Source organism: Arvicola amphibius, chromosome 14, assembly GCF_903992535.2.
Source record: "Arvicola amphibius chromosome 14, mArvAmp1.2, whole genome shotgun sequence".
Lineage (NCBI taxonomy): Eukaryota > Metazoa > Chordata > Mammalia > Rodentia > Cricetidae > Arvicola > Arvicola amphibius.
The window spans coordinates 1,762,482-1,823,429 of record NC_052060.1 but is presented as its reverse complement, the minus strand read 5'-3'; the positions used below and the strand labels follow the sequence as shown (position 1 = coordinate 1,823,429).

At 47.1% G+C, this 60,948-nt stretch overlaps 4 protein-coding genes and 1 non-coding gene across 13 annotated transcripts in view; 2 read left to right on the top strand and 3 right to left on the bottom strand.

The window, feature by feature from the left end:
- Positions 1–740: 740 nt before the first annotated feature.
- Msto1 (misato mitochondrial distribution and morphology regulator 1) lies at positions 741–4,720 on the top strand. 4 transcript variants are annotated; one of them, XM_038311260.2, is made up of 14 exons: positions 741–891; positions 981–1,116; positions 1,555–1,624; positions 1,728–1,803; positions 2,176–2,230; positions 2,355–2,442; positions 2,536–2,653; positions 2,734–2,868; positions 2,967–3,119; positions 3,386–3,517; positions 3,589–3,773; positions 3,955–4,059; positions 4,142–4,251; positions 4,447–4,720. In XM_038311260.2, exons 1-14 carry the CDS (start codon positions 808–810, stop codon positions 4,656–4,658), a joined length of 1,659 nt encoding a protein of 552 aa, XP_038167188.1. In that variant the 5' UTR covers positions 741–807; the 3' UTR covers positions 4,659–4,720. The 4 variants fall into 4 exon arrangements, with proteins under 4 accessions (XP_038167188.1, XP_038167187.1, XP_038167190.1 ...); XM_038311259.2 differs by having other exon boundaries at positions 4,444–4,720; XM_038311262.2 differs by having other exon boundaries at positions 2,176–2,237; positions 2,305–2,442.
- On the bottom strand, positions 4,269–36,091 carry LOC119800900 (GON-4-like protein). 6 transcript variants are annotated; one of them, XM_042054157.1, is made up of 23 exons: positions 35,145–35,484; positions 34,097–34,198; positions 33,603–33,643; positions 31,027–31,130; positions 28,372–28,594; positions 26,922–27,120; positions 26,373–26,459; positions 24,619–24,787; positions 23,885–24,029; positions 21,819–21,969; positions 19,310–19,426; positions 17,385–19,064; positions 15,566–15,818; positions 14,764–14,948; positions 13,641–13,838; positions 11,769–11,912; positions 10,241–10,384; positions 10,038–10,157; positions 8,112–8,222; positions 6,748–6,958; positions 5,714–6,335; positions 5,528–5,630; positions 4,269–5,140 (listed from the first exon to the last, which is right to left on the bottom strand). In XM_042054157.1, coding segments are annotated over exons 5-23 (4,791 nt in total). In that variant the 5' UTR covers positions 28,374–28,594; positions 31,027–31,130; positions 33,603–33,643; positions 34,097–34,198; positions 35,145–35,484; the 3' UTR covers positions 4,269–4,990. The 6 variants fall into 6 exon arrangements, with proteins under 6 accessions (XP_041910091.1, XP_041910092.1, XP_038167182.1 ...); XM_042054158.1 differs by having other exon boundaries at positions 28,432–28,594; XM_038311254.1 differs by lacking the exon at positions 28,372–28,594 and having other exon boundaries at positions 4,269–4,738; positions 4,979–5,140.
- LOC119801539 lies at positions 34,394–34,555 on the bottom strand. Its single transcript, XR_005283226.1, has one exon. It is a non-coding gene; the product is annotated as a U1 spliceosomal RNA (small nuclear RNA).
- A 22-nt stretch (positions 36,092–36,113) lies between the features above and the next one.
- On the bottom strand, positions 36,114–51,122 carry LOC119800903 (GON-4-like protein). Its single transcript, XM_038311265.1, has 4 exons — positions 51,073–51,122; positions 48,824–49,339; positions 39,012–39,094; positions 36,114–36,249 (listed from the first exon to the last, which is right to left on the bottom strand). The coding sequence occupies exons 2-3, from the start codon at positions 49,311–49,313 to the stop codon at positions 39,039–39,041; spliced, it is 546 nt and encodes a 181-aa protein (XP_038167193.1). The 5' UTR covers positions 49,314–49,339; positions 51,073–51,122; the 3' UTR covers positions 36,114–36,249; positions 39,012–39,038.
- Positions 51,123–56,727: 5,605 nt separating this feature from the next.
- Positions 56,728–60,948, top strand: part of Syt11 (synaptotagmin 11) — a 22,490-nt gene continuing 18,269 nt past the window's right edge. The window contains exon 1 of the mRNA XM_038311264.1: positions 56,728–58,000. Coding sequence (XP_038167192.1) covers positions 57,967–58,000 — 34 coding nt within the window. The 5' untranslated portion in view covers positions 56,728–57,966. The remainder of the gene's footprint in view (positions 58,001–60,948) is intronic.

Sequence of the window (60,948 nt, the reverse complement as noted above, 5' to 3'; positions counted from 1 at the left end):
AACAGGATAAGAGGGTTGTGCCATCACATGTGGTTTGGAAATCCTTTGTCCACTGGATATACAAAAAAAGCACAAGCCTTTTCCAGGAAGCCAGGCTGGGCTAACAGTGAGCCGGTCTCTAAAAGCTGTACAAATAATGACTCAAATTAAAAAGAAAGTAAAGACTCAGGGTGGGGGGTGGCGCACGCCTTTAATCGCAGCACTTGCGAGGCAGAACTCTTGTGAGTTTGAGGCCAGCCTGGTCTACAAGCGAGATCCAGAACAGCTCCAAAGCTATAGAGAAACCCTGCCTCGAAAAAACCTAAATAATAAGGAAGGAAATAAATAAATAAATAAATAGCACAGAAGTGCAAATGAACTATATGTACACGTAGAAGGGGACTAAAACCTTTTCCGTAACGTAACAGAAGCAGACAGATGACCCATTGCCCAGTTCACTGTTTTAGCCAGGCTGGGACCTTGGCCTGGGAGGAGTCAGTGGAGCATCGAGTTCCTCGTCAAGTTTTTCTTTTTTCTCTCTCGAGAATTACTACTTAGGAGAGGAAGGCATCTGCGAGAAGACTGACAGAAACAAGTGGGAGAACCTTCCATGACCTTGGCCAGAATATGAGCCCTGACGGCTGAGATGGAATGGCGTGGGGCCAGCGAGGACGCGCCAGCTTCCGGTCACCCAGGAGAGGAAGAGGCGGGGCGCGAGCCGTACGCCGGAGCCAACGTGTAGCCAACGGGAAAGCACGCGTTCAAGAGCCAATAGGGCGCGGGGCCCGCCCCCCGGGCGGCAGTGGAGCGGCGAGCAGCAGCGGCGGTATGGCGGGCGGGGCCCGCGAGGTAATCACGCTGCAGTTGGGACACTTCGCGGGTTTCGTCGGGGCACACTGGTGGAACCAGCAGGTCAGGCTATGCGTGGCGGCCCGGCGCTCCCTACGGAAGGTACATGGCCATGCCCCTCCTCACGCCACTCAGCCCTCTGCACTCTGCAGGATGCTGCGCTGGGACCTAGGACCGAAGGCGACTCGTCACCGGGCGAGCTGTGCCCCGACGTCCTGTACCGAGCCGGCCGGACGCTGCATGGCCAGGAAACCTATACGCCGCGACTCATCCTCATGGATCTGAAAGGTGAGGCAGTGGCGGAGCTCAGCCAAGTTTTCCCGTTTTTCTTGTGAGGCCCTAGCAGGGGTTCACTTTAGAACCCGCACAGGACAGACACCTGAAGACCAGACTATTCAGCTCTGGAATGGGCAGAGCCACGGCTACCAGCAGAAGGATGGAGTCCAGATTCCCCATCCATCTAGCGTATATCCAAGTATGCTTTAAAAAGCCAAGTGCAGTGCTTGGCGCGGTTGGGCACGCCTTTAATCCCGGCGGAGGCAGGTAGATCTCTGCGCACAAGGCCAACCTGGTTTACATAGTTGATAGGGATACATAAGGAGACCGCATCTCAAAAGCCAAACAAAAAGTTTTGCCAAGTGCTACCACACATCACCTGGCAGGTGATCAGGTTGTCTGGGGGAGATGATGCTCTAGGCTTTGACCTTGTCTTTCATCTCTGTGCAGGCAGTCTGAATTCACTAAAGGAAGAAGGTGGCCTCTACAAGGACCGGCAGCTGGAGGCTGCGGTAGCATGGTGTGTGTCTGATGTAGGAGGGGGGAAGGGCCAGCGCACGTGCATAAAAGGCTGGAGAGATCATCAAATGGACTTTTTTCCACTTATCTCCACTCTTTTTCAGGCAAGGGAAGCTCACCACACACAGAGAAGAAGAGTACCCAAAGAACCCTAACCTCCAGGACCTTCTGAGTGCAGAGGTGATGCGGTCTCTGCCCTAAACTTTGAAACCTACCACAGGCAAAGAAGGCAGAAAAGGAGGCATCTAGCCACTATAAATACCTTAGAAACATTCGATTTTGGAAAAAGCACCTTTGGCTCTAAATGGGCAGGAACCTATAATCTGGTTTAGAGGCTAAGAATCCCCGCCTCTCTTTCAAAGCTGAGTTCCCAGTGCCCCCTTCAGGCATCTCAAAACAACCTGGAACCAGTTCCTGGGGACCTCACGCCATTTTCTGGCTTTCGGCAAGTGGTGCACATCAAATCCACAGGGGCACACACATATACACATAAGAAAACACGGTGGAGGAGAACTTCCTAGAACTAAATATCATTTTTCTCACCCCTCCCAGGGAGTACTGAATACTGATGGTGTCTGGAGGACCAGACCTATGCAAAATGGCAAAGGTGACATGTCCCTGATGGAGATGGAACAGAGCAGGGACTCTGGGGAAGGTGCCGCTCATCTGCTCTTTCTTCAGGCTGCCTACCAGTCATCCCTGGTACAAATCCAAACCCATTTATCCCACAGAGAACAGCATCAGAGTCTGGTCAGACTTCCTCAGAGTGCATCTCCATCCGCGGAGCATCTGTGTGATTCAGAAGTACAACCATGATGGGTATGGGGGCTCCATCTCACCTGCTCTCCTCCAAAACAGCAGACTGGGGAGTTGAGGATAGGACTGGGGTTTTATCACGGTGATTTCTGGTAGTGAAACAGGTCGCCTGGAGGCTTTTGGACAAGGCGAGGGTGTCCTGAAGGAACCCAGGTACCTGGAGGAGCTGGAGGACAGACTACATTTCTATGTGGAAGAGTGTGACTACCTGCAGGTAGCTATGTGACAGTGCAGATGTGGGGGAGACGCTCGCCTCACGCTCCAGTCTGCATTCTGTGGACCTTCTCTCTGCAGGGCTTCCAGATCCTGTGCGACCTGCATGACGGCTTCTCTGGAGTAGGCGCTAAGACTGCAGAGCTACTACAAGACGAGTATTCGGGACGAGGAGTAATAACGTGGGGTCTGCTCCCTGCTCCCCACAGTCTTGGGGTGAGTGGAAGCTGGAAGAAAAGCAGCAGAGTTGGTGGGAAGGAGAGGACCCCACTGAGGAAGTTATGTGGAGAACCCACTCTCATTTCTTTTACCAGGAGCCCCAGAAAAATATCTATCGCCTCCTAAACACGGCATTTGGTCTGGTGCACCTGACTGGGTACAGCTCTTTTGTCTGTCCGTTATCCCTGGGAGGGCACCTGGGCCTGCGACCCAAGCCACCTGTCAACTTCCCTTACCTACACTATGACGTAAGGCTCAAAGCTCAGTTTATCTCAGCCTCTGTTTACTGCGGCTCTGCTTCTTCTCTCTCCCCACCCCCTGCCATGTGTGTGTGGTGCTAGGGATTGAACCCAGCACCCAACACATACTCAGGAATCATTTTTACACCAAGTTGGGTTCCCACCTTAAACCTGACCTCTTAGCATGTCTATCCGGCCTTCATTCCCTAGATCTCTGCCCTTGGTGGTTTCCTACACCCGAGAGACCCAGTGTCCCCTCCTGTCCCACTTGACAGGCCACGCTGCCCTTCCACTGTAGCGCCATTCTTGCTACAGCCCTGGACACAGTCACAGCTCCCTTCCGCCTGCGTTCCTCCATGGTTCCCATGGCTCATTTGGCTGATCTGCTAAGTTTCTCTGGGAAAAAGGTAAGAAGCTTTCTGAGGGCCTGGCCAGAGCCCAGGACCGGCTCTGTGACCTGACACCTCCTGGTCTGTAGGTGGTGACAGCGGAAGCAATCATCCCCTTCCCGCTGGATCTGGGCCAGGCCCTTCCTGACATCCTGGGACAGCTTGGAGGAACCACCCCGTGGACCCCACTCTCTGCTTGTGGGGATTCTACTGGAAGTCGATGCTTTGCCCAGTCAGTGGTGCTCAGGGGTATAGACAGAACGAGTCACACCAGGTAAAGACCGGGTTATTAGAGGCCCTGTGAGACCTGCTCAGGTCTTTGTTCCGACCGCCATCACCGCCTCACATTAGTACAAGCTCTGGACCGCCCCAGCTGCTGGTCCAAGGATGTAAGGGTTCTTAGCTCCCATTCAGACAGCCGGAGTACACGTGTGGCTTTGCCTTTGTTCTGGCAGTAAGCTCAAGCCAGGGACACCCTTGCCTTCGGCTCTCCATGCGTGTGCCTCTGGAGAAGAAGTCTTGGCCCTCTACTTACAACAGCAGCACCCTAGAGTCTTAAGGTCAGTTGGGCACTTGCCCTCTCCCCGGGCGGCCGGCGGCCTCTGCCACTCTGCTCTCTGAGCCACCACTCTCTGCCTGCAGCTCCTCTCATCTGCTGCTGACGCCCTGCAGAGTGGCCCCTCCTTACCCACACCTCTTCTCCAGCTTCATTCACAAGGGGCTGGCCCTGGATGGCCCCCCCAAGGGCGCAGGTAAGATAGGGAGACGCTAACACTTGAGCAGTTTTACTCTTTGTCTCTGAATGAAAAGTGCTAAACAGAAAAAAGTTCACAGCTGAGCGTTCTTCCACCCGACCACAGCCTTCACTGCTGCCTTTACAATCTCCCAAGCCCAGAGTAGACTCCAGGTCACCTCCAGGTCAACCCTTTTCTCTCCCTCTCCAGCAGTGCAGAGCATCCCTGTGTTTGGAGCCTTGCGCTCATCTTCATCCTTGTATCACACCCTGGGAGACTTGGCTGAGGAGCTTGCCAGACTCGACCTGCGGCGCTGGGCTAGCTTCATGGACGCTGGGGTGGAGCGGGACGACATGGAGGAGCTGCTGCAGGACTTACACAGCCTGGCCCAGTGTTACCAGGAGGGCAACAGCCTTGCAGACTGACGTTCCAGGGAAGGGGATTGGGGAGATGATTTGTAATAAAAGCTGCCGGGTGCAGGAGCCCAGTCAGTGTGTTGGGATTGCTGCAAGACATATGCATTTGTACATTTAAAAAGAGCAAGTTCACAAAAGAGCCAAGCCCCGTTCTCCACCAATGCTGTTTACAGAATGTGTTTGTAAGGTCTTCACTGCAGTCCCTGAGAGACACAGGCCGCAGAGCCGTCTCCCCAGCTGGCTCTGTCAAGGTTCAAGGTCTCTGAGTCAAGTACAACCACCCTTGTACAGAGGGCTGTTGGGTTGGTCTTGGCAGATGAAACCCATACCTTCCCAGGGTTTCATTCATCCAGCTCTTCTTCAGACAGCAGGTCCCCACGGTCAGAGAGCTGGTCTGCATTGCTGGTGCTGGTGGCATCATCCTCATCCTCAGAGCTGGCCTCACAGGCTGTGTGGAAGAGTTGCACAAGTTCTCGGAAACGATGGGAAACCTGGCAAAGGAAAAGGGTTGGGCTCACGGTTCCAGTCTGCTTACAATGAACTTGGCACCCACTTACTATACAGAGCAAGACCAAAGGTTGTGTCTTCTGTAGAAACAGGTGAATGCCACAAACAGAACAACAAGACTCGGTGATACACACCTTTAATTCCAGCAATCAGGAGGATTCCCGAGTTCAAGGCCAACCTAATCTACATTTTTCAAGGGCAGCCAGGGACTTCTTGAAAACAGAAACCCACTACCCTGACAGGTCAAGCCTTTCTTCAGGCCAAGCTTTAAAAGAACCAGTTATTGCCTTAAAATTTCCTTATGACTGTAAGCCCCATTGTTCCCCCCCCCCACCTTTCTCCCCCATCACCCTTCGCCCCGCCCGCCTCACCTCGACGGGGGTCTTGTTCCCCAGTTGCCGAGAGATGCTGCTGAAGGTATGCGGCTGCGCGCCCTGCTCCTGGCACATGGTGAGAATCACCCGGTCAGCCTCCCTGTAGGCCAGGCAGCACAGTTAGGCCTGAGGGTCGCTTTGGACCTGTGTTACACTCTGCAAACACAGCTTGTCTTTACCTACCTTGTCCACAATACCACCTTCTCCCCAGTGGAGCTGACCTTGCTGTTGTTGGCACAGACAGTAGCTTCTGAGGCTTTTGGCAGACCCCCCTCTGGACCTTTGCCTTGTGTTCCGCTGTCTTCAGCTATGACCCCTCTGGCAGCTTTGGGAATGATCTCTGAGGCACCAACTCCTGATGAAGTTCCACAGATAGGAGCCACCATATGGGCTGTCTTTGCCTCCACTGGGCTCTCAAGTAGCCAGCTCTGAGTACAGACTTTCCCATATACGTGTCTTCTCCCTGTGTCTCTGGTCCTTGAGGAAACAGGACTCGGGAGGGAAGCAGGGATCTCCACAGTGCTTGGCAGTTTCTCAGTTTCTGATGCATCTGGGAGCGGCACAATAGTCTCTGAATTAGCAGAAGCCTTCATGTCCTCACCCTCTTGGGGAAGTATGGTAGATGTACCAAGGCAGGAGACAACTTCAGGCCCAGCCTGGTCTCTCCTAACAGAGGAGAGTTCAACTCCAGTCTGAGGAGGAAGCCTGGGAGTCTCTGATGAGCAGAGGGTTGAGCCCTCCAAGGGTCGCTCCACGAGAGTCACTTCTGCAGAGCACAGCACGGCACTCCCGACTGTCGACCCTGCTTAGGAGGAACATGGGGATCAGCGGATACACCAAAAACCACAGCCACTGGGGAGCTACTGGAAAGACTGGGGGAAGTAATGAAGTCCCGCAGCAGAGGAGGGCACGGTTCTTAGGAGGAGAAGACAATTTAGCCCTGGCTGTCTTGGAACTCATTCTGTAGACCAAGCTGGCCTGAAATAAAGACGTGCCTGCCCCTGCATCTCAAGTGCAGGGATTAAAAGTGTGTGCCACCACTGCCTGGCATTTTAACAAACTCTTTTAACTACGTGAGAAGGAAGGGAAACGGGATCTCCGTGGTCTTCATGACAAAGTGTCCATGCATCCCTGGAAAGGTGTTTGAGCTAGGCTCATCCAGTTTCCTGCAGTGTGGAAAAGGAGGGAGAGGCATAGCTTGGAGTCAGGTTACTTACCTGGAGTGGGTGTCTCTCCCTTTCTGGTGGTCCTGCCAGTCCTAATCTGGGTCACATCAGCATTCTCCTGCTCCTCCAGGGCTTCCTCTTCCAACATGTCCTTGCCTTGTCCTCCTTCCTTAGTTGCAGGCATAGAACTTGCCTCTTGGAGGGAGCTACTACCCACCAACTCCAGGGGCTCCTTGCTCTTGTAAGATTTGCTGTCACAAACCTGCAAGGGTGACTCTCTGAGTTAACAATGTTCTGACCTTTACTCACGAGGACTGCATCTGCTCTGACAGCAACTCACTCTGTTTTGCTCACAGGTTCTCAAATGCTGAGCAGTCTCTCCAGCCACTCTTTTTTTTGTCTATGTCTATAAAGTGCTATGATTACAAGGTTGGACCACCATATTCAAATCAAAGACTCTCTTTAAAAACTTGCAAAATGTAACTGTAGTGCTGTGGGACAATGGTCTCACACTTTGTAAAGACTTGTCACTTGTCTTTTAACAAATGCTGATTGGCCAGTAGCCAGGCAGGAGAGTTCTCGAAAGAGGAGTCAGTCTGCAGCTGTCACCCAGACACAGAGGAGGAAGCAGGATGAGAATGCCTTGCTGATAAAGGTACAAGCCACGTGGATAACGCAAACAAAAATTAGGGGTTAAGATGTAAGATATAAGAGTTAATAAGACTGGTTGTCCATTTCCCGGCAGCCCAGACCCGAATAATCACACAGAAACTATATTCCAACACTGCTTGACCGATGGTTTATGCATAAATTCCTAGCTAGCACATACATCTTAAATTAACCCATCTCTATTATTTTTTTTTAATTTTTTATAATTTATTTAACTTTATTTTATGTGCATTGGTGTGAAAGTGTCAGATCCCCTGGAACTAGATTTTCAGACAGTTGTGAGCTGCCATGTGGGTGCTGGAAATTGAACCCGGGTCCTTGAGAAGAGCAGTCAGTGCTCTTAACTGCTGAGCCATCTCTCCAGCCCCCATCTCATTATTTTATGTATTGCCACGAGGCTGTGGCTTACCAGGTAAAGTTCCGGTGTCTGTCTCCTTCAGCAGTTACATGGCACCTCTTTGACTCTGCCTACTCATTCTCTCAATCTCTGTTCTGATTTCCCACCTGGCTTTACTCTGCTAAGCCATTAGCCCAAATAACTTGATGATGTGGGATGTCCTGTATATGTGTTACTCTTATTGGTTAATGAATAAAGTTGCTTTGGCCTATAACAAGGCAGAATATAGCCAGGCTATATGTCTTTGAGTTTGAGGCCAGCCTCATCTACATGGTGAGTACGAAGACAAGAAACGAGCATCTGCAAGGTCTGGCCTAGGCAGTGCCAGCACACCAAGCACCTGCCTTACCTTGCTGCTGCAATGACAATTTCTCCTCTTGCTCTTCTTCAGCTTAGAGTCAGGACCTCCCTCATGGCAGGAACAGGAGCCGTCCTTGGCCACTTCAGGCCAGTCAGTCTCCTACAAGAACCCCAGCTTGATTAGCTGCCAAGTATTTTCAGAACCAAGAAACAGAGCTGCGTTGAGCAGCCTTAGTGATGAAGGTCCCTCCCACTCTTTTTCTAATGTACCACCTAATCACCCTTGAGGTCACTGACCCAATCTTGATTTCAGCCTGTTGTGAATCCTCAAAGAACCCACAGTGATCCAAAGAAAGCAGCATCTTAGCAGCCCACAAGCCTCGGTCAGACATAACTCAGACTTTGAGAAAAATGCACTGGAGATCTCCAAAGTAAGATCCAGATTACTGACTTTCTGTCTCCCTTTGTATAGTGACTCTTCACTTAATAAAGCCAAGACACACTTCTGATCCCAGCACTTGGGAGGCAGAGGCAGGTGCATCCCTGAGTTTGAGGCCAGCCTGGTGGATAGAGTGAGTTTTAGAACAGCGAGAGCTACAAAGAGAAACCCTGTCTGAGAAAAACAAAAACAAAGAACGACAAAAAGACCGCCTCTTTAGGCAAGTGAGATGACTCAGTGGCTAAAGGCATGAGGACCTGAATTTAATCCCTGGTATCCAAATGTCCTGACCTTCACAAATGTTCAGTGGCACATGTGTAGTCCCCCACTCTCTCCCACAAAGTATGTAAATGTAAATTTTTAAACTTAAAAAAAAAAAATGGCCCATGCCTTAATCCTAGCAGGACACTGAGGTCAACCTTGGTCTCTATTTCATATAATCATCATCTTTTTTTAAAATATTTATTTATTATGTATACAATATTCTGTCTGCATGTATTCCTGCAGGCCAGAAGAGGGCACCAGACCTAATTACAGATGGTTGTGAGCCACCATGTGGTTGCCGGGACCAGCCCAATCATCATCATCTTTAAAATTAGACTAATTTGTAGGCTGAAGAGGTGGTTCAATAGTAAGGGCAATTATGTATTGCTCTTGCATAGGAATTGAATTCAGGAGGCGCATAAACCACCCTTTACACCAGTTCCAGGAGATCATACACCTCCTTCAGATCTCTGGGCACCTGAACTCCACAGATAGATTCCTAAACACACATTTTTCTCTAAAACTAATACATCTATTTTTTTTAACTATATTATATGTCGATAAAGGCTTGTCATACCACATGTATGGAGGTCAGAGAACAGCCTGACCATATGGGTCTGGTGACCAAACCCTCTCTAGTCATCAGGCTCTTTCTGGTACTGAGCATGAGCAGACTCCAGAGCTGAAACTAAGCCACCTATGTCAGTGTCCCAGCACAGACACCTGACAAAGTCACTCTGGCATCAGCTTCTCTTGGCTTTTTAGTTGTATAAATAAAACTTTCCTCAGGATTACTATGAAAGTTACACGAGCTAATTAATAATCTACATGCTGCCACATAGTAACACAACTGCTACGTTTATCATTAAAGAGTTCTATTTCCTTCCATGGACAAAACTGAAAAATTAAAACCCAAAGGTAAGAAAAAGGGTAGCACTAGGGAGAAAAGCATGAACTACAATCTGTTTTGTTTTGTTCCCTTTTCTGAGATAGGGTTTTACCATATAGCTAGCCCAGGCTAGCTTTGAACTTGCAGCAATACCCCTGCCTCGGACTCTTAAGTGTTGAAATTATAAGTATCATCATGCAGGGCTATGATTCCTTCTAATGAAGTCTCATAGGTTCTCCACAGCAGCCTCACCTTTGGGTTGTTCCCCGTGAGCATCTCCAACCTTAATACTGTGAGCTATCCTATATATAACATGGATATATGCAGAGTTTAATCCAAAGCTTAATTAATGAAAAGCAGATATTTCCCAAAACCATGTATACCTTATCATGATTCTGGACCCCAATCTCCTTTCTCCTCTTGCTCTTTGAGGCTGTGGACACCTTAGCAGGTTCCTCTTCCTCTTCTACATCAGGGAGGATCACTTCTTCAAAGCCATCAAACTAAACAAGAATTGATGGTACTAGGCAGACTGGCCAAACCCTCCCGCAGACAGCCTTCCCCTCGACAACCTCAGGGCCTGTACCTCATACTCTTTCTCTTCAGTCCAGTTGATCTCTTCAAAGTCACCCATCCGACTAGCTGCTGGGCGCAGATGATCAAAAAAGATGGAGAACTCATCCTGTAGGTGGTCATGGCCTTTGAGGAGCTGCCACATCTGTGTCTTAAGCTGAGGAAAATTGGGAAAGCTAAGACATCTGGAGAGTCTTCCGAGACTGCAGTCAAACCAATCCCAAATGTACCCACAGTCTGCCTTCTATAGGCAGCAAAGCTTTTTTAAAAGTCTCTTATTTTTAGATTACAAGGATTTATTTGTTATTTGTTTGGTGTGTGTGTCTGTGTGTGGATGTACACATGTACAGCACACCTGTGGGAATCAAACTCAGATCCTATGGCTGAGCAGTACATGCACAGAGGCCAGCACATACCTAGGAAAGATAGTCAGTCACAGGAGCCCCAGGGATTGAATGTATTGTCAGGGGTTTTGTGATATCGTGACAGCATTCTGATATTCCCGAGACTGACAATAAAGTTTGTTTTGAATCAGAGGGCAGAACTAGCTAGTAACTGACCAAAATTAATCTTTGATGTTTTGCAGGACTGAGGACAGATGGTGGGAAGTAAAGGGCAAGGCTTAGAGAGGGTCTAGGCCTTTCTGAATGGAGGAACGAGGGAGATACAGGAGGTAACTGGTTGCTTCTCTGGACATTCAGGTTATTACCCCAATATCGGACTCCCAATTTTTATTCATAAAGAATAAAGGCATCAGACAGGTTAGGCAGCAAAAAACTTTATCACCTAAGCCATCTCCTTGGCCCATTCTAATTTTTTCGAGACTCCTGGAATTTTCTTTGTAGACCAGGCTGGGCTGGGACTCACAGAGATCCACCTGCTTCTGCCTCCTGCACGCTGAGATTAAAGGTGTGTGCCACTACTTTGATAGCTAAAAATTCTAAAGCATTACCCTGCTTGCTTGCTACAGGGGTGGGAGTTGGGTGGGGAGGAAGTATACTGATCATAAATGCAATTCCCAATGACAGTACTTTCCATTCCTGCCTTATTGTTCTCTTGAAGAAACAAATGAGGAGGCCAAAGCTGTCCTCACCCACCCACTTTCTTCCAAACCCCTCCCAGTGCACTGACGGCTCCAGAGCTGGTGAGGGCCAATCAGGCCCTGGAGTCCAGGAGCCATTCTTCCATGTCCCTGGGCTTCAGACTGGAGCGGAGTGGGAAACATGCTTTCTGCCTGAGTTTATGATGTGCCAGAGGGAAAAGACACAGAATACATTAGGCAGAGAGAGAATCGACGATGAAAAGGAAGCAGGACAAGGGGGCTAGAGAGGGCTCAGCAGTTAAGAGGACCTACTGCTCTTGCAAAGGACCCAGGCTAGGTTCCCAGGACAAGATGGTAGTTCACAACCATCTGTAACTCAACTTCCAAACAATCCAATGTCCTCTTCTAACCTCTGTAAGGCACCAGGCCGGCATGTGGTACACACGTATACATGTACATAAAACACTCATACATATGAATAAATAAGCAGATGGAGTACCTCAGTGGTGTCCTGAGGAAGGCAATCTGCACAGCCTTGCAGGACCTTGATAATCTTCTGGTGCTGGGAGGGGTTCTCTGCAAAGCAGATCTCCAGCTGCCGAAGGAATCTACGACTCTTCTCAAAAGCCTGCTGCTCCTCAAACTATCAAGCGGAAGGAAAACGAGAAAGGAATCAGTACGCAGCTGGGTCGGAACCTGAAGGCCCTGAGAAGAACTAAACAACGGGCCAGAGGCTCAGGTTATGACTGAACTCTATTTAAAATCTTGGCCAGGCGGTGGTGGCGCACTACTTTAATCCCAGCACTCGGGAGGCAGAGGCAGGCGGATCTCTGTGAGTTCGAGGCCAGGCTGGTCTACAAGAGCTAGTTCAAGGACAGCCCTCCTCCCCCCCCCCAAAAAAAAGTATTTAAAATCTTAACAGCCAATTGTGGGATCCTAAGAATTACCAACCTGTGAAATTAAGATGCGAATGAGTGACTCAACAGATAAGCATCTCTTGCATAATAGTAGGAGACAGAGACAAGAGGATTCTAAGATCAAGGTCAGCGTGGGGTACACAATGAGAATTGTCTCAACAAATAAGTAAAGGAGATAACTATATCTCAAGTTGTTTTGTATTTATTTTACAAATAATAAAATCAAATACTCAAACTCAGTGGAACTTCAGAGTTTACAAATTTTTTTAAAATAAATCTCTATTTATAAAGTATACAGTATTCATCCTGCATGTATGCTCGGACGCCAGAAGAGGGCACCAAATCTCATTATAGATGGTTGTGAGCCACCATGTTGTTACTGGGAATTGAACTCAGGACCTCTAGAAGAGCAGCCAGTGCTCTCAACCTCAGAGACATCTGTCTAGCCCTGAAAATTATTTTGCATGTGCATTCATTCAATCATCACAATGATGCCAGAATGAAGGTGGACAGTTTATTCACAATTAACCATCAAATGCTCACAAATCTATCCGAATGCCGTGATACTTCCCCCCTTCACTCCTATTGCTACCCATTGGAACAGGAAGTCTAGAACGAGTGACTCCTTCTCCTTCTCCCTCCCTCCGGTCTCTGTCTGTCCCCTCCTGTCTCTGCCTTTCAAGTACAAGAACAAGTAGGAGTGACCATGCCCAATTTGCCGTTCCTCCCATTTCAACTCTTAGGCTTCAAATTTTTGCTTTAATTAATTGTTATTTTTTTTTTTTAGGGCAGGAATTCATTATGTCCCCCAGGATATTGAAAAAATATGAATCCTAGGCTGGCCATGAAGCAGCAGCAATCCTTCTGCCTCAGTTTCCTGTGTGCTGTCTTTTCTACTCTAGTGTTCTATGAAGTATCACCATAAAGGACTATGTATTACATATGTGACTATTTTTATAATCTACATATATCATAGACTTTATTCATGAAAATTAAACCTCTTAGAATGCAGAAATCTTAATTTTTTTAACTACTACATTCATAGTATCTATGTGTTTGCCTGACACTCAACAAATATTTAGTAAAGAAAGAGCTGGGACATAGTGGTGCACACCTTTTAATGCCAGCACTGGAGAGGTCAAGGCTAACCTGGTCTACACTGTGCGTTCCAGGACAGCCAAGGCTACACAGAGACTCTGTCTTAAAAAAAGGGGGCAAAATCCAAAAAGATACTTTTCTCAGTGAGGAGAGAGGGAAGAATATGACTTCCAGAAAACACTTTGTAAACAGACGGGAGGACAGAGCTGGAAAGAGAAAGACCCGAGAAGATTGGTGAAATGGGGAAAGGGTGACCTGAAGGAATCACAAGGCTGGAACTATCTGACGCGGCTGTGCTCAAGCCCCGGCTGCCTCTGACCTAGAGTCTGCTGTGCGGGCTTTGCGTCTCTACTTACTAGTCCACAGGACAGGGCTTGTTCCGGAAGCAGGAAAGCAGCAAAGTCCTTCAAGAGCTGAGGCCAGTCTTGGAGCAGGGTTTGCAAGCTTTTGTACAGATCCACAGCAGTCTGCCTCTGGGTACTTGACTCAAATTCATAGATGACCTGAAGGAAATCTTCATACTTGCCAGGGACATGCTGGAGAGCTTCTCGCACCTACATACAAGACTTCTAATAGTCAACATCCTTTCCTGGGGCCTCCAGAACATGCAAGGGCACAGGAGAAAGAGTCATGGTCACAGTTCTAAGAGTTAGCTTTCAGAGGCCCTCCCTGACCTGAGGCTGACAAAGGACACAGAAGAAGCAGCAAGGCAGACTTGCTTTTCTCTGAGGGGCAACTGGACAACCTGAATTTTCTTGAGATTAGAGTCACAAAACTAAGGGCTGCTAAGATTGCCTTCATGACATGAGCCCCAAATATAACCTAATAAGAGGAATTTTTGGATTCTAATACAGGTCATACCAGGTACACTAATACCCGAACTTAGAAACTTACTAATAGCAGATAGCAGCAGCAACAACAGCAGCTGCGTCAGCTAATCGCTCTGCCGGATGATTAACTGAGAAAAGAGCACCTACACAGGGTACCAAGAGACAACAAAAGACCAGGGTGTACAATCCCGAGATTACCACACCAGGCTACATACTACCTGCCATTCTTTTCACTAAATGCTCACTAATGGTAACATATCAACCCAATCTGTGAACTCACAACGTGGCACTGCGGATAGCAGTATCTCCATTCCCCTAATCCCTGGTTGAAAGAGAGATGGGTTGAGGATAGGGGCACTGACAACCATCCCAAATATGGCTGAACTCTGGATCCCTGTGGGGGTCTCTAACAGAACTCACTCTGTGGCCAATGCAAGCAAACAAGGCAGACACAAACCTATTGTGCATGTAGTAAAAAAAAAACTTAGCTCTGACTGTGCTGGATCAGGCCAGGCCATGGTAGACAAACACTTCCTGCTGAGCGACCTCCTTAGTCACATTTCCAGTTCAAAATATCTTCCTCCAAAGCAGCAACAGCCACATGCACACAGACAGGCATTAAAAACTAAAAATTTAGCTGTTTGCCTACCCTGGTGAGGTAGGCCTGTGCAAAGGCCAGGTCCTTCTGCTCCCTGAGGGGGTCCCGATCAAGAAGGTCCTCATCATACAGCAGCAACAGCTTGGAGGTATCCTTGCTGGCCCGAGCCCGACTTCCCCGTTTGCTCCGAGCTCGATGACTGCTTCGGCTTTTTCCACCAGTTTTGATGTTGTCTCCTTGGAGTACATATGAAAATTGTTTCTCAATCCTTATACCTAAGCAATCCACCATAAGTGCACTCATCCCATACAGTTATGCACAACTTGGAAAAAGAATAGCCAGACAATGGAAGACAAAACAATCCTGCCTCCTTGCATAGGCACAGCCAGCTACCAACAACTGCAGAGTGATCGGGAGGCCCGGATACACTGAGGACTGCAGCTGGAAAACCCACTCCCAGGCTGGTTTACAATTACATTACAATGGAGACAGGCAGTGTCACAAAGAACATTGCTTGAGCTATGCAGTAAGACCCGGCCTCAAAACAGAGAAAACAAGTTTAAGGAGTAAACATGAAAGACAAACAGTTCATAACTTCAAGAACAGAGGAGGGCAAGAACCACAAATAAAACAGAGTGTAAATGGAGTGTTGAAGAAATTCTAACTTTCTGTCTTTTGTGTTTCAAAGGCACCAACCTGTTCGGTTTGGGGAAGGAAAGCTGCTGGAGAGAGAAAGACTCCTCCCTGGAGCCTCCCGGCTCCGCGGTGACTCTGTAAGCTGCACTCTATGCACACCATCCTCTGGGCACTGCAGCCAAGGGAAACTTTTCCTGAGAGGGTCAGCTACACTCACCTGGTGGGGCTATGCTCGTCTCTACTTCTGGAGCAGTCTTGGGTGAGGCCAAGGTAGAAGGGGGCTTCTCAGCAGCATCTCCAACTGCTCCATCATTCACTTCATCTTTCTGCAAGGCTTCCAACCCTTCTGCCTCCTCTTCCTCTTCTTCTTCTGGCTCAGAGTTCTCCTCCTGGGAGTTCTCTTCCTCAGACTCACCCTCCTGACTCATGCTCCCTTCAGAAGCCAGCCAAGTCAGCTTCTCCATTGTTTCCTAAATGCACCCCAAAGACTGTTTACAAGGGCTCCCAGCACCTCACAGAGCTGAAGTACAGGAGCAGGGTCAGGAGGATCTAAGGTAAAACAGGGCCCCCACTCTGGACTAGAGAAGTCTGAGGGCACTGGGGACAGGGCCGGGCAGCACAACATGACCCATACCTAGGAGGTTTTTATCTCTCTCTCTCTCTCTCTCTCTCTCTCTCTCTCTCTCTCTCTCTCTCTCTCTCTCTCTCTCTCTCTCTCCCTCTCTTCTTGGTGGGTGTTGTTCTTTGCTTCCTTTCCGCAGGGTTGGGGATGGAATCAGGGCCTTGCGCATGACAACTACATGCTCAATTACATACCTATTCCTGGCAAGTACATGTTCGATTACATACCTATTCCTCTAGTTCTTAAGAGCTATTTAAATTTTGCTTTGTATTGTGAGATGGGTTTCTCTGTGTAGCCTTGGCTGCCCGAGAACTAGGTCTATAGAGCAGGCTGGCCTGAAATTCAGAGAGACCCACCTTCCTCTGCCTTCCAAAAGTGCTGGTACTAACAGAAGGGCCCAGCTAAACTTTTTTTTAATCATTACATTATTATGAGTGTCAGAGCTTTGCCTGCATGTATCTCTGAGTTCTACATGCCTACAAAGGCCTGAAGAGGGTACAGGATCCTCTGAAACTGAAGTTACTGTAGATTGTGAGAAGCCAGGTGGGTGATAGGACTCAAATCAGGGTCTTATGGAAAAGGAACAAGTGTTCTTTTGTTCTGGTTGGTTGTTTGTTTTAGACAGGATTTCTCTGTGTAGAGCAGGCAGTACTGGGATTCGCTCTGTCCCTCAGGTTGACCGTGAACTCGTCCACCTGCCTCTAATCTTGAGTGCTGTGATTAAAGACCTGCAATACTACTGCCAGGCACAGAAACTGTTCTTAACTGTGGAGCCATCTTTTCCCCACCACGGGTTTTTTTTTTAAATCTCATTTATTTATGTCTGCATACATACGCTGGGGGTCCATGCATGCTGTGGAACCCATGGCAGGGGCCCAGAGAATCAGTCATAGAAATGAGTTCTCTCCTTACACCATGTGACCCCAGGGAATGCATTCAAGCCAGTAAGGTCGGCAACAGGTGTCGTTTGACCTGTAGCCCCCTTGCTATGAGCTTTGTTGTTGGTTTGTCTGGCATTTAAAGTATGCTCAAGGGGTCAATGAGATGGGTCAAGAGGCACAGACAACAGCTGTCAAGCCTGACATTCTGAGCTCGATTCCTGGGTCCCACATGATGGAAGGAGAGAACCGCCTCCTCCTGGTCCTCTGACCTCTACACACATGCCATGTTATGCACATGCCCAAATAAATAAAAGAATAAACGCAAAAATAGAAAAATAAAGTATGCTCAAGCGATTCAAACTGACAATGAAATGAACACAACCCAAAGAGAATGTCCCCTTTCCATAGCACGTCACAAGTCTCTAAATTATGTCCCATAATGCATTCACAAGTCAAAGGACACTTTATGACTATAACATACAAAGGAACAGTCTACCGAGTCCGCATATACTTGCAACTACTCTGGTTCTTACCTGGAGCTCTGGGACAGACAGCACAGACTCCTCAGAAGCTGATGACAGTTCATCTTCTTCATCTTGGGTGAGGTCATCAAAGTCATCCTCCTCTTCTTCGTCAGGCCCATCTTTCTCTCCTCCAGTGTCTCGTCCTGCAGGGATCCCCACAGACTGACCCTCAGCACTGGCTGAATCCTCAGGCTTCCCTGGAGGACTGCTAAGCATCATGTCCTGCTCCATGGAGGACGGAGTGCTTTTTGGCAATCCTTTGCTTCCAACTCCACTTGTGCGCCCCTCATCGGGCGGGTCTTGAGACAGAGAAAGGGATTTAGCGGATTGAGCCTCCTCCTTCTGCAGGACTGTGTCTTTTATCATCTCTAGAGCACTACTCAGCGTCTCCTGAGGGCAGCCACTGTCTGCATCCATCGAGCACTCTTCCTTCACTGTCTCCACAGGGAAGTGAACGGAGATTTCCTCCACACACTCCTCGGCTTCTGTCTTCACCATTGCTTCTACGTCCTCAGGTGCACAGTCCAGAGATTCCTGAAGACTCGGAGACAATGGCTCTAAAGCCTGCCCAACCTGTTCTATTTTCACACCCGTCCAGCCAGGGGCACTCGCTTCAGAAGACGCGCCCTGGCTTTCTGCACCGGATGAAAGACACCATGGCCGAGGCTCCTCTTTGGAGAAGACAGCAGCACAGAGGGGGGTTAGGTCCTGGGGCTTCAATGTGGAGTCAGAGTTTGGAGGAGCAGTTTTTCCATCAGCAATACCCAAGTTCACGTTAGCCTTGTCTTCAGGAAGAGACGGCACAGGGAGAGTCAGAGGACCGCCAGACACAAGCAAGGGTGAGAGGGAGGAGGCCACGAGCGGCTGGTTTAACGGGCAGGGGAAGGGGGGGTTGACCAGGAGAGTGGTGATAGGGACGCTCTGCGGATTTGGGGCCACGGCTGCACTGACGGGCCGGATAACGCTACAGCCACCGGCTAGGCCGACAACCTTCACTGTGGCGGCAGGAACCGTGAAGATGACAGGTGTGGAGTGGATGATGGGGGCAGGTTTCACACAAGGAGAAACCTTGGCCGCTTTTCGTCTTGTGGGCTTCCGCCTCACATACGGCTTTCGAAATTTCGAAGGGGCAAGCGAGGGTAGCATTATCTTGGGTGCAGAACAAGAAGGCAGTGGTGGCTGAGACTCAGACAGGGGGAAGCTGGTCCTGGCTTCAGGACCGGAAGGTACAGCAGGCTGTGCTGCAGGAGACTCAAAAGTATCTTCTCCGCTGACCCCCACTGGAGAGAAACCTGGAAGTGTCTGTAAGACAGTGGTTGGCTGCATCAGATGAGGAATCTGGACCATCCTATTGCTTGGAGGGATTTTTGATTGACTTGGCCAGGTTGATATTTTCCCAGGGTTGAACACAGGCTGAACACAGGGGCTGGGTTGGATGAGGAGGGGCTTCTGGACCAATGGCCGCTTCTGTCGCCAAGCCTTTCTGGAAAAACGCTTGGAACCTGGCTTCAATTTGAGTACCACACCCTTGGGCATCAGCAGTGGGTACTGAGTTGCACTCCCCAATTCAGGGCCGGCTTTCTCCAAGTGCTGATCTGTGCTGCTCTCTGTGGCTGTGGTCACATTTGCTCCTTCTACAGCGCCTTGAGCTAAGTTCCGAAGTTCATCCTGAATGGACTGCAGACTGGCCTAAGGAAAGGGAAACACTGTGCTCTAGCACATGTCAGGATCTAGGGGAAAGACAATGACCTGTCTGGGCTCTAAGGATTGGTAGAGGACAGTCCCAAGAAGGGTTTCTCCGTGCATCAGTGTTCTAGGAAAACCACACCCCAGGCGTATGACCGTGCTGAACTCTGTGTCAGAAATCATCATCTAACGTCTACAGGAACTTTTAGGGACCTCTGCCTCACAAAGACGTTGAAGGATGGCCAGACCTTTAACCAGAATGGGAGCCGGTGTTCCTCCTTCTCAATGGGCGGTTTCCACTGATGTGGCTGGATCTCTTCACAGCACCTCACGAGAACTGGCAGCTGTTTGGTCTTCTTATAAAACTAAGCAAGAAACAACAAATTTTAAGTCATATTTGTTCAGACTGGGAAATGGGAAGGGGGGGCTGGTTGTTTGACACACACAAGGATGACTCAGTAATAAATGTTGAATATTTGTGTATTTCAAACAATATACCTCTAATTAATGAAAGTCTCACAAATATTAAATATATAAATGTAAATGTCCATCCTGATTATCAGCAGGACTCAAAACTGTCTCAGCACTTAGAGGAGAGATAGGGGGATCACTGGGACTTCCAGTCTAGCCTGGTCTACAACGTGAGTTCAGGACAACTAGAGCTGTTACTCAAAAAACCCTGTCTGGAAACAAAAAGACTCGAATTATCTTCCCCAGGGCACGCCTTGGAGGGAACACAGAAGAGGAAGTCAGTGATCTGACTAAACACTTGCTCAGCACACAGCCCTCACCCTCCTCCAACAGAAGCGACTTTCACCAAGAAAGAGTGCTGAGTGGAAAAGACACTGCGAACCGGGCAGACGAGAAAGGCTGTGACCCCAGAGGGAGAGGAAGAGGAAGAGACACACTGACGGTCTCAATTCCAGAGTCAATGGGTTGGGTGTGCTGGAGCACACCTTTAATCCCAGCACTTGGGAGGCAAAGGCAGGCAGGTCTCAGTAAGTTCTAGACCAGCCTGGTCTGCATGGCAAGCTCCAGGACAGCCAGAACTACACAGATAGATTCCTGTCTCAAACAAACAAACAAACAAACAAGTAATAAAAAGAGTAACTGGGCCTGGCAGTTGGCCTGAGCATCAGGAAATGAGTTCATAAGTTCATAAGCTACAAGGAAGAACAGACTTTCTCAAGTTGTCCTCTGACCTCGTGTGTGCGTGTGTGCACTGTGGCGTGTACATGCCCTTACCAAGATAAATAAGTGTGATTTAAAAAAAAAAATCAATCAATCAAGGGGCTGACAGATAGTTCAGCAGGTAAACGTGCTTACTGCTCCTGCCACGGACCTGGATTCGGTTCCAAAAACCCACACTGGCCAGCTCACACCCATCTGCAACTATAGTGCATAGATCCAATGTCCTCTTCTGACCCCCACGGGCACCTGAACACACACAGTGCACATGCACGCAGGCACACACACATATACACACATAAAATGACAAGTCTTAAACACACACACATACACAAATTGTAAGTACATCAGTAAGTAAGGTGAGTTGGGGCTGTGTTTAGTGATTCCTCCAGTCCTAACACTGAAGGAGAAAAGAGAAGGGAAGGAAAGAGGAGGTCAGAAAGAGAAAGGAAGGCAGGAGGGCAGGGATCCATGGCTGAGATTAGTAACTCAGGGATAAACCTGCTGTATAATGAGGGGTAATCACATCACTTTCCAACAATGTGGGCAACAAGGAAAAGGGATGAAGCACTTCCACAACTAAAGCCTCGAAAAGCTTCCTGGCTTTTTAAACTACTTAAATCTTTTTTCTGTTGTTTGTTTTCTTATTTGTAACAGGATAATGTTATAGAGCCGTGGATAGACCCAGACTCACAGCAATTCCAGACTCTCTGTCCCATGGGTGCAGTGGTTAGGTCTACAACACCACACCTGGCTTACCTGACTCCTGACGAAAATTCTGCATAACCTGGACATTCGTGTCTAACTGGAAAGGAGCACCGCAAGCTGGAGAGTTGGCTCATGGTTGAGAGCAGGTTCTCCTCTCATTGAGGACCCAAACTGAGTTCCCAGCACACCGCTCAGCCCAGGCGGAAAGGAATCTCTCTCTGTATAGCCCTGGCTGTGCTGGAGCATGCAATATAGGACAGGCTGGTCTAGATAGAACTTGCTGAGATCTGCCTGCCTTTGCCTCCCAAGTGCTGGAATTAAAGGTGTGCACCAGCACTCCAGCCAGCCACTGACTTTGGAAATGAAACTATCACAGTCTGGCTCTTCCTCTTCCCCTGGGATTACAGCTGTGTCAGGTGGCTCACAACTGCACACGACTGCAGCTTGAGGGGTCTGAACCATTGCACACGATTGCATGCACCCACACACAGACACAGGCTTAATTAAAAAGCAAAAGCAGCACTGCGGAGGTTTACAAATGCAATACTGTCTACCTGTAGAAGGTCAGAGTAAGGGAGGTACAAGAGGGCTAGAAGGATCCAGGACTTGTGGAAGCCTTTGGCCTGAATAATTTCTTACTCAAGGAAATATCCAAAAGAGAGGCTAAGGTGAAGGTACTCCAGAGCAAATCAATGGGTGAATGTCTTACAGAGGAAAGTTAGAACTAATCCAAGACTGGGAGAACTGTCCTTTAAACTCCTCTGTGGGAGGGGCTTCACTGCATGCACCGAGAGCTGAAGGAGGAGAAAGGGCTGGGTGCTCCTTGCAGGGAGGCACAGGGGAACTTGCAGGAACACTCACTTTAATCATGTTGTTAGGAGCTCTGTTCTGGTTGAGGTTCTTGATTCTCACCGTCAGCTGGTGAGCGGTCTTACAAGTTACAAGGTACTTGCTGATTAGAGGTTTAGGAAACTCAGTGCCTTCGAAGTGCTTCAGTCCTAAAGCTAGCAGACTGAGAGAGAAGCAAAGATACAACCTAACTTCACAGACCTTTCTTCAAAAGAGCTCTCCAAACTGCCCATGCTTCACGAGCACCTTCTACACCTTCAGATATTTACAGAGTACTCAGTACTTTAAAAGCAAACGGGATCAGTGGCATAGGGAAGACCCTAGACTACTCCCACAGCACTGGTAAAATAAAATTGCTTTAAAGTTCATTGCACAAACATCCTTGGTGAGCTCTTGGGATAACAACGCAGAAGAACGGAAAGCCAGTGGCATGCTCTCAACGCCCCGGAGGCTTAGGCAGGAGGTGCCATGCTCTGACCAGCCTGGGTCCATGGCACAACCCTGTATCCAGAGAACAAGGGCTCTCATGTAACTCACTGGACTGAACTCCAGTATCCCAGCTTGGTTTCAAAGATAACATAATCAGGGCCAGTGATACAGCACTAGCCAAGCACTAAGGAGGCTGGTCACATTTCAAAACAATAACAAAAACCATAACATCTCACAGAGTAAGCTGCTACAGGCATGGTGACACACTCCTGCAACCTCAACCCTGTTGAGAGGCTGAGGCAGGACCACTGCTTTAAGCTGGAGGCTAGTCCAGGCTACACAATAACACTGTAGTTTTCCTCCCCAAACAAAGAAGAACAAAACAAACCTAAATAAAAAGCAAAGGAGGAAAACTTCATTAAAAAAAAAAAAACCCACAAAAAGAAAAGCCCAAAACCATAAACCTGCTCTTAGGATTTTAGAGCCAAGAGGGTTCATAGTTCAAGGCCATCCTCACTGACAGGGCTTTTTCAATAAGAGACTGGATGCCTGAGCGCCTGCCTCAGACACTAATAATGAATGACTCAAAGGAGGAAATGACAATTTGAAATCTTTGTGCCTTATCTTTGTTGTTGCTGGTGGTGGTTGTTTTTTTTTTTTTTTCTTTTCTTTGAAGACTCGGTTTCCTTGTGTAGCCCTGGATGTCCTGGGACTTGCTCTCTGCAGACCATGCCGGCCTCGAACTCACAGAGATTGGGCTGCCTCTGCCTCCCAAGTGCTAGTATTAAGGGCATGGGCTACCACTCCCTGACAAGTCCTTGTGTTTTTGAAAAAGCAAATTACAAAATTACTTAAATTACTGAACCTCTGTCAGAATTCCACGAGAGAGCTAAGGCAGTAACTCAGAGTGCCCAGCACACACCAAGACCTGAGGGGAATTTAACGCCCAGCACCACATACACTAGGCTAAAAGGCTCACAGCTGTATTCTGACCTATTAGGAGGATGAGGAGGATCAGAACTCAAACTCCAATGGGGTAAAACGAACAAGGAACACTGTCTTTGGGAGGCAGGAAAACAGTTTAAAAACTTTTACTTTGAGCATTTCCTTTCGGTACTACTATAAGATTGGCTTTCCAATAAACAAAAGGTTAAACAACGCTTTTAAATGCTTCAAAAATGTGTGGCAGGGCTGAAGAGAGGGGTCAGCGCTTAGGAGCACAGCCTGCTCTTCCAGAGGATCCGGGATTCAGATTACAGCACCCACATGGTGACTCACAACAGTGCAGAGAACTCCAGTTCCAGGGAATCCAGCAACAGCCTTTGTTGGTCCATGAGGCTGTTATGCACATGGTGCACAGATATGATATACAAGCAGGCAGAACACCCGTTACATAAAAGGGAATGATGATGATGATGATGATGAGGAGGAGGAGGAGGAGATAATAATAATAATAATAATAATAATAATAATAATAATAATAAATAATATTGGACCACGACACGTGTGGCATCTCCGGCCAACGTCACAGCTAAACTCTGCCCACCTACACAGCTTTGCTTGGCCACATCTACTTTCGCCTATGCTTTTCAACAGCAACCGTCTTTCTCCTTCCCTAGTGTGTTCTTTGATCCTCACAGTAAACTTACTTGTCCTCAGCCTTGGTAAAGACGATCTTATCCCGAGGATTATTTGCCTTCAGTGAACATATTGGAAGGAGCTCTGGATACATGAAAACCTTGTTTGTGGCCAGGATCCAAGCCACTTGCTTGGGCAAACAGGGAAACTCACTGGCTATAGGAGAAGATGATCTGGTAAGTGCCGTCCAAGGACCAAGAGCTCCACAGAGTGTAAACGTCCATTTCAGCATTCAGGCAGAGGTCTTCTTCTCTGCCTTGAACCCCCAAGTTTTCAGCCATTTCAACTTAACATATGCCTAACAGGAGCTAAACCACGTTGGTTCCCTGTCCTTTCTCGTGTGGAACACTGTATCCCCTAAGACAGGAAGATACAACACCTAGGAGTGCCCACATATATTGTTAACCTCAGACACCTTTTTACCCTCTCTCCCTTAGAAAACATAAACTGTAAATATTCTGCATACTCCATCCTTAAGAATTATACATAAAATGTTACTAAAGACTCTCATCTCTCACTGCAAACCAAAACCTGCAGCTAAAAGCCAGGCAGTGCTGGTACATGCCTTTAATCCCAGCAATTGGGAGGCAGAGGTAGGCGGATCTCTTAGTTTCAGGCCAGCCTCAGCCTGGTCTACAAAGTGAGTTCCAGGACAACCAGGGCTGATACACAGAGAAACCTTGTATCAAAAAGAATCACAAAACCAAACCAACCCAAAACAAAATAACAAGCATGCATCTCCTACCAGTCTTCTTGACGGTTTTATGAGGACTGCAGTCCAGGCTGACATGTGTGAAGTCTTCGATGAGCTGCATGGCTCCCACCCAGTTGCAGGGCTGGAACAAGGTCTGAAACTTGGGGTTAAAGTGCTGGTGAAGGGCGATGGAGTTCTCTGCAAAGGTTCCCAGCTCTTTCTGAGGATAAAGGTCAGAAAGGAGATCTGAGAGGACTCCAGACAACTAATTCCACAGCCCTCAACCCCTGCAGGGGAAAGGGCCCTGCCTGCTAGAGGACCAGAGGCAGGGAAAAATCTCTCTGAAGTGATAGCATTCCATTACCACGTCTCTGTCTTCACCCTCAGCTACTCAGGGCCTGGACCTACAGCCATCCGTCATACTTTACGGCTCACACTGAGCACTATGCAGTCTTGCCATGCATGGTCTCCTTCCAAGTAAGATCAAATGCAGCAGCAAGGCCATTGAGAAGTATGCTCAAAGCCCTGGATTTTAAACTCAACGCTGGGGGAAAGGGGTGTATTAGATTCTCACACACACACACACACACACACACACACACACACACACACACACACACACACACAGACACATACACACACTTTATTTTTGAGAATCTCACTCTGTAGCCCCAGAGCCTTGAACTCATGGTGATCGTTTCTCCTTCACCAAAGTGCTAGAAATAAAGGGGACTACCACACCCGCCTCCTGGTTTTAGAAGATGGCTCAGCAGTTAAAAGCATTTGTTGCTCTTGTAGAGGACCCAGGCTCAGTTCCCAGCAGGCACAGGGTGGCTTACCACCATCCATAACCCTAGTTCTAGGGGGATCGGACGCCCTTTGGCCACGACAAAAACCAAGCATGTTACCCACAGACATATATACATGAAGGCAAACACTCATACACATAAAATGAATCTAATTATTTTTAAATTTTCTTACTAGTGCATCTAAAGAAAACTTTCTCACGGTCCTCTGACAACATTAAGAAGTGAAGACACTCATTCACCAAAAAGATTTTGGTTATTAGCGAACAAACCATGGAACCACAAAAGGGTTTCCTCCGGGATGCTCTGACCCAAGAGCCCCTCCAAATGGAGAGTTCTTTCTGATCTCCTTTCACAGATCTACTATCAATTCTATGAGAATGAAAAACAGGTGGGGGAGGAGGAGTGGAAGGGAGAATGGGAAGGAGCGAGGATCCATCAAAGTTCTTAAATCTTAAAAACACTTAAACATGTCATAACCAAAAGCACTTCTCTACTAAACACTAAAGCTGCGCCTAATAAACAGGTCACGACCTCAACGTCCTCAACAACAGAAGGATGAAAGGGTCAAAGGCTGAGGAGCTCAGTAGAGCAACATGCAGCAAGCCTGGGTTATATCCACAGCACCCCACAAACTGGGCACTGTAGTACACATCTGTAACTCTGGCAGTAAAGTCAGGACGACCAGAAGTATGAGGTGAACGACACAATGAGTCTGAGGCTAGCTGGGACTACATGAGAAACTGTCTCACAGAAAACAACAAAACAAAACAAAACCTAAATGAGGAGATGCAATTAAAATGACATTCAGAACATTTCCTGACACTCACTCTTCTGTCATGCAAACAGAGGAAGCCACAGGACAAGAAGGTACAGTGACCAGACACATCCAGTAGAGAAAAAGAAATATACCCAGTGAATAACATTACCAGTGAAAAAGGACTTGTCAGACTAACGTCAGACTTAAGTCTTCTGTGGTATGGATGTACGGAACCTTACCAGAAACACTCTGGTGGTGCTGGCCTCGGAGCTGAGGTTGGGGTTGGAGGTGGTGAGAAGGTAGATTTGTGTCAAGAGCTGAACATGCTGGGAAGGAGAAAGCATTGACATATGATAACGTGGACTCTCTAGAAACACAGATGTCACCAAGAAGCCTGCAAACGTGCCACACATATCTTGCTTCTCAGAGGGACTAAAGTAAAAAGCAGGAGCTTGGCAGGAATTTCTGAGATATTTTCCTTTGAACAAAACTACAAACTCGGACAAACCTGAACCTCAAACCAGAGGGACTGAGACTGGAAGAGGAAAACCTAATACCGTCAGCTACCCGGGTTTGAACGGGCTATCAACAACTCTGAATTCCCCGATCCTGGGCATTATCAGGATCTTGAGTTGCTTTCCTGTCTGCACAAAGTCACGGACATGATGCTCTCTCAGGTTCCCATGGGAAGCAAGTCTGCCATCCCTGACTTTACAACACTGCTCATTTTTGGTTTCAGTGGGAAGCTAGGAGATGACACAGTTACAAGACACTGAGAACTGCCTTGCCTGCTGCATCTGCTGCTGAAGCCGGCTCCTCTGTGCTGGGTCTAGAATCAGAGTCTGATCGACTGTCTCCGACTGAGGTTTAAGCTTCTCTACTTCAGGCTGGGGTTTGGATGAAGATTTTTTCATTTTCAGCTGTTCAAGCAGCTCTTTCACCGTCCGATGTCGTTCATTTAACAAGTTGGCCAATGGTTCCTCAAACCTATTCCCAATAAGCAAAGAAATCTGTGAAGTGTCCTAGGTGCATAATAAATTAAACTGCATGTAATGACATTTTAACCAAGTTGAACAATGTTCATCTTTTTAAAAAAAAATTAATCTTTACTTTTTTAAGGTTTTTTTTCTTTTTATGTGCAATAGTGTCTTCCCTGCATGTGTGTCTGTGTAAAGGTGTCAGATGCCCTGTAACTGGAGTTACAGACAGTTCTCAGCTGTCAAGAGGGAGCTGGAAATTGAACCTGGGTTCTCAGAAAGAATAGCCAATCATTCAATTCTCCAGCCCATGTCTGTTTACATTTGATCCTTAATCTCACTATAACCAAGTGTCCCTGCTCCTTGACCAAAGTATTTCCTCAGACTGTTAGGACTGTATTCAAGTGAAATAATTCTGATGCCAGAGTATAGTTTAATGGTAGAACACATGGCTAGAATGCTTGAAGCCCTAGGGTCAATCTCTAGCTAAGCCAAAGATTTTCAATTATCTTTCACATTCTTTTCATACACTAACTTGTCTATACAAAACGGAGAGAGAAGGAACTGAACTGAAACAGACAAGCAATGCCACAGGCAGCTGGACCTCATTCCTGCACTATAGCAACACATACGCTGTGCCTTCGTCCCAGAGGTGACAGAGAACCTTCCGAATTACACCATTTGGTCTCTCTTTTACCAGCTACCCCAACCTGTTCCATTCTGGTTACCCTTCATTCATTCATGTAAGTTCTGGGTTTGATTCCTAGCACCAAAAGCAAAACCCCAAATGTCTGCCAAAGCCTTTCTACAATGAAACAAGAAAGCAATCTGCTAAAATCCAGGGCAGATTAGACGAGGAGGAAGAGTGCTTAGTTCAAACAGAACTAGACCACCTCAGTGCAAATATCCTCTTTCACACAGTCAAACTCCTTTCTGCTGCTGCCTGACCAGCACTGCGTACCCTGACCAGAAATGTGCTGTCCTGAAACTCACACCATAGACCAGGCCGGCCTCGAACTTACAGAGATCAGGTGTATTTACTTTCATTTCACGTGTACGAGTGTTTTGCCCGCATGTATGTCTGTGTGCCACATTGTTGTGTACCAGTTTTCTCCAAGCCTGAAACATCCCCCCATTGCAACCTCTCAGGACCAGAAGTAAAATACTCAAGACAGCTCCAGGAAAATGTTGAAACTGGCCAGATGCACGATGCCCCGCCTTCCCAGGAGTAACAATAAAGACTGCTGAGTATCAGTCTCACATATGCCACGCTGCCAACACGAAGCAGAGATCATCCAAGCATCCCAGGAGAAGCAGAAACCTGGAAGCAGAGCAGCCTGGAAGAGGTTCAGATCAACTGAGCCACCCGGAAAGGACCCTCCAAACTGCTGAGCTGCCTGCAGTGTGTCCAGGTTTCCAGATCTGGCGAGCTGTCACCCATGATGGGGTGAGTTTGGGGTGATGCAGCTGAGTCATTTCTTCTTCTGCAATAAACCACAATAAAACTCATCGGTTCACCAAGTTGGACTTCGCTGGTCATATCTCTACTTTGGTCTGATCTGAGCTCCCTATGCAGGCGATTAGACACATGTGGATAATTAGAATATGAAGTCTGTCACACAACACAAGGGCATCATGCCTGAGGAGGTCAGAGGAGGGCAGAGGAGGGCATCAGATGCCAGGAACTCCAGTTACAGCCAGTTGTGAGAACCAAGTGTGTTGCCTGGCTATTGAACGCACATCTTCTGGAAGAACAGCCAGTGTTCCCACCCCCCGAGCCATCTCTCTAGCCCCAGGAAAGACTTAGCAGAAGAGTTTCTCAGACTGCCTCTTGGATCTGTGAGATATGGGGGAAGATAAATGGATCTGGCTTGAGTGCCGGGGAAGCAGAGAAACTGAGTGAATTAACTCTGGAAAAGCCACATGAGGAAGATCAGTCCCTAAAAGGTTGACACATACAAGCCTTCAAGCATGACTGGAGACAAACAGGTAAGGTCCCCAAAAATATTAGGGACTGTAGAATGTCTGACAAATTTACGGAGCAAAGTAAGACAGGACTGTGTCCACAGCAACGTTAAGAAACAGGTTGCATCTGCAGGGACCAGGGACTGACGGGGGCTGTAGTGGCTGTGCTGAGCTCCGTGGTGGAGCACTATCGGTCCACGCTAGGGAGGTTCTAGCAGATCTGCAGCTGACTTACAGGGAGGCTCTAGCAGATCTACAGCTGACTTGCAGGGAGGCTCGAGCAGATCTGCAGCTGACTTACAGGGAGGCTCTAGCAGATCTACAGCTGACTTACAGGGAGGCTCGAGCAGATCTGCAGCTGACTTACAGGCAGGCTCGAGCAGATCTGCAGCTGACTTACAGGGAGGCTCGAGCAGATCTGCAGCTGACTTACAGGGAGGCTCTAGCAGATCTGCAGCTGACTTACAGGGAGGCTCGAGCAGATCTGCAGCTGACTTACAGGGAGGCTCGAGCAGATCTGCAGCTGACTTACAGCGCCACTGTGGGGGATGAAACAAAAGCACAGCAAAGGACGACCTCTCTCCAGGACACGAAAGACCCGTATTGAGGAGCAATCCCTAGGGCAAAAATGACCCAAAAGATAAATTGTTCCAAATGTGCTCAGCTATGGTGACATCTGAATGGCAGTTTATAAGACCAGGAGAAGTGAAGTGGGAACTCTGTGCTGGGCCCAGCCAACTTTCAGAAGCCAGGCTGTGAGAAAGATGGTACTCACCCAGAGCCCGACTCTGCCTCCCCAGGGCTGGGATTAAATACCTGCGCCACCACCGCCCAGCTTGCAAGACTACTGCAGCCTATTCTTTTTTTTTTTTTTTTTCTTTTTTTGGTTTTTCGAGACAGGGTTTCTCTGCAGCTTTTTTAGAGCCTGTCCTGGAACTAGCTCTTGTAGACCAGGCTGGCCTCGAACTCAGAGATCCGCCTGCCTCTGCCTCCCGAGTGCTGGGATTAAAGGCGTACGCCACCACCGCCCGGCTCAGCCTATTCTTAAGAGTAGGAACTTTCTTGCTGGTCTTTGGACTTCCCTTCCCTAACAACTAACATTGCGGGCCTGGAAGTTTCAAATGTCACCCTGGGTGAAAAATTTCCTTTCAACTCCTTAACTTTATCGTCTCTCCCTCCCTAGTCCATCTGTCCCAGAGTTCAAGTCATCTACACACTGTGCCACCAACTGGCCAGCTCCAGATTCCCTCAGCATCTGCATCTACAGGGCCCCTAAGGATCTTGCTCCAGGCAGTCCAGGATCTGCAAATGCTACAACTAGGCCTGTACTTCCCAAACCCAGAAGGTCCTGCGCAGCCTGCACAGCAACTGAAACTGCCCGCCTGCACTTCCTGGCCTTGGCTAGCATGACAGCATTCTGCGCCCCCAACAATGCCCCAATGTGAGCAGGACGTAGTCACAGATCACCCCTTACCATTTTTCAGTGACTTTACACAAAGGGCGTGTTTCTGGCTCCTGCTCCAGCAGAGCAGGGATTTAGGGATCTGCTCAATCGACCCCAGGGCACTAGTGGGCCGAGAGGACAAACAACGCCCACGGGGACCTGCAGGCGTGACAGCGGTGGGCGTTTCTGTGGCTGGCCTTGTGAAGAAGCTCTGCACACCTTTCCAGCACCACTCGCATGGAAAAGCTGCTCTCAGTGCCAGCTGTGATTTTTCTCCCTTCCCAAACAGATACAGCTTTGTCTGTAGCTGCACTGCCCCTTAACAAGGAGACTGTTTCTGTTGGTTGCTTGCTTAACTAACCTCCAGGGCTCCTCGCCCTAAACAAAGGCTGAGGGAAGAATAACTATAATTTCTAAAAATATAACAAAAAGACAAAGACAAAACCCACAAACTGTCAAGCCTCTTCAGAAACACATCACCCTTCACCCTGCATCTCAGCAGCATACCGTAGGGTTTGAGGGGTGTTGAAGTTAGGCCGAGACTCCGATACACGCTCCTCTTCCTCTGGGCCATCTTCTTCCATATTGGAGAATCCCATTTCATCCTGGAACTGTGAGCAAATGAAAAGGAGGGTTTTCTCTCTTTTTTTTTTTTTTTTTTGGTTTTTCGAGACAGGGTTTCCCTGTAGTTTCTAGAGCCTGTCCTGGAGCTAGCTCTTATAGACCAGGCTGGCCTCGAACTCAGAGATCCGCCTACCTCTGCCTCCCGAGTGCTGGGATTAAAGGCATGCGCCACCACCGCCCGGCCAAGGAGGGTTTTCTCGAGGGAACAGTCCCTATGTAAGTCTCTCTAGCGATACCAACAATTAATAAAACTAGAGAACTAACGTGCTTAATAATGTTGAGATTCAAAAGAGACCCTACGTGGGGACTTGGATCCCGGGTTAAAAGACCACTTGGTCTTGCACAGGACCCAGATTCAATTCCAGCACCAACACGGCTGCACCAACCATCTGCCACCGGAGTCCAGGCGATCCAATGCCCGCTTCTGACTTCACAGGCACCAGGCGTGTGGTGCACAGACAGACATGAAGGGAAGACACGCATTCACATAACAAATAATACGTCCCACTGCTCTCAAGACGTAGAGTTTTGTATGCTGTATAAACTGGACAAAATAATAGGACTGCTAAAGTTGTCTAAAAAGGGGGAGATGGTCCTTCAGGGTTCCTGCTTCAGGGAAGAGTCTGTCAGACATTCTACAGGATGCAGAGAAAAGCAACTGATGGACTCTGCCATTACAGGAAAACACATCTCAGACTTCCTGCTTAATGGAAAGTCTACTGGATATTATGGGCCTGGAGGCTAAAGATAAATGTCCATGACGCTACAGAAAAACTCTGGGTTACTGTCCAGGCCACGAGATGTCTCTGTCAATTCTGGAGTTTTGGAAGTTGCTTACAATGCACTTCCCGTTTGCTTAGGTAATATTATATCCTTCTGGGATCTTTGATAAAGTTTAAAAATAGACAGTAATAATTATAGTTTTCCTTAGTTATAATAAAAGATAAAGTAGATATAAATATTGTAGCTGTACTTCTTGATACTTGTTTTGTCATATGTAATCTTGCTACGTTAAAGTAAAAACCATCCTTTTTATTTAGACAGAAAAGGAGAGGTAATGTGGGAAGTGATATATACCGTGAACATGTTTTATTGCCATTGGTTAATAAAGAAGCAGCTTTCAGCCAATAGCTTAACAGAGTAAAGCCAGGTTAAAAGAGAGAGAGAGAGAGAGAGAGAGAGAGAGAGAGAGAGAGAGAGAGAGAGAGAGAGAGAGAGAGAAATAAGGCAAAGTCAGACAGAGGCCATGTAGCCACGGCCCAGAGGAGACAGGCAGCCAGAAACTTTACCCTACTGCCACGTGGCGACACACAGATTAATAAAAATGGGTTAATTCAAGATGTAAGAGCTACCTAGGGATAAGCTCAAACTATTGGCCAAACCGTATTGCAAATAATATAGTTTCTGTGTGACTATTTTGGGGTTGGGCAGCTGGAAACAAACGAGCAGCCTCTGGCAATAGCCCTCTACCCACCACACAACCAACACACTCCTCAATTGCTTTTCAAATTGGGTCTGTCATAAGCTCTAGGGACCAGCTTCTCTGTGCACACCAGAGCTGGGATTACAGACACACACTAGCACACAGGCTTTTATGTGAGTTCCGGGATTCTCATACCCAGTTCCTCATGTAAACATATAACCAACACAGCCATCTCCCTAATGCCCAGAATTGTCTCCTTTTTTAAAGATTTATTTTTCTTTTCGAGTGTGCGTGTGTGCATGTTCGTGTGTGTGTGTTTGAGAGAGAGAGACAGAGAGACAGAGAGAGAGAGAGAGAGGGAAAGAGACAGAGAGAGAGAGAGACGGAAAGAGAGAGAAAGAGACAGAGAGAGGGAGAGAGAGAGAGAGAGAAAGAGACAGAGAGAGAAAGAGAGAGACGGAAAGAGAGAGAAAGAGACAGAGAGAGAGAGAGAGAGAGAGAAAGAGACAGAGAGAGAGAGAGAGAGAGAGAGGAGGGGTGCAGTTGAGGGTGTTGGATCTTCTGAAGCTACGTTCACAGTGATTGTCCTGGGAACTGAACTTGGCTCCTCAGCATAAATGCTGAGTCATCTTTCCATCGTCTCCAGACATCCAACACATCTTTAAAAGACAGATTTGCCTGCCCTTTGGAATCGCCCTCGCCAGTCTCTCTTTGGAGTATAAACTGTGCTGGGCTAAACAAACCCCAGCTTCAAATGAAAAGTAACCTAATCCCAAGAGACAGGTTATGGAAGAAGTCTCTACTATCAGTGTTCAAATGACAGTTTGCAACAACAGCTCAGGAACAGCACGTGGAAAACCAAGCATTTAGCGCATGAGGATAATCAAGAGCATGCCACTCAGAATTTCCTGGCGTTGTGCTCCTTGCTGGCTCTGACACAGGCAGACCGTTCTGCTGAAGAGAAAGTCCCTAAGAGCAAAGGACAGAGCTTACTAAACAATTTCACCAAGCAACTCACTCAGAAGTCGTTACTCACAGTTTCAAACAGCTCTTCCATCAGCCCGTTTACTTCTTTTTCTGTGAAAGGACAAAGCACGTTAGCAGAACTCAGTCTTATTCTGTAGCAAGGAAGACCCCAGGGTGATACCGTAAGCCGGTTCTCCCAAGGCGCCTGACCAGTTCTCACATTCATCCTTCAAGCAGCATCTCAAAGGCAGTGACGAAACTCCAACCTGCCTCGCTTCCTCTTCACGATGCTTGAGATGCACCTATCCCTTTCCATCCCCTTATTAAGTTCATGGCTGCAAAGCGGAGACCACGCCCACATTCATTTTGGCCAAATAGCAAATGCCAAACACAGGACCACAGCATCTACAATAGCAACTTTCTGCATATGCGTTACATTTAAACACTTACAGAAATAAACTAATGAAAATCCACTGTCTACATTTGAATGAGCCATAGACTTCAATACACCTACAGAGTAAACAAAGACACGTGGAAAAGACAATATCGAACAAACTGACTTACTAGTGATTCTCACTGCCCGGTCAGTACGGAAGTCCTCTGTGTCTGGTTCATCAAGGTCTTCCAGGAAGTTATATTCTGGATCATCGTCATCATCTGCCTCGTCTGGGGGGGAGGGAGAATACGTCAGACACTTTCTCTTTTCTTTTCTTTCCTTTAAGTTTCTCAATAAAAAAAAAGAAGCAAACAAAATCCATAACAATGTGGATTTTCTTCCTTCAAAATCTACTTTAATTTCTTGTAGATTTTATTGTTTCAAATAATTTTTTATCTTTTTTATTAAATATTTAAGTTTCTCTACAGAGGAGAGTGTCAACATAGTGCTCCACTAGTACAAATTAGGCAGTCAACTTTCCCGACTTTAGGGAATCTCAGGGGTCGGCACATCAGGTGTACAATAACGAGCTGTGCCCCGAAGAAACAACCTGTGTGATCGTGGTTTCTCCCCTGACAGGTAAGTATGTTTTGTTTTGTTTTTGTATTTTTATTTCTTATGGACTGGAAATATGGAACAGGGGCTAAGAGCACTTGCTGCTCACAACCATCCATAGTGAGATCTGGTGCCCTCTTCTGGCCTGCAGGTGCACTTGCAGATAGAACACTCATGTATGTAAAACAAAAATTTAAAAGAAAAAGATTTATTTTTTATTTTATGAAGGTGTGTTTATGTGCTAGCTTTACGTGTGCACCACATGTGCGCAACGCCCACATAAAACGGAGTGGGATATTCTGCAACTGAAGTTACAGATGGTTTAAGCCACAACGTGGGTCTCGGGAACCAAACACAGGTTCTCTATGCATCAACACTATAACTGCTGAGCCCTCTACCCAATCCAGTTATCGGTTTTAAAATGAACATTTCAAGAACAGTTATAAGAGTTTTAAAATATATGTATATATTTTATAATACATTTACATTTTTAATGGGTATAATTAATTACATTTTAATATATTCACAAAATTATGTGATATAGCCAGTTCCACAATAACTTCATTATCCACATAAGAGATCCAATAATCTATATTCCGTGGATATGGATTTCCTACTTACTGGACATATTAGATAAGGGCATTACACCGTGTCCACTCAGACTGTTTCAGTGCGCCCACATACATAATGTGTGCAAAGTTCACCCTGCAGCTCCCAGCACCTGTCAGCACTTCTTTTTACTGACCACAGCAATCAACCATATGGATATACTGTTTGGTCTACTCAATTCCCAGATACCAGCCAATGAGTTACTTCTATGTCTGGACCATTGAGAATTCTGTTGCAAGGGCTGGAGAGATGGCTCAGCGAAGAGCATTGACTGCTCTTCCAGAGGTCCTGAGTTCAATACCCAGCAACCACATGGTGGCTCACAACCATCTGTAATAAAGTCTCGTGCCCTCTTCTGGCCTGCAGACAGACAGACAAAATATTGTATACATAATAAATAAACAAACAAACAAACAAACAAACAAACAAAACATCTAGAGATAAAGAAGGCAGAAGCAAGCCTTTAAACAATGTTGCAGCAAGTGGTCCCATTCATTTCCTGCTACTGGGGCAGAATTATGCAGACATAGGTAAGACATAGAGGAGAATTACATATCAAAGGCATTATTGTTTTTTAATCTTGCCTGTTCTGCTTGCTAAGCAAATACTCTGCTAGCTCTCAAAGCATTCTTTACACATGTATAAAGCACTACCAACTACTATGGATGTTTTTCTGCCTAGGAATCTTATTGATCAAATCAGTGGAAGGAGGTGAAGGTAGTTCATCTTCTCAACACCTGTTCATTCTCCTCACGAGTGCTGAGTGCAAACAGAAAACTATCCTTAGATGTAAAACATTTTGTTACACTTAACTAAGAAAACTGCCAATTCGTATAGCAGGACTCAGGGGACTTACAGGTCTACTTCTTTCTTATCAATGGGAAGTCTCTAGGCTGACTGCATAGCTGCCCACGGCTACTCACGTGCAGGATGTTCCGTACATTGACTGCAGTCAGATTGTGCTGCTTGGCACCATCCTCTAAGGTCCGATCGAGCATGTCATCCAGTTTCAGGTCATGAGCCATCGTCCCTTGTTCTTGACTCTTTCCATCTCGTTTCCTCTTGGTGCCCTTTTTGGTTTTTTTCCTCTGGTCACTCTCTTCACTCTCTTGCTCTTCTGGAAACGAACCAAGCACATCACCAGACTCTCCAGAACACCTTCTCCAGGAACTCCGTCCCAAACCAACAGTGGAAGGAAACCAACCTGCCTGCTGTCTGACTTTTTTTTGTTTTTTGTTTTTGTTGTTGTTGTTTTGTTTTTTGAGACAGGGTTTCTCTGCAGCTTTTTTTTTTAGAGCCTGTCCTGGAACTAGCTCTTGTATACCAGGCTGGCCTCGAACTCACAGAGATCCGCCTGCCTCTGCCTCCCGAGTGCTGGGATTAAAAGGCGTGCGCCACCACCGCCGGCTGCTGTCTGACTTTGAGAGCCACACACTTTTTTTTTTTTTTTTATAATTATTTATTTATTTATTATGCATACAATATTCTGTCTGCTTGTATGTCTGCAGGCCAGAAGAGGGCATCAGACCTCATTACAGATGGTTGTGAGCCACCATGTGGTTGCTGGGAATTGAACTCAGGACCTTTGGAAGAGCAGGCAATGCTCTTAAGCACTGAGCCATCTCTCCAGCCCCGAGAGCCACACACTTTGATGTGACAATGATGGTTTATTACAGCCTTGGTAACATTTTTATGTTACCAAGGTGGGGAACACTTCAAGGCCATCACTGGCGGAAGGGGGTGGGGACAGAGACAGGTGGATCTCTGAGATCAAAGTTATCCTAGTCTACACAGTGAGTTGCAGGACAGTCAGGGTTACACAGAGAAACACAGCCTCAAAAAGAAAAGAAAAGAAAAGAAAAGAAAAGAAAAGAAAAGAAAGGGAGAGATAGAGAGAGACACACAGAGAGAGAGAGAGAGAGAGAGAGAGAGAGAGAGAGAGAGAGAGAGAGAGAGAGAAAGAAAGAAAGAAAGAAAGAAAGAAAGAAAGAAAAAAGTGCAAATCTCAGCAGTTTAATCCCAGAGTTTAATCCCAGCACTTGATAGGAAGGCACAGGCAGAAATCTGACTTAAAGCCAGCCAGGACTACACAGTAAGAAAACACCTAAAAACAAAAACCACAAAGACTATGCCAAGGGCCTATTTACACTTAAAGGAGAAAGAAGACAAACTATCAGAACGAGGAGTAGAATGAAAGAACAGACGTCATTACGCGTCTCACCGGTATTTAAAAGATATCACAGGGAGGTGAGGTGCAGCCAGGTGGTGAAGCTCCCGCCAGAATCCTAACACTGGCTAAAGAGAAGACTATTAGGAGTAATGTTGTGTAAATAATAGACTCAAATAAATTAACTGAAACAGAAACATATCTTGAAAGACATCAGCAGCCAAAGTTCACTCCAGAAGAGCTAGACTGGGCTGTGGATCTATATGGCGCGGATGGTAGTCTGCCGAGCATGCAGGAAGCACTGGCTTAGGGAGCACCAAGATGGAGCAGCGGGAGAAGACCCAAGTTGCAAAGCCTAATGACCTGAGTTCCATCCCTTGGAGATAAAAGGTGGAAGGAGAGGGCAGACTCCCACAGGTTGTCCTCTGACCTCCACAAAAGGATGTTCACAAAAATAAATTTGTCTATGTTAGAGGTAGGGATTGACACAGGGTTTCTCTGTGTAACCGTTCTGGCTGACCTGGAACTAGTTCTGTAGACCAGGCTGGCATGGAACTCACGAAGATCCACCTGCCTCTGCCTCCCAAAAGCAGGGATTAACAGCATGCCCCACCATTGCCCACCTTAAGAAATATGGCTCAGTGGTTAAGAGCACCGCTTGCTCTTCCAAAGGTCCTGAGTTCAATTCCCAGCAACCACATGGTGGCTTACAGCCATCTATAATGAGATCTGGTGCCCTCTTCTGGCCTTCAGGCATACATGTAGACAGAATATTGTACACATAATAAATAAATATTTAAAAAAAGAAATACAATTTTTAAAATCAGAAAAGTAACTGAATTTTTAGGGTTAATTCCTTGTTACAAAGAAAATTCCAGCATCGGAAGGCTCACTGGTGCATCCTATGGGAGAAAGAATTGTGGCAGATATACCACCACAATTCCCTTTACAATTGTTTTTGTCATCTATTTATCCGGGCAGGGTCAGAGGACAGTGTGCAGAAATCAGTTCTCTCCTGCTTCCAGTGGGATGCAGGGATAAAATGCAGGTCATCGGGCTTGGCAGCAAGCACCATCATTCACTGAGTCAGCTTAGCAGCTATAATGTTTCCCTCTGTGTCTGTCTGTCTGTGATGGTGGGGCACACGGCTGCCACAGCAATTCTCCTGCCTCAACATCCTAAATGACAGAATTACAGGTACGTGCCACCCTGTTTACAGAAATATTCCATTAGAACCACATACTGAGGGCTGGAGAGATGGCTCAGTGGTTAAGAGCACTGGCTGCTCTTCCAGAGGATCTGAGTTCAATTCCCAGCACCCACATGGCAGCTCACAACTGTCTGTAAGTCCAGTTCCTGGGGATCTGGCACCTTCATACCAATGCACATAAAGTTAAATAAATTATAAAAAAAAAAATTTTTAAAAAAGGATCTCCCTCGGGGGCTGGAGAGATGGCTCAACGGTTAAGAGCAATGGCTGCTCTTCCAGAGGACTCGGCTTCAATTCCCAGCACCCACATGGCAGCTCACAACTGCCTGTAGCTTTAGCTCCCTGGGAACTGACATATTTACACCAATGCACTTAAAGTTAAAATAAATTATTTTAAAAAATTTTTAAAAAGGATCCCCCTGTGCATACTTAAATGATAGAAGCATATGTACAGTACAAAACAAACTTATTTGTGAAGGTGTGCCATCATGAAATCCCTTACCAGTAACAACATTCACTGCCATCATGTTCAGTCTGAAGGGGCACAGAAAGTGATCTTGCTTCGCCTGCTTACAAAATGCTGTCCTAATGGGACACAAAAGAGAGTAAGTGCCAAACATTATCAAGACAAGGTGGGACAGCACTGCGAGTATCCTGCTTCACTGAAAAATCTGTTGAATACTCTAGGTCTGTATGCCAAAGATGGATGCCCCAGTCTTGCAGAGGAACTTTGGGTGACTGTCTAGGCAGCCAGGTGTTTGTCATTTCCAACATTTTTTGGAAGTCACTTGCTCATACTTCCTGCTCACTCAGTTAATATTATTTCCTTTTGGGGTCTCTGAGGGAGATGAAGACTAAGTAGTTATAACTAAAGTTATAACCTTGTTTACCAGGTGCACAATACAAATTATGATATGATAGGGAATCTGCCAACCAATTATCTTTAAGAGGTGGGACCAAGTGAGGGTGTGGCTTTCTGGGACCTGGACAAAACCGGCACTCAGCCCAGGTGTCTTCTCTATATGGTTCCCTTGCAGCACAGCTGAGTTTGGACGTCTCATTCCTGTTTCATGAATTTTTCCCTTATAACAAATGAAAATATCGTTTTATCTTTTAGCTAGCCTGGCTAAATTGAATTGAGCTAACTCCTACAGTTGGCACTGAATCATGGGGCTCAGGTCTCCAACGGCTCCCCCAGCCGCCATCAGGCTCCATGCCTTCATTTGGGTACAGAATTTCCATGCAGCGGCCCGTCAGATTTTCTCATTAAATGCCTCAGAGCTGCTCCAAGTCCTTAAGCAGCTTGGCCACAGCACATCTAGCTTCTGGGTCCAGTTTTTCTGGAGCTTGCGGAAGCTCAGGTGTCTCTGTTCAGCATTGCTTTCTTGCTCTCTTTGTGCTCATTCGGCTGCTGGCCAGTCAGGGACTTCCGCAGAGTACACAGTCTGCGATTTACACTGAGTAATTGTTTTTAATTTGAGCGCATATCTTTTAGTATTTAACACTAAAATCAGATTCAAGCCAGCCACGTGGCTACTAGTGCACCATGACACCTTCTAGCAATTATCAGTATTGCACCTACTCCAGCTAAAACTCAACCACAGGTAAGATTTATAATTTAAAAGATAAATTATAAATTTATAATTTAAAAGGGCAAGATGACGAATAATTTAACAATCCAGGTTCAATAGCTTTTTTAGTTATACCATGCAAGATGTTATCCAAGGTTTATATGATTTCCTTTCTACATCCCTCTATTTGATTCTGAGAATTAGCTTTGTCCTTCACATATTCTCCTTAAAAACATAGTTTGATAAAAGGGCCAAGTATGAGGCACTTTTAAAAATCATACAGTCTTTACAGACTAATAATGACCAGCTAAAAGGGAAATTCAGCACTCTGGAAAAGGAAGCAACCACTTTGACAAACAAAACTGAGTCAATGACATAGCGTGCTGAAGCATTGAGAGAATTCGTGCTGTTGAATGTATTAATTGGACTCTGTCAAAGGGTTATGACTGAGTGGTAAAGGCTGTGGTAAAAAGATTTAAAAAGATTAAGGAGCTTATCGATTTTGATAACAAGAGACAAAAGGTACAAAGACAAAATGTAGCCTCATCAGTATGTACCAAACTCCAGAATAGTTTACCCACAGTTCTAGCTGCTTATCTGGTGATATCATCAGAAAGAGCATCTAGCACCAAATGCCCTAAAGTAGTCAAAGAATATGCATGAGACCCATACATATGACTAATCTAAAGGAAATTAAACAAGCAATTGCATCTTATGGAATACATTCGTCCTTCTTTAGGGAAATGGTCAAAATGTGGGCTACATGTAACAAGCCTACACCACAGTATTGGATTCAGTTAATCTCAGTGGTCCTAGAAAATGGACCACAGCTGCCTTGGAAGTGTTATTGGAGAGAAGTAAAAATTTTAGAGCAATAAGGAAAAGCAAAAGGACTTGAGATTTCCCAAGATCAAATTCTGGGTGAGGGACTTAACTCTGATCCTCAGGATCAGGCTCTTTATGATGAACACACCTTGTCCTATGTAGCACAGCAGCTTTAAATGCTTGGGACAGGATTCAGGAACTAGGAAAGAGAATTGAATCATATATTAGGATTAAACAGTGTCAGAGAGAATCTTTTTACAAAGATTAATGAAGGCTGTACAAATAGGAGTAACAGACCCAGAAGCTAGACATGTACTAATTGAATCTTTGGCTTTTGGGAATGCCAGCTTAGAATGCAAAAAGATCCTTGGGCCTTTAAAGGTCAGATCAGCAACAATGGCTGAATGGATCATGCATACAATTAATGTTGAGACACTTGACTATAGTACTAAATCTTGGATAGGAGAAGCAATTTCCAAAGGTATGAGGAGACATCAAAATGCCAAATGTAGTGATTGTGGTAGAATAGGACATCTGAGAAGGGACTGTAGACAAGGAATTCCTAGGAATAATGTCTCCTCTGAGAATGGCAAGAATAGGACTCAGCCATCATGTATATGTATGAACTGTGGCAAAGACTGGAACTGGACCAATGAATGTAGGTCAACAAAAGACAGACAAGGCAACCTGATACTATCAGGAAACTCCTTTGGGGGCCTCTTGCAGGCCCCCGTGACAAACATGGTCCAATCATTCCCAGTTACTGTGGAGAAAAGTCTCATCAGGAAAATTAAAAAATCCAGTGCCTACTGTGAAAAACCATACTGGTCAGGATGATGGAATAAATGTGGAGCATGAATCAAAAACTCCAGTAGGACATAGAAAACATATATTCTAGCAGACTTCTATAAACGATCAAAGACCAAAGCTAAGAGTGTATAAATGGCATTTTTATTGAAGGCTTACTAGACACGGATGCGGATGTAAGTATCATTATTCCAGAATCTTGGCACCCGAATTGGCCTCTTCAAGAGGCAGATATTCATTTCCTAGGAACAGAAACCCTATCTCAAGTGAAACAAAGCACAAGATGGGTTGAATGCATAGGGCCAGAAGAACAGAGAGGAAGGCTGAAGCCATATGTAGCTAATACTGCAGTCAATTTGTGAAGTTATGACCTATTGCAGCAATAGAAAACTCAGATTAACATTCCTGCAGCCCCAAAAACTTGTTTCTAGGGAACATATTAGAAGATATTAGAGACAAAGGTCACCAGCCATTCAGGCTGTACAAGAACACAATGCTGATGTGGGAGAGTCTTCTGTTTGTGTTGATTTCATTGGCTAATAAAGAAACTGCCTTGGCCCACTTGATAGGCCAGCCCTTAGGTGAGTGGAGTAGATAGAACAGAATGCTGGGAAGAAGGGAAGTGAGGCAATCACCATGCCTCTCCTCTCTGGGTCAGACACGATGAAGATCCGGCCCAAGATGGATGTATGCTAGAGTCTTCCCGGTAAGCCACCATCTCGTGGTGTTACATAGATTATTAGATATGGGTTAAAGCAAGATATGAGAGTTAGCCAGTAAGAGGCTAGATATAATGGGCAAGGCAGTGTTTAAAAGAATACAATTTGTGTGTAATTATTTCGGGTATAAAGCTAGCCATGCGGAAGCTGGGCAGGACGAAAGGCATGCCTGCTCACCTCATCACTACAGAATGGCGCCCACATGGATAACTGAATCCACAAAAAGCTTGAGAAAGCTTGGGAAAGACTAGAGTAAAGCATGTTTTCTTGGTAGCAGCAATTTCTCAGGTCTGGCTGCTTGCTAGAGGCAAGCGAACACTCTCATCTAAGAGAGGCTTCCTGACTCAGCTTTAGCTGCAAAACCCTGCAGCTCTTTTAAGAGGTCCTGCCACGAAACACTTAAACGGTGTTCATGAAAAGCTGAACGCATGCTTTTCCGTTTTCAGCTGTAGCAGGAAAAACGTTGCGCTGTTTTAAAATGCCGGTTTTCGGAGCCATCCTGCCAGAGCAAACTCTGACTCTTTCAGGCAGGCAGTCTGAGTGTGGTCTATGAGCAGAATGCTGCAGCTTGCTTGCTGGCAGGGAGGTTTTTTTTTTGGTTTTTCGAGACAGGGTTTCCCTGTAGTTTCTAGAGTCTGTCCTGGAACTAGCTCTTTTAGACCAGGCTGGCCTCGAACTCAGAGATCTGCATGCCTCTGCCTCCCGAGTGCTGGGAATAAAGGCCTGCGCCACCACTGCCCCCCCCCCCCCCCCCCGCTGGCAGGGACCTTGAAACGCCATAGAGTTGTGGCAATAAAAATGGCTACAGCCAGTACCTCCACCACGAGGCTGGAAAGCTAAGGAATGGGCTGGATCCAGCCACCAAAGCCACGGCTTTAGTCCTACTAATATTGTTTGGTAAATTAAAGACTCATGTGGTCACAAAAAGAGAGATATACAGTAAAAGAAAGATTCAAAGTCGAAGAAAACGTCTAAATGGTTTACAGTGTGTTAAAAATATATGCAGGCTAAAAGTTAAAGTTCTTAAATAAAAAAAGAAAAAAGAGAGAGTAGGGTATGGTGGTACACACCTTAATCCCAATGCCTAGGAGGCAGAGGCAGACAGATCTCTCGAGTTCAAGGTGTGGTAGCACACGCCTTTAGTCCCAGCACTGTGGAGGCAGAGACAGAGGGATCTATGAGAGTTCAAGGACAGCCGGGTCTACAGAGTTATTCCAGAACAAAGATATACAGAGAACCTGTCTCAAAAAATAAAAGTAAAAATAAAAGAAATAAAGGTTTAAATAAAGCCACATAAAGATGGAAAATACACAGAGAATCTTGATACTGTATGCTATTACATTCTCTTTGAATTGTTTGAATGCTGAGGAAGGAGCAACAGCTGCTAAAAGATATTTGTTTATAAATGCAGCTGAACTAATCCAAGATAGATATTTTGAAAATACCTTGACTTCAAAATTTGGATCTAAGGTTATGATGCTTTGAAAAAGTCCTTCTTTTCTTTCCACAGAGGATGAGACCCTGTGGATTGCTTCTATCCCAATATGGTATGATAGACCGCGCCCTCCTGAAAGGTTGCTGTGAACACCCTCAAAGAAATTAACTTCACTCAACTGCCGACTGAGATGACCCTGGCACACAGGTTACACCATGAAAGACCTAAATAACAACGCTCCCATACAGAAGGAAGCAGTTTGGAGAGAAAGAACTGCACCCATATTCCCAAATATTGTTTATAAATGTTCTTTTACATTTAAAGGGGGATATGATATAGGTATGAATAATTTGTATTGGTATAAATTTTGCCTTATTGATAGAAATTTAAGGTCAATTTTGTTATATGTATATGTATTTCTGATCTTGATTAAGGTATGGTATTTTAAATGTTCTAATAACTTAGGGCTTTTCATGACAATGAGACACATCTGCTCCTGGCAGCACCAATCTACTTAGAGAGGAAGATGGGCATCGAAGAGGCTCCTTATGGAATTTGATAGCCATTTGGGCAAGAAACTGCTCTTGCCTGGACTGTTGCATAAACTGGACACAGAGAACCCACAGAGAGAGGACTGCTGAACATGCCCAAAGGTGAGATGGTCTTTCAGGGTTCCTGATTCATGAAAGAGTCTGCGAGACATTCTGCAGGACACAGCAGAAAGTGACTCAACTGTCTTTGGAATTTCCTGCTTCATGGAAATGTCTGCTGGATACTATAGGCCTATAGGCCGAAGATGGATGGCCCAACGGTACAGAGGAACTTTGAGTGACTGTCCAGGTAGTGAGATGTCTCTGTCATTTCTAGAGTTTTGGAAGTTGCATATTTCTTGTTTACTTAGGTAATATTGTATCCTTCTGGAGTCTTTGTTGGAGTTGAAGAATAGATAGTTATGGTTTTCCTTAGATATGATAAAAGATAAAATAGATATAAATATTGTAACTGAAATTCTTGCTTGATAACTGTTTTGTTATATGAAATTTTACTATGTTAAAGTTAAAGCCTTTCTTTTTTGTTTAAACAGAAAAAGGGGAAATAATGGAGGACTCTCATTGGTTAATAAGGAAACTGCCTTGGCTTTTTGATAGGGCAGGCCTTAGACAGGTGGAGTAGACAGAACAGAATGCTGGGAAGAAGGGAAGTTAGTCAGATGCCATGCCTCTCCTCAGTGAGACAGATGCCATGGAGCCAGCCACCAGGTCAGACATGCTGAATCTTTCCCGGTAAGACACCACCTCATGGTGCTACACAAATTACTAAATATTAAAGCAAGATGTAAGAATTAGCTAATAAGGGGGCTGGAGAGATGGCTCAGCTGTTAAGAGAACTGACTCTTCTTCCAGAGGTCCTGAGTTCAATTCCCAGCAACCACATGGTGGCTCACAACCATCTGTAATGAGATCTGGTGCCCTCTTCAGGGGTGCAGGTACACATGCAGGCAGAGTATTGTATTCATAATAATAAATAAATAAATCTTTAAAAAAAAAAGAATTAGCTAATAAGAGGCTGAAACTAATGGGCCAGGCAGTGTTTAAATGAATACAATTGTGTGTTGTTATTTCGGGTTTTTAGCTAGCCGTGCGAAAGCCTGGCAGGAGGAAAAGCAGGCCTGGTCGCCTGCTTACTACACAAAGCAAATGACAAACCTTCTGAGGTATTAACGGTCCTGCCTTTAAAACTGATAAGTGAGAAACTAATATGGGTTAAACAGTGGCCTCTAACAGATGAAAAGATGCAGGCTTTCGAACAGCTGGTATAGGAACAACTAGATGCTCACATATTGAAGAATCTACCAGCCCTTGGAAGTCTCCTGTATTTGCTGTTAAAAAGAAATCTGGAGCTGGGCGGTGGTGGCGCACACCTTTAATCCCAGCACTCGGGAGGCAGAGGCAGGCGGATCTCTGTGAGTTCGAGACCAGCCTGGTCTACAAGAGCTAGCTCCAGGACAGGCTCTAAAGCTGCAGAGAAACCCTGTCTCGAAAAACCAAAATCTGGAACTGGAGAAGGGTGATAGATCTTAGAGCTGTCAACAAGGTTATTGTACTTACTGTATATAATTTTTCTTATATTAGTTACAGCCTTCTTTTGTTATTTTAGACAAAAAGGGGGAAAATATAGTGGTATATTGGTGTTTCAAAAAGTAAAACTTGCCTGACAAACAGTGCAAAGTAGCCACACTAGTAAGTCATACAGGCGAGGCAATGGTTGCACACACATTTGATCCCAGGAGACACACTAGTTAGCCATAGAGAATAGGCAGCAGTGGTGCACAAATTTAATCCCAGTGCTAGAGGAAAATGAAAGATGGGAGGACTCAGGTCTCAACCTAAGGCTTCATGGAGATAGGACTGCCAATTTTAAATATGAAGTGGAGGGTAACAGCCAGTGCTTTCTGGTCTTCAGGATAAACCCCATATCTGCCTCTTGGTTTTTATTACTCATGCAAAGCTTATAAAAATTTTTAAAATCAATATAAATGATGTCTTTGGAACTACACATGTCCAGGTAAACTGCAGAGCAACCTTCACTGGGACTTGTACCACCTGGAAATACTCCAAATTATCCAACAATTTTGTTTTGGTTTTATGAGGCAAGGGCTCCTGTTCAAGCTGGCCTCAAAAAACAAAGAAAAGAAAAGCCACAGCCAAGTAAGCATCAGAAGTCCTGATCCCCCGTCTCTGCCTCCTGAACGCTGAGAATTTCAGATGTACTGCACCACAACAGTTTTATGCCCTGAAGAGGCTTAAACCCAGAAATTCATGAATGTTAGGCAACTACTCTAGGAGCTCAGCTTGATGCCCAGCCACTAAATGTTTAGTTGTCCTTTCTTTTCTTTTTCAACACACTCTGTCTGTGTGTGTCTGTTTGTCTGTGAGTATACAAACATATCAGTACAGGTGCCTGCAGAGACCAGACATGCCACAACCACCAAATAGCTGAAGTTATAGGTGCTTGTAAGCAACTCAAAATGTGCTGAGAATTGAACTTGGGTCCTTTGAAAGAGCAATATATGCTCGTAACCATTGAGCCATCTCTCCAGTCCCTAATTATTCTTTTAAAATGACTTACATACTAAACTCCCACCCTAACCCTTCAGCATCCTATATCACAAACTCATGCACTATAGAAAGTTCCTCTTCCTCTTATTTGAAACTTTTTTTTTTTTTTTTTTTTTTTTTTTTTTTTTTTTTTTTTTTTTTTGGTTTTTTCGAGACAGGGTTTCTCTGTAGCTTTGGAGCCTGTCCTGGAACTAGCTCTTGTAGACCAGGCTGGTCTCGAACTCACAGAGATCCGCCTGCCTCTGCCTCCCGAGTGCTGGGATTAAAGGCGTGCGCCACCACCGCCCGGCAACTATTTGAAACTTTTTTACTCTCACTTGTCATATTGCTTTTTAATGACTCCTTAAACCAAACTCTGCCACTGCAAACAAAGTAAGAGACGGTGTTAACTTTGCTTACCTATATTTATTACAAGGGCTACTTACTGGAAATAATACAAAGCCCAAGTATGAAAATTAATGCTCTTTACAACTGAAACCTCACCTGCCACTTGGAGTAACCTCTTCCTAATGCTTCCGAGATACCTTGTTGCCATCCTTCTCTGTTTGTGTATCTATAGATACACTTTGCCTGCCCGCCTCCATGCCAGCACTCTGCCAGACCACAGCCTTCAGGCCCTTCAGTTCAAAGGGTTCTCCATCTCTGGAAAGCCTGGCTCAATGTCCAAAACATGACCTTCCTTTAAGCCGCTGCCCTCCTCCACAATTAACAGAGTAGTCACAGCTATGCAGAATAAAGCTTCAGAGAGAAAAGGGGAGTGAGAGCCGACAGATGGTCCAGAGGTTAAGAGCACTGACTGCTCTTCCAGAGGTCCTGAGTTCAATGCCCACCAACCACATGGTGGCTCACAACATTCTATAATGAGATATGGTGCCCTCTTTTGGCCAGCAAGGATCCATGCAGGCAGAGGCTGTATACACGATTAATAAATAAATCATTAAAAAAGGGGGGAGGGGGGAGGAAAGACAGATGGCTCAGAAATAAAGACCACTTGTAGTTCTTGCAGAGAACCCAGGTTTGATGCCCAGCATGCACTTGGCAGCTCACAACCATCCCTAATGTCAGTTCCAAAGGCTCTGGTAACCTCCTCTGGCCTCCACGGTCACCATGCATGCACATGGTACATATGTACCCATTCAAGAGAAACAAGCAAAAACATCAAATTTGGAAATGGGGAGGGGTAGCTAGAAGAGAATACAGAGAATTGGAGAGGAAAAGACCATCTCGACCCAGTCCAATGGGTCACGACTCGTGCTAAATGACCCAAACAGCCCTAGTGGCAAGACCACACCACAGCAATCCCCTCCACAAACATCTCTTTGTAAAGGCGCCACAGAGAGCAGAGACAAGCCAGGGGTGGCAGTGCACACATTTAACCCCAGCAACTGGGAGGCAGAGGCAGGCGGGTCTCTGTGAGATAGGGTCCAGCCTGGTCTCCACAGTGAGTTCCAGGACAGCCGGGCTGTGTAGAGAATCCCTGTCTCAAGAAAAGGAAAAGGAACAACGAAGTAGCACAGGTTACAGAGCTGTCCCTTATCTGAAAAGCCTGGGTCCAATACGAAGACGAACATTCACGAGACATCCTAGAGATGGGACCCAAGCTTAAACATGCAACTCATACATAGCCTTTCTGTCATCTGAACACAGTCTTACACTATATTTGAAGGAGGCCAGAATTCTGACACGGCCCCTCACGTGAGGTCAGGTGTGGGATTTTCCACTTAAAGCATCATGGTTGTGCTCCAAGAGTAAACGGTGGAGCACTTTGGAATTTAGAACTTCAGAGTGACTCAATCTAAACGGGCAAGGAAAAAGCAACTGAGACCTCTCACCCTTACCTCCTTCTGCCTTGACTTCGCCAGGCTCTCCTAATAAAGTAGGTTCCTCAATGACAGGATGATCTCCTGGGTCTTCTCTGGTAACCTGCCCAGGCTGGAAGACAATTTTCTTCGATTTCCTTGAGGCCGTGGCCTGGAGTCTCCCTTTATCGAGGTGTACAGTAAGGGAATGAGAAGACTCCACAGAAGGAAGGGTGACTTCCTGAGAGATGGCTACATCAACGGCTTCCAAAACTGGTAAGTTTCCATGCTGGGTGAGCATCTTAGAGCTGTGAGACGGATCCTCCATGCCGAGCTGACTTTCTACATCAAGCACGGAGTGCACCTCGGGGCACAGTGAACTCTCCTGATGCTGACCCCAGGACGGTGACTCTGACCCCAAGTCTTTAAGCCGGCCGGGTTCGGGCTGCGTAGCTGACTCCAGGTCTAAGTCATCCGGATGCTGCACAGACTCTGTCACTGTAGCTCTTCTCCTGTTACAGGGCACCATTTTAGAAGCCCCACTTCTGGTCCATCCTAAAAAGATACAAGGCAAGTCCTTGTCACCTCAGTAGGACTAACAGTAATGACATCCGCTCAGTTATCATTTCAGGATCCCCAGGTTCAATCATGAACATTCACATCAAATGCCTAGATTTGTAGGGAGGAAGAGAAACTGATTACAGGAGGGCAGCTCAAGCTCCCTCCTGAATAGTACAGAGTTCTATTAGTGGAACACTATTATGGAACAGTGTTACCTTAGTCTCTTAAGCTTTTATACCTCAGGCCTGTATGATGGTGCAGGCCTCTATCCCCAGCCTAGGAAGAGAGGGCGGTGGATCTCTATGAGTTCAAAGCCAGCCTGCTCCACCAGTAAGTTCTGGGCCAGCCTGGAACTGGTCACCTGCACTCGCATTAAATACCCAGACAGACATGTAATCCAAAAATAAAAAGTAAACTGGACGGTGATGGCGCACGCCTTTAATCCCAGCAGTCTGGAGGCAGAGGGAGGAGGATCTCTTTGAGTTCAAGGCCAGTCTGGTCTACAAGAGCTAGTTCCACAACAGGCTCCAAAGCTACAGAGAAACCCTGTCTCAAAAAAAAAAAAAAAAAAAAAAAAAACCCACAAAAATAAAAAGTAAATCTTACAGTATCACATATCACTCCGCAATATCTTTGTGTTCCTCCACAAGAACTATGAACTCAGTGAGGGAAGGAAAGCCTTAACTGGTGTCTCCAGCATCCAGCAATACGCAGGTACTATACTCACTCAGCGACCATTCCCTGCAGAGATGAATGAATGAGAGTGGGCTTCAACAATGCTCTGCTGAATTTGGACCAAGCATTGAGCATTTACACAGGTACTGGAGGGTGGCTTCCAACTAGCGATCTATCCCAAGAAGACCTTGAACTTGTGACCCTGCTGACAACACTGACAACATTCGAGTGCATCCAGAGCTTTCTGCGGGCCAGGCGAGCACTCTGCCACCTGAGTAGACGCCCAGCCTCTTGCTGCACCCTTCTACGCCGAGAACACTCACTTTCATAAGTAGGTCCAAGAACAGAATAAGCGTCACTGGCAACCTTCAAGCCTGAAAGACCACTCAACAGTAGTCGAGGAAGCCGACAGGTTTACAACCAATGTTCGCGCTGACTCCGAGTTTGATCTGTAAAGCTAACCTTAAGCCTCCGCAGTTCACCTTCTCTAGGGCATTAAAAGAGGCCCTCGCCATAAAAGCCCGGGTTCTTATCTCGGTAAAGCTCAAGTAAGACAAGATTCTTTGATCCTGTCACGGAGGGCGGTAAACGAGTAAGGAGAGGAGTAGGAATCACCTAGGCGATTCCTTTACTTCACAGATGACTGCATGAGCTTCAGGGGAGGGAGAGCAGAATGGAAGCGGAGAGAAGGGAGCAGCCGGGCGCTGTTGCGCTGTTCGGTCAGAACTGTGCCGGGATCGAGCCACGCGCTTCAAACAATGGCAGCTCCAAGAGTCCGCTCCTTGGAGGCCAGGAGGAAAACCAACAGGTTGAGGAAGGAACGCCAATCCGGGAGCCGCCCCCCAGGGGGGTGGGAACCGTCCGAGAGAAACATTACGGAGGGAGTCCTAGCTGCGGTCTCCTCGGCGCTCAGCACTAGCCCGACTCCGCACCACCGCTCACGCCCCTGCTACCCAATTCCCTGCAGCGCCGCGCACCTCAAACCGGGTGCCGCCACCCCGGAGTCCCACGTCAACCTCCCTCTTCCCGCCCCACCACACACCACCCAGTACCCTCAGACGCCGGACTGATCCCGCGGAAACTCCGCTTCTGCACCAGCGGAAGTAAGGCAACGGCGCTGCCTGACGTGCGCGCCCCCGAGGCGCGGAAACTGGGCATCAAGGAGCATGCGCACAATTATAGGCGCCATCTTGTTTTAGGGCCTCGTGAAGTCGCAGAGCTAAGACGTCAGTTGAGGGAAAAAGTAGCAAAACACATGATGGATGAATGTTAAATAGACAATGGTAAGTAGGCAGACAGGCACGCACGCAGGTAATTGGCAGGTGGGTAGGTAGGTAGGTAGGTAGGTAGGTGGGAGGTAGGTAGGTGGGTAGGTGGGTAGGTAGGTGGGTAGGTAGGTAGGTGGGTAGGTAGGTAGGTGGTAGGTAGGTGGGTAGGTAGGTAGGTGGTAGGTAGGTAGGTGGTAGGTAGGTAGGTAGGTGGTAGGTAGGTAGGTAGGTAGGTAGGTGGTAGGTAGGTAGGTAGGTGGTAGGTAGGTAGGTAGGTAGGTGGTAGGTGGGTAGGTAGGTAGGTGGTAGGTGGGTAGGTAGGTGGTAGGTAGGTAGGTAGGTAGGTGGTAGGTGGGTAGGTAGGTGGTAGGTAGGTAGGTAGGTAGGTGGTAGGTGGGTAGGTAGGTAGGTGGTAGGTGGGTAGGTAGGTAGGTGGGTAGGTAGGTGGTAGGTAGGTGGTAGGTAGGTGGGTAGGTAGGTAGGTGGTAGGTAGGTGGGTAGGTAGATAGGTGGTAGGTGTTATTCTTTTGGTCCCCGCCCCTTTCCACGCCCACTCCCAGCGACCCCTGGTCTCTTGGAGTCATCCTGAATCTCTTCCCTCTCTTCTCACTGCCCCCTTTTGCGTGTGCACACGCGTCCTCTCTCTCTCTCCTTCTCCCTCTCTCTCTCTCTCTCTCTCCCTCCCTCTCTCTCTCTTGTTCTCTCTCTCTCTCTCTCTTAATAAAGCTTTATGTCTATTTTCTGTGTCTGTGCCATTAACCCGCCGCTGCACCGCCTGTTCACCCGCCGCCCTGGTCACACGTGTTCCTCAGGACTCCGCGCAGCTACGCGCAGCTATCCAGCTACTAAGTCTTTAAGAAAAAGAAGAACAACATTGGTGCCGAAACCCGACGGCTGTGTCCCCCGGATTTCGGGACTGGGGCTCCAGGCTTGGCGCCAGCCTGGTTCCAGGACCGTGCCGGACCGGCTGAAGAACTGGAGACCTGAGACCTGAGGACCGGAGGCCCTATGGACTAAGCCACCTGCTTCACATCTCAACACCTGCCTGTGCGCGGCTCTTCATCCAACACCGGCTTCAACCGTGAGTTAGTTCCCTTCCAGCTGGTCAAACGACCCTGGTCTACCCACTGGTCTCCATTGAGCGCTCGGCGGCCCGTGGGCTATTCCTAGGGTCGGGGGGGGGACTTCTCTGAACCCCTTCTCCGGCCTTCAATCCGGCTTGCGTTCCCAGCTCTGACCGTGATTGAGACGGCAAGAAAGCCTCTCACTCCGCTCGCACCCGGGGCCCGGGGCTCCGGCTCTCTTTTCTTTTCTTTTCTTCCTTCCCTGCTTCTGACTCTCCACGTGATCACTACGGTGTGATCTCCCGTCCAGGACGGAGGCTTGGTCTTGCTGCACCTCTCCTGTCGGAGGAACGGTCCTCGTACACTTGGGGTTCAGCCAGCCAAGCATAACATTCCGCGCGTGTCACCGGGACGCTGGGTCACGCGCCTGAATGTTCGTTCCATCTGCATGCATTTCACCTGCCAGGAACGGTCCTTCAGGTTTGAAGTGCTACGGTTTTTTTGCGGGCGTGTTCATGGTCTAGCTATGGGAGCCAAGCAGTAAACTTAAAGTCCTTACAGCTCAAAAATTGTAACTTTTTCCCCCCGCAACACGTGGCTGCCGCCATCTTGGCTGAGGGCCAGGCAAATCAGGTGACTCGTCGCCATCTTGGCTGAGGGCCAGGTCAGGTGACCAAGCTCTCCCAATTTCACCCTGCCTCTTCACCAGGTCTTCACTAAAATTCTCCTGTTAACTCTGCTACATGTGTTTTGTGCAAATGGTATGTCTCTGATAGGGCCCATCAGAGTCATCCACGTTGCTCAATTCCTGTTCACTCTATGTATAATAATTGTTCATTACATCTCATTTCAGATTACAAAATCCTAAATCTCATATTTTAAACTGGTATGTACTTTTAAGTCTCTTACAAAAATGCCTTAAGCTGTTCTCTACCATTGTCAATTCTGACATTAACCTTCCATTGCCAGCAGTTTCTTTCTGCCTTTTTACAAGTCTGGATCTTACCTGTTAAGAGCCAGTATACTGCAGCTATATTTAATCCAGCCCTCAACTGTTCAGAGATCTGGGGAATGTGATATTTAAATATTTAATTATTAAAAACTTTTCATAGCAAAAGAGACAGGTTGGCTCCTAGCAGCAGCTCTCTGCTCCCTCCAAAGAAGACAGACGCGCACGAAACAACGTCCTACAGTTTGCTTCAACTGCCGAGCGCTGACCATTAGGCAAAACTGCCTTTCATCCAAAGACCTCCAGACGTGGACAGAATCACTGGAATTGACAGCCTAGCTGCTCAGGTCAAGGTAGGCCTGTCTTCCTACAGATTTCTTAGCCCACAGAGTCTTCTGAAACCTGGCAGGACTGCGCTAAATAAAAAAGGTCAAGCACAACCTTCAGCGACCATGGAGGACCTAAAAAGAGTAGCTCTGGGTGCCAACCAAGTAAGTTCTCTGTCATTTTTTAATCGGTAACTTAAGTAAAATCTTATCCTTCTCAAAGATCTCTGACAGTTTGACAGCTGAGAGGTTTTACCAGGTTGAGGTTTTACCAGGTCACCTCACCAAACAAATTTCAAAACAAATTTATCTCTTAAAACTTCTGTTTTCACAAACCCAAGGAGTTCTTGTGAGTTCCAGGGAGTCAAATTAAGAAATCCATCGTAAACAGGTCAGATACCCACTCAATTCCCTGGTCCAAAAAAAATTTTTTCCTTCATTTAACTTTGTTCTTTGTTCTGCCAATACCTTAGAGACACCAGACATTTCCATGCCACAGACACCAGTCAGAAGCAAAGAGACCAGCTATGCCAGGATGTGACCGGCACCCAGCCTTCTCTCGGGTTCCCCCTCCCCCCAAAGACGACGCCCACAATCAGCCGGAAGCAGTCTTGAGAATTCGCCGCCCCAATTCCTTCAAACTGTGATATCTAATTTTTTGCTTTTTATTGTAAGAAATACCCGGGAATGTTATTCTTTTGGTCCCCGCCCCTTTCCACGCCCACTCCCAGCGACCCCTGGTCTCTTGGAGTCATCCTGAATCTCTTCCCTCTCTTCTCACTGCCCCCTTTTGCGTGTGCACACGCGCCCTCTCTCTCTCTCCTTCTCCCTCTCTCTCTCTCTCTCTCTCCCTCCCTCTCTCTCTCTTGTTCTCTCTCTCTCTCTTAATAAAGCTTTATGTCTATTTTCTGTGTCTGTGCCATTAACCCGCCGCTGCACCGCCTGTTCACCCGCCGCCCTGGTCACACGTGTTCCTCAGGACTCCGCGCAGCTACGCGCAGCTATCCAGCTACTAAGTCTTTAAGAAAAAGAAGAACAACAGTAGGTGGGTAGGTAGATAGGTGGTAGGTAGGTAGGTAGGTAGGTGGTAGGTAGGTAGGTAGGTAGGTGGTAGGTAGGTGGATAGGTAGGTAGGTGGTAGGTGGTAGGTAGATAGGTAGGTAGGTAGGTGGGTAGGTAGGTGGTAGGTAGGTGGGTAGGTAGGTAGGTTGTAGGTAGGTAGGTGGGTAGGTAGGTGGTGGGTAGGTAGGTAGGTTTGTAGGTAGGTGGTAGGTAGGTAGGTAGGTGGTAGGTAGGTAGGTGGTAGGTAGGTAGGTGGGTAGGTAGGTAGGTGGTAGGTAGGTGGGTAGGTAGATAGTGGTAGGTGGGTAGGTAGATAGGTGGTAGGTAGGTAGGTAGGTGGTAGGTAGGTAGGTGGTAGGTAGGTAGGTGGTAGGTAGGTGGATAGGTAGGTAGGTGGTAGGTGGTAGGTAGGTGGTAGGTAGGTAGGTTGTAGGTAGGTGGTAGGTAGGTAGGTAGGTGGTAGGTAGGTGGTAGGTAGGTGGTAGGTAGGTGGTAGGTAGGTGGGTTAGGTAGGTAGGTAGGTGGGAGGTAGGTGGGAGGTAGGTAGGTCGGTGGGAGGTAGGTAGGTGGGTAGGTGGGTAGGTAGGTAGGTGGTAGGTAGGTAGGTGGTAGGTAGGTAGGTGGGTAGGTAGGTAGGTGGTAGGTAGGTGGGTAGGTAGGAGGTGGTAGGTAGGTAGGTGGTAGGTAGGTAGGTAGGTAGGTAGGTGGTAGGTAGGTAGGTAGGTAGGTAGGTGGTAGGTAGGTAGGGTGGTAGGTAGGTAGGTGGTAGGTAGGTAGGTAGGTAGGTGGTAGGTATGTAGTGGGTCGGTGGTAGGTGGGTAGGTAGGTAGGTAGGTGGGAGGTAGGTGGGAGGTAGGGTAGGTAGGTGGGAGGTAGGTAGGTGGGTAGGTAGGTAGGTAGGTAGGTAGGTGGTAGGTAGGTAGGTGGTAGGTAGGTAGGTGGGTAGGTAGGTAGGTGGTAGGTAGGTGGGTAGGTAGGTAGGTGGTAGGTAGGTAGGTGGTAGGTAGGTAGGTAGGTAGGTAGGTGGTAGGTAGGTAGGTAGGTAGGTAGGTGGTAGGTAGGTAGGTAGGTGGTAGGTAGGTAGGTGGTAGGTAGGTAGGTGGGTAGGTGGTAGGTAGGTAGGTAGGTAGGTGGTAGGTAGGTAGGTAGGTAGGTGGTAGGTAGGTAGGTGGGTAGGTGGTAGGTGGGTAGGTAGGTAGGTAGGTGGTAGGTAGGTAGGTAGGTAGGTGGTAGGTAGGTAGGTAGGTGGGTAGGTAGGTAGGTGGGTAGGTAGGTAGGTGGGTAGGTAGGTAGGTGGTAGGTAGGTAGGTAGGTGGTAGGTAGGTAGGTGGTAGGTAGGTAGGTAGGTGGGTAGGTGGTAGGTGGGTAGGTAGGTAGGTAGGTAGGTAGGTGGTAGGTAGGTAGGTAGGTAGGTGGTAGGTAGGTAGGTAGGTGGGTAGGTGGTAGGTGGGTAGGTAGGTAGGTGGGTAGGTAGATAGGTGGTGGGTAGGTAGGTAGGTGGTAGGTAGGTAGGTAGGTGGTAGGTGGGTAGTAGGTAGGTGGTAGGTGGGTAGGTAGGTAGGTGGGTAGGTAGGTGGGTGGTAGGTAGGTAGGTAATAAAAGATGTAGTTTGGTAGAGTGCTTACCTTGCCTGCTGGAAACTATTGAGTTTGAATACCAACGCTAAATAAGCCCAGTTTGGTGGTGCACACCTGTAATGGCAGCACTCGGAATGTGGAGGCAAGAAGACCTAGAGTTCAAAGCTATTCTCAGCACAAACTTCTCTGTCTTGTCTAAATAAAAGCATGAAAGGCACTTCCCTGCCGGGCTTAGTGGTGCATGCCTTTAATCCCAGCACTCAGGAGGTAGAGGCGGGCACATCTTTCAGTTTGATGCCACCCTGGTTTACACGGTGAGTTCCAGGACAGCCAGGGCTACACAGAGAAATTCCTATTCTAAAAGAGAGAAAGAGAGACAGAGAGAGAGAGAGAGAGAGAGAGAGAGAGAGGAAGAGGAAGAAGAAGAAGAAGCAGAAGAAGAAGAAGAAGGGGATGAAAGAGGAACAGTCCCATTTTTCTCTATTTTTAGTTAACTATCCAACACAAAAATGGGGGTGGGAAATCCATGGTTTAATTTGACAACTAATCACCCTTCCCACAAAATACCTGGAACATAGGATGAAAAGGAGAATTCCTACAATTCAGAAAGATACCATAAAACCAAAGGCAGCCTTGAACTCAAGATATGGCAGTTAGTCATACCTACACTATATCCTTCCTTTTTTCTTCGTTCTTTAGTTTCTCGAGACAGGGTTTGGCGGTACAACCTCCGTGGCTGTCCTTGAAGCTGCATTATAGACCAGGCTGACTTCGTACTCGTGGAGATCCACCTGCCTCTGTCAAAGTGTTAATTCTTCACTATGAAAAATGTTCTCACGTTATCTTAGGTGATTTGATCTCCCAGTCCATTTTAGGTCTTTTGTTATTGTTTTGCTTTTTTGACACAGGGTCTTCTGATACCCCCCACACTCACCCCCAATTACCCTGAAACTCATGATCATCCTGCCCCTTTAATCGATTTCTCAAGTTTAAGTTTCCGCAGTTGCCTTCACTGTCCCAGGAATGCACTAAAACAAAGGCAGTCAATGCTGAAACAGCATGTAATTTGCTTTTCACAACTTCTGGAACCCAGAAGGTTCAGCTTCCTTCTGTACAAACCCAGGCAACTAGAAGCACAGCTTCAGAAGACACTAAGGCGACTATCTTCCTTCTCTTCATTGCGTGGAGACCTAGCCGAGGCTGTCCTTGACTCTCCTGCCTCGCCCACTCCAGTGCCGCCGTCACAGGAATCTGCCACTGAACTAGCTAGCACAACACCTACACTTCCTACCGGGCTTTGCAATTCTTCCCCAGCGCCCACAGCCTGTGTGAATAGGCGGAGCCTCATTCTCGGGGAAAACGCGGCAGTGGGAGGGGTCTCCTCTCGAAGAGTCTCCTCCGGAACCTTTCGGGCAGAGGCGGAGTCTTCTGCCGAGGGCCCTTCGGAGAGAGGCGGAGCCTATCTCGCATCAGGACCAGTCTGGCTGCACCTGCATCCTTAGCTCAGAGCATCCCTGGAGCATCTAAGAGGAAAGCGCAGCCAGCAACCGGGGATCGGACTGTCGCAGGGGCAGTGGACCAGACACCTTCCCCTCCCCTGATCTGGAGGTCCACAGCCGCGGCCTCGGTACTGACCCAGATTCCCAAAGTTGTCTGACCTCTGCAGAAAGTGTTGCTATCAACAGCCCTGTGATCACAACATGGCTGAGATCACAAATATCCGCCCCAGCTTTGGTAAGTAGGGTCTGACAAACTAGTTTCGAAGCCATCAGGCCGGCCGCAAAGCCAGATAGCTGAGGAATGGGCGGGGAGTGAAGTGCAGATGGGATCCTTTCCTTGCCGGCCCTGCTAGAATTGGGCCTCAGGTGACGAGTAGAAGGCAGTGACCAGCGCCTGGATTCCATCTGCGGGCTGCAGGGGCTGGCAAGGCCATAGTGCCACCGAGGGCAGGCGAGTCCAGGATGCTAAAACCTTGACCATAAGCCCTCCACGGTGCGCTGTCAGCACCGCCTGGGGTGAGAAATGGCTGGCATGCGGAGGATGTGAACCCCTCCTTCTGGAGGAAGAGAGGTGGGGTGGTAGGCCGAGCCCTCCCCCTGGGGGCACGCAGGGCGGTGCCCCTTCCTCCCCCTCCTACTTCTGAGGGCTGCAGGAGAGGGAAGTGGCAAGGGGGGGATGGGGCGTCAAGATGGCAGCACAGAGACTATGGGCTGTGTGGCTGCAGCCAAGGGAGGCGGAGGCCTCCGGGAAAAGCAGGGTGCGGGGGTGGGGAGCTGAAAGGAAGCCACTCCTTAAGCCGGTCAGAGGGTTGCTAGGGCTGGGGCAAAATGCTAGCCCTGCAAGCTTCGTTCTGCACCGTAATGGTGAGGTCCTTCCCGGTGTTACCAAATGGCGCTTGGCGCCGCCGGGTGGAGAGATGACGTGATGTCTATTTCTGAGCCTCCTGGCAGTGCCTAGGCGCTTCTTCCGGGGCCTTTGTTCCCTGTTTCCCTGGTCTGGCTTTTCAAAAAGGGGGAGTCACCCGTGCTGGTGCTGGTGGGGGCGGCACTCCTGGCTGTGGGGAGGGGCGAGAGAGGCCCATCCTGGGGGAGGCCGCTTTGTGTACCACAGAAAGCATTACGTCATCTCTCCGAGCGCTGGTCTACGACCTAGCCCTCTGGGCTCCAACAACAGTTTTGCACTCCCTAGGGCAGAAAGTGCAGTGGAAAAGAGGAAGGAAAGAAGGCCTTGTCCAAGTTGTTTCCTTTGGGGCAACTTCTCCATAACGATTGAGGAGAGCGAACTTCTGTTGCCGTGCTTCCTGACCACATGAATAAGTAAAATAAAACTGCCCTGTGATTGGGGTTGTCCAGTGAGAGTAGCTCCAAGTCTAGAACCTTCACATTCATTAAGAGAGTATATTCCTCCCACCCCTACCCCTAATCAAGAGAGAGTATATCCCTCAGACAATCCGGGGGTGAGCATTAGGTTCCAGAATTTAGGGTGGAGACACAATTCAGCTTTTATAAAAAGAAAAAAAAAATAGCTTTTCTTGCAAGTAAGAGTTTCAAGGACTAGAACAGAACCCAATGTTCTGTATTCTCTCAACATAGTGAGACATCAGATCAGAGAAAGCATCACACCATGGATCTTCACACCCTCAGTGCTCTTTCCCCTTTGACCCCAAGGCTGGACTGTCTGCTTCCTGAGTCCTGAGTTTCCCAAACTGAAACCTGTTTTGTGATCGCATGAGAAACCCAGGCTTTTCTTCCTACTCTTTTTCTTCTCACAGCCTCTTTCCCGCAGAGTCCTTTCTCTAAGTGCAACTCCAGAGTCCTCTGAAAGTAGATGACACCGAGCCCAGCCTGTGGGAGGGGGAATCAGACTTTTATATACTGTATTTTTCTTGGTCTTAGCCACCTTCCAACGTAGGTATTGTTATGTGCACTCACCAGACCAGGAGAATGAAGCTTAGAATAAAGTCCGAATGAACGAACGACTCAGGGTTTGAAGTAATGTCTGGCTGCTGCCATAGTTCATTCTGATTCTGCTGTAGGACACCGGTCTTAGTGGCAGTGAAAGGTTGTGCTTTGGGAGCAAAGTGTCAGCAGTCAGGCCTGAGACTAAAGGAGTAGCCCACAGGAAGAATGGGTGCTCGGAATTGAATCGGGTCCTCTGGAATAGGACAGTCCGTGCTATTAGCTACTGAGCCATCTGCAGCCCCCACCTATTTTATTGAACATGAAAACTCTTCATTTCTTATTGGTTCCAAACTTTCATTGAGCCATGAAATGTTCAGTTAGAAAAAATTTCAGAGACCAGACATAATGACATACTGGGGAGGCAGAGACAGGCAGAACCTTCTGAATTCAAGGCTAACCTTGTCTACACAGCAACTTCTAGGACAGTCAGAGAACAGGGTGAGACCCTGTTTTCAGAAAAAGAAAAGAAAGAAAGGGAGCTGGAGAGATGACTCAGCAGTTAGGAGCATTGGCTGTTCTTGCAGAGGACCTCCCAGCACCCACAAGGCAGCTCACAAAGCCAGTTCCATGGGATTTGGCTTTTCTGTAGTTACCTGGGTATTTTTAAACTTCACTACCTTTTTTCCTTATTCATGTGGGCATGGGCTTAAGTCAGTTTTTATTTCATCTATTTTATTTATGTATTTGTTTATCCACTTATTTATTTATTTATTTATTTATTTATTTATTCATTTTGAGACAGGGTTTCTCTTTAGTTTTGGGGCCTGTCCTGGAACTAGCTCTTGTAGACCGGGCTAGCCTTGAGATCTGCCTGCCACCTCCTCCCAAGTACTGGGATTAAAGGTGCGTCACCACCACCCAGGCTTAAATCGGTTTCTAAAAAGTAGCTGGAAGTCTATTTTGTGGGAGGTGGTTGCAGGATTGCGATCAGTTCTTTCTGTGAAGCTCTGGCTGTCCTAACTCACTCTGTAGACCCAGCTAGCTTCAAACTCACACACATCCTTTGGCCTCTGCCTCCCAGTGTCTGGGATTAAAGTCATGCACCATCATGCCTGCTTTATATGCTCTTTCACACGCACAGGGTGTGAGAGAGCAGATAGTGGTAAGGTCCATGAAGACAGACTGGGTTATTAAGAGTATAGAGAGTGGGAAAGGTTGAGTTTTTTTATTTATTTTCATTTTTTCATGTTTCTTTTATGATTGTTTTGTTTTTTAGTTTTT

Excerpts from the sequence above, each read along its gene's own strand:
- Msto1 (XM_038311263.2), top strand. The coding sequence starts at position 808 with ATGGCGGGCGGGGCCCGCGAGGTAATCACGCTGCAGTTGGGACACTTC. Across the intron at positions 1,804-2,175 it reads AGGACCTTCTGAGTGCAGAG|GGAGTACTGAATACTGATGG; the intron begins GTGATGCGGTCT and ends CACCCCTCCCAG. Across the intron at positions 4,060-4,141 it reads CAGCACCCTAGAGTCTTAAG|CTCCTCTCATCTGCTGCTGA; the intron begins GTCAGTTGGGCA and ends CTCTGCCTGCAG.
- LOC119800900 (XM_038311253.1), bottom strand. The coding sequence starts at position 35,166 with ATGCCCTTATCTAATATGTCCA. Across the intron at positions 33,644-34,096 it reads CCGGGCAGTGAGAATCACTA|AAAAAGAAGTAAACGGGCTG; the intron begins GTAAGTCAGTTT and ends GTCCTTTCACAG. Across the intron at positions 19,427-21,818 it reads CTCCTAACAACATGATTAAA|TTTTATAAGAAGACCAAACA; the intron begins GTGAGTGTTCCT and ends TTTCTTGCTTAG.
- LOC119800903 (XM_038311265.1), bottom strand. The coding sequence starts at position 49,313 with ATGGTGCCCTGTAACAGGAGAAGAGCTACAGTGACAGAGTCTGTGCAG. Across the intron at positions 39,095-48,823 it reads CGAAGTCAAGGCAGAAGGAG|GACAGCATTTTGTAAGCAGG; the intron begins GTAAGGGTGAGA and ends GTGTCCCATTAG.